Source organism: Bubalus kerabau, chromosome 13 (assembly GCF_029407905.1).
Source record: "Bubalus kerabau isolate K-KA32 ecotype Philippines breed swamp buffalo chromosome 13, PCC_UOA_SB_1v2, whole genome shotgun sequence".
In the NCBI taxonomy this organism is placed as follows: domain Eukaryota; kingdom Metazoa; phylum Chordata; class Mammalia; order Artiodactyla; family Bovidae; genus Bubalus; species Bubalus kerabau.
The window spans coordinates 55,501,824-55,560,230 of NC_073636.1; the positions used below are offsets into that span (position 1 = coordinate 55,501,824).

General features: G+C 54.4%; 2 protein-coding genes across 2 annotated transcripts; one reads left to right on the forward strand and one right to left on the reverse strand.

Annotated features, from left to right (window-relative positions):
• Window positions 1–216: 216 nt before the first annotated feature.
• Window positions 217–36,558, reverse strand: OSBPL2 (oxysterol binding protein like 2). Its single transcript, XM_055544516.1, has 14 exons — window positions 36,423–36,558; window positions 17,567–17,737; window positions 14,240–14,384; window positions 12,493–12,568; window positions 12,210–12,344; window positions 11,531–11,628; window positions 9,014–9,196; window positions 7,341–7,448; window positions 6,488–6,577; window positions 5,013–5,136; window positions 3,628–3,756; window positions 2,304–2,427; window positions 1,667–1,757; window positions 217–1,438 (listed from the first exon to the last, which is right to left on the reverse strand). The coding sequence occupies exons 2-14, from the start codon at window positions 17,601–17,603 to the stop codon at window positions 1,336–1,338; spliced, it is 1,443 nt and encodes a 480-aa protein (XP_055400491.1). The 5' UTR covers window positions 17,604–17,737; window positions 36,423–36,558; the 3' UTR covers window positions 217–1,335.
• Window positions 36,559–52,651: 16,093 nt separating this feature from the next.
• On the forward strand, window positions 52,652–56,016 carry HRH3 (histamine receptor H3). Its single transcript, XM_055543181.1, has 3 exons — window positions 52,652–52,907; window positions 53,936–54,102; window positions 55,087–56,016. The coding sequence occupies exons 1-3, from the start codon at window positions 52,652–52,654 to the stop codon at window positions 56,014–56,016; spliced, it is 1,353 nt and encodes a 450-aa protein (XP_055399156.1).
• Window positions 56,017–58,407: the final 2,391 nt, after the last annotated feature.

Genomic DNA, 58,407 nt, shown 5'->3' on the forward strand with positions numbered 1-58,407 from the left:
GCAGGACTCCCGATGCTAATGACCAGGTGTGTCAGCACCTCCTCTCTGCAGAGCCTGAGACCACACACGCCTGGGGCCTCTGTGTGGTCTGGGGGCCTCTGCAGGTTTTGGGGACCCGGCTTGGGTCCCGCCAGGCAGATGCCCTGGAACTCGACTGTGGCATCATGCCTCCAGTTTCCAAAGCTACAGAATCAAGCCTTCAGAACAAGGGTTCACTTTTAAAAGTGTTTTAATTACAAATGTGGTTTTGAAGCCAGGACACACAATGCTGACACCCTCTTGCTGAGAACCCACACTGTGTACAGCTGCGTGTGTGTGCATGCATGCGCTTGTGCATGTGTGCACACGGCAGATTGTCTTCGAATCAAAGAGCTCTGCCACGGCCAGTGGTGTTGGCACCTCTACAGAAAGTAAACAGTCACAGGGTGTAGATGTGTGCGGAGGTGGACACGCACAGCGGTGAGGACACCCCCGAGGCGGGTCACACATGCATGACAGGAACACGAGTGCTGCAGGGACAGGTCGACTGTCGTGCGTGCAGGACTCACTCTGTGTGAGGGCATGGCCTGCAGCGAGGGGGAGCCCCAGGGACCAGAGGGCTGGGAGCCATCTGGGAACTACCGGTCAGAGTTTCTGGCCACCCTCGTTGTCATGGTAACGCTTCATTTTGGACAGTGTAAAGTGATGATTAATGCCTATCTTGTTCTTCAGTAAAGTATTATTCAAGTAGTTTGAACTTAAATATTTTCAAAGTAATCTTTACATTATTGAAGATTGATAAAAAATACAAACTCTGACAACTTTTCATTTCATTCAATCGGCTGCTTTGAAAACCTCCACTTCTGTGTTACCGTGATCTAGAAAGCAATTCCTGGCCTGTATAAGGCTCCTGGTGGGACTTTTCTCAAGATCCATCTTTTCCTGTTACTGGTTCAGTTTTAAAATACTTTCAGAAACCCTTTGCCACTGCATTACGAAGAGGAATATGGACCCTTCCCATTACTTCCTTTATTTATAACTTTTTGTAATGAAGAGGGTGCTGTACTCTACGCCAGCCCAGCTTGTCATGTCACATAAAGGGAACTGCAAAGACTGTTCCTTCTCAAACCTTAATGGAAACATGATGATCCCAAGGGAAGTTTTATGAAGAGGCTGCAACAGTAGTAAAATGTTTGGCAATCAAAAGTTAATTAGAATTAAATCCTCAACCAGGGACGGTGCGATCTCCATGAACAGTCATGAGAAAAGCTGGTTTCTGCCGTGGCGGAAGCTCAGAGCAGCCGCTTGACGGAGTCCAGCCTCCGGGTCTCCAGGTCTGGGGGCCAGTCCGGCCTCTCAGTAGATGTCGGGGCAGCCTGAGAAATCCCGCTCGAAGTAGCCCCCTGCGTACAGCCAGTCGGGGGTCCCAGTGTACGGGTTACTGCCTCGGTGAAACCACCTGTGACACAGAGCAGGTGGTCAGGAGGCCAGTGGACTTTTCTCCACTTGGGATCATGGCCCCTCCAATTAGCACTGTCACCTTACATGTCATCTCATGTGCAGCCCAGGCTGCAAGCCGCCGACTCATGGGACACGGGGTAGCTTCTGCTCAGCCCCTCCTCACTGCCCCCAGGTGGGTGGGTCTGTGCCTCCCCCGCCCCATCCCCGTGGCCGCCGGGTGCCTCACCGCGTCTGCCACTCAGCCTCCTCCCGGGCCCGCTCCCTCCGGGCCTCCCTCTGCTTCTCCTCCAGCCGCTCCTTCTCCTGGCTTGCCAGATCTAGGTGCAAGCACGGGGCAGGTCAGGGACCAGGGTGACAGGCAGAGGTGAGGCTGAGAAAGTGGATGAGGGACACCCCACACACCCCCCACCCAACCCCAGGTGGGAACCATAGGCAGTAAGTGTGTGGGAAACCAGACCCAAGCCCATGGCCAGGCCCAGACCCCAGGGCAGCCAGCGGCCCACAGAGGGGCCGCGGGGTAGGACAGGCACAGGGGGGACCCTCCACACCAGAGACTTTCAAATAACAACTTCTGAAATGTAACCTTACTGTCTGTTGAACCTAGTAAGAAAATCGGGGACTTGTATAATATTTTGTATATATTCTCTTTCATTTCATTTTTCTAGTAACTTAATCTTATTTTATTTATAAAAGAAGTGGCCTGCAGCAAACTAGAAACTTTACAACTCTTGCCCACAGATGGTTTGCGAAGTACGTCGAGAAGATGTGACGTGTGTTCAGTTAACAGGGATACACGTTCCTTCCCCGCACCACCCGCATGGCCAGGGCTGGGCGCCCAGTCAGCCCCCAACGCGAACACGCACCCATGTTGCCATTCTCCATGCCGCGGATGTCGGGGCGTAGCCGGCAGTCGGTGGGGGCCAGGATCTTCTCCATGCCCGTCTCCAGTTCATTGAGACTCACCGTGAAGCTAGTGAAGTTGTACATCTGCGGGGCAGGCACAGAGTTGTTACTATAAATGATACTCTTTTCCACACCTGCCTGGGTCTCCTAGGGGGCTCATCCTCTCCACCCCCACAGGAGGCACCCAGATTCTCACTGTGACATCCGACCTGCACATCTGTCTCCTCATGCCCCAGGGGTCTGAGAAGAATCTCTATCTCAACCCCTTTGTGGTGGGGTCTGCCGCCTCCTGATACCCAGACCTGGGGACTTGCCTCCCTCTGGCCACTTCTGCTCTGGCCCTGAAGCCTATCTCCACATGTGGCTGGAGGGGCCCCTGGTCCCTCAAATGACCCCACGGTCCCCCATGTCATGCACAGTAAGAGAGGAGATTGGATCCTGGCCGCTCCCTGGCCCAAATGCGGCCCTACGGCCAATGGCCCTGGCTCCCTAGTCCTTGCTTCATGTACCCGTGTCCTCAGGAGGCCCGCCTCCAGCCCATTAGACAGGTCGCTCTGCTGTGTGGGGCTGGGGTCCTTGCCTATCTGTCCTTGGGCTCTATTCCCAGGGACCTGGACCCACCTACTCCAACCCAGTAAATGTTCACTGAACCAAAGAAACGGACATGATTTCTAGTTTTTACTGTGTGTGTGTGTGTGTGTGTGTGTATGATTTTTAAACAGATTTTTCTCTATTATCTTATAATTTGTATTCCACTGAAACTGCAGTCGTGGCTGTGCTGAGATAATCTATTTATCACTGAATGTTTGTTTCCTTTATTTTGCACAGGCTGTGGCTTTGCTTAAAGGATGTAACAAAAATTTTTTTAAAATCTATGATACACTGTATATATATTTTATATATAAATAATATAAAATTATAGTAAAATGAAACTTACTATGTATTTATCATATAATTATTTTATATAAACATTACTGTATGTAATATAATAATTTTACCATAGGTAACAAAATTGTAAGTACAATTTTCCAAAACAAATATCAAAACGCATTTAAGGACTAAAATTGACAAGTCAGAAAAATTCTCTCTCGAAACTGGTTTGGAAACCCTTTCGGTCAGACACAGCTGGTGTAGACACTGAGGGTTCACAGTGTAACCAGGTCCTGAGGTGTGTGTGGATGCCTGAGCTGAGTGCTGGAGGGTGGGGGTCATAGGACTCGGAGGGCAGGGAGCCCCGAGGGTGACAGGATGACTGGGGGCCTGGCTAGGGCTGGGGGCACAGACCTGAGCGGAGTTGGGGGGCCGGGTATTGACTCTCCAGAGTAGCTTGCTGCCTGGAATGACCTGCACGGTCTCCTGAGACTCGGGCACAGTGTCCGCCACGTCGCCATCAGCCTTCTCAGGGCCGTCATCCTGAAAGACACAGCACCCACTGCCCCCGGAGCCCTGGCAGACCCTCCCAAGCCCCCGAGAGGGCAGCAGGCACCATGCTCCTGGTAGGGGGGCCCATGTGGCCTCCTGAGCGTGACTGGATGGGGTGACACCTCCTCAGGCAGCCAAGGGCGCCCCCAAGTGGTCCTCTCCCCCAACACTGCCCTTCTGCGCACATGGTGACTTCAGGGTGTCTCAGCGTCTCTAGACTAAGCCCTCACTTGGGGTCACATCTCAATAGAAAAGTACAACTGCTACTTCCTTTTCAAAAGCAGTGGGACTTGGAGAAGAAGAGTGGCTTTCAGTTAGCTGTGAGGGAGATACTTAATTACAACAAGCACAGCCTGGCAGTCTTCCCCGCCAGCGGGTTACGCAGTGTGGTGCCAGAAGCTAAGTGAAGACACAGGGCAGCGGTCTGCACCCCCACGAAATGCTCCCTCCTTGGGACGTCACCCCGAGGGGCAACACAGCCAAGCAAACACACTAAACATGTCAGCAAACAGATTTAACATCTGCTCTATGGTCTTCAAATGGAACTTTACTTTTTTTCTTTTTTTAGTTTAAAGGAGTGTTTTTAGAAAAGATGTCTAATAGCATCTGTGAAATATTACAACATAAAAACCAACAGGGACGTCCCAGGCAGTCCAGTGGCTAAGACTCTGAGCCTCCCCTATAGGGGGCACAGGTGTGACCCCTGGTCAGGGAACTGAGTTCCCAGACGCCACATGCCTAGTGGCCTGGCCAAAAACAAAACAAGCAACGATAACAATCTCAGCAGAAGTTGAATATTCTGTTAAACAGATATTGAACACCTCAGGTTTGGTACATTCTAATCTATCATCTAGAAAAACATGACACCTCTCTTGAACTATTGCCTCTAGTCTTAGGCTCAAGAAGAACTAGTCTTAAGAATCAGTATTGGGTTTTATCACCTGGAACTCAGAACTAGAAATGCAGAAAGGACATCCACTTGCTTATCTACTGGGTCTCAGCTAACAAGGTGCAGGGACAGGAGAGGTATCAAGAAATCTCCAGAAGGAAATGGAGGCACCCTCTGATTCTGCCAGGCAGGGGGTGGGTAGAGGCACCCCAGCACCTGGCCATCCAGAATCAGGTGGACAAGCACCTTCGCTCGGAGAGACAGATTCTGAAATCCATCCCCTCCTGCTGGACCACAAAGGCGCTGCCTGGCCAGGCCCCTCACCCTTGCTGGGGACTCCCCCACGGCAGCCCCGTACCGGTTTCGTCTTCCGCAGGGAGTCCCCTCTTCTCTCCTGCTTCCTGAAGGACTCGTATGCGACAGGGTCTATGCCCCACAAGCACTCTGTCCACTTGCCATAGATCATGAAGAGCTTCTTTTTGCTGGAGGGAAAGGGAATTTTTAAAAGCAAGTAACAGTGATCATCAACCGTTCATCCAGAAATGCAGCCCCCTAACCTGACCCAGAATCAATCCTCATCGTCAGTCTTGTAAACCCTAGGATACTGCTGGTGCAAACATGCAGACGGAAAGCTCCATTTCCGTATCACCACTCACAGCTTTCAGACTAACTCTTCACACTCCTTTGCCAAAGCAGGAAAGAGAAATCAAGGGTACAAGAACCTGAAGGGCTGCGGGAGGCAGACGGGGTGAGAACAAGCGTGTAACGTAATACCCTGTGAGCCTGATTGTCGTTTTTTAAATACACTACATCTTTAAGTACCATGTGTCCTACAGCCCCTTCTCTATGTCCTATAAACAACCCTCCCCACATTCAGCTGCCACTGCCTCTTCAGCTCCATAACCTGGAGTCAGACCCCCATCACTGTCCGCCCACTGCCTCCAGAGAGGGCGCTCTGCCTGATTCCCAAGGAACAATGCATGCTGTGCCTTGTTCTCCTTTCCTGCATCTTCCTGGGTGAGCAGGGAGTTGACCATGTGCTCCTGGAAGGCTGTGCTGGCAGCCGAGGGCCATGCTGGGAGGGCACCTGTGCCTCAGAGGCTGGGCCTGGAGGGTGGCAAGCGGGGACACATGGCCAAGTCCTCTCTGTCCAATGTGGGATGGAAAACCAGAAACTCGGAGCTGGGCTGGTGCAGGTGGGTGTCCACGTCTGTGGGCCAGCTGACCACAGTCTCTCTCTGGGCTGACTCCACAGGGCTGGTCAATGCCAGTCCCCCTAACAGGACTGCTGTACTATGAAGCCACACGCCAAGTCCCAAAAGATTTCAAGGGGCGAAGTGGTCAGAGTCCTAAGTCTAAGGGATTTGAACAGGTGAACATCTGACACCCAACAGAGTGGGACAGAGCAAAAGCACCCGCTGCTTTACACTAGGAACTATTTCTACCCGAAAACGTACGTATTTTAGGAGCTGAAAGGAATCTTATGGCTGTTATGTGGTCCAAGTTACTTGATGGAAAAAAAAAGAGAGAGAAACTGACACCCAACACATAGCGTAACTAACCCAAAGTGGGGAAGAATCCCCCAAACTTGTTAAAATACTACTGATCATTTCTCTGCTCACAGAAACTTGAACAAGTCCCAGATTTCCCAACAGGAGCGAAAAAAATCATGTGGAAAAGGATGCCCATAAACGCGTGTTTGGGTTTTGCCTGACAACCATACTGAGCCCAGCAGAGAGCGCGAAACATGAGGTCAGATTCTAAAACCACGACTTCTGCAGAAGACGCAAGCACCAACTAGGCACCTGTGACCCGATCTGCGCGGGGACCTACCTTTTGTCTTGGATGTACCCCTCCACTTTGTGAAGTTCTTTCCCAAACAGTCCACACGGTTTAAAGTGAAGCACACACTTATCTCCAGTCCTGCAGGGAAGACAAACACAGGCTTCTGTTGTGGATGGGAAATGTCCAGAAAAGGCGAATCGAGGGGGTAGGGAGAGAGAGAAGGAGAGAGAGATGGAGGGGGAGATACAGAGGGAAAGACCAAGAGTGAGGGGAAGATGGGGAGATAGCAGGGGAGAGCGGGGAGCAAGCAAGAGCTCGTACAAGGGGCTCCCCAGGGCGGGGCAGCATCAGGACCGCATGGACGGCCCAGGGACCTTTCCAGGGGGCAGCAAGCTTCAAGTACTGCCTGGTGCTGACGGTTACACAATCCGGTAGATTTACTAAAAGTCATTTACATGTCTACTTTAAATGGGTGGATTTTATGACACGTAAATTATATCTTAACAAAGCTGTTAAAAAACAAAGCAAACCAGCCATGAACTTCCAGGAATAAGGCCTGACGGACTGGACAGTGGTCACTGTTTTCACCAGAAGATTACACCATTCTTGAGTGTAGTTTAAAACTTCAAACTATATCAACCATTGTGACTAAAAACACAGAAAAAACAACACGGAGCACTAACGATGACTTTGACCAGTGCCGGCCAGGATCAGATCCAACTGCAGCACGTGTGGTGTCTCGCGGCCAGTATGGCCCATCTGGAAGCTGGGCGCACTGGGGACCAGGGAGGGCCTTGGGGAGCTGAGGGCGGCATGAATACACAGCTGAACGCCAGCGGCCAGTGCTCTGGGCGCCCCATCACCACCCTGACTCTCAGCATCTCAGCATTGGGCCCGTTACCTGTGGTTTAAAATCTCCACTGTCCCATACTGCTCTATCCAGAGCTTGCCGATAATCACGTTGTGGACACAGCATGTAGGGTTGGTCCAGGTGTATGCCTCCTTATGTCTGAAATACGCCAGAGAACAGAGACACCGCGTGACCCCAGAAGCCAAGTCCCAGACAGAATCACACCATAATGGACTGAAAGCCGCAGAAGGGCATAGCACACAGCTTTGAACTCCCGATCAGTGGCTACGTCTTTAGCATTCGTTTGAAATGTCCTTTGTAGTATCAACAAAGCTTTCTATTTAAACGTGGAGACAAGTTAATCAGCAATAAAAGGCTGCAACAAAGGCAAGAGGTTTCCTGTGAAGTTGTCAACAGAACAGCCCCCCTACAATCTCCGCCCTGCCCTGTGGGAACCACGAGGTCCCTAGCGAGCCTGGGCCCTGGCCCTCTGGGCCCCGACATGAGGCTGGGGTGGGTCCTGGGATGCAAATGCCTTTCCCATCAGTCAGGCCTCTTGTTCCCCAGGTGGGCTTCCTCAAGGAGTAAAGAAACCTTACAAACGGGTGGGGAGCAGAGGGCCAGACCCATGTCTCAAGGGAGGCTGTGTCAGAGCCACAACTGAGGGCAAAAAACGGCCCACGGCACAAGCATTTCACGAGGAACACTAGAAACTTCTTGAATGTCCTGGGAACCAAAAGTGTTCATTGACAGGGCTTGCAACTCTGCAGGTCCTGGTGCCCCACCCCTAAAAGCCAAGAGCAGGTGACCAGGAGGGGCTGCCCTGGTCTGACCCAAGATGCAGGGGTCTGGGGTGGAGACTGGGGAGCCCAAGCTCCTCTGGCCAGGTGGGGCTCACAGGAAATACAAATGCCATACAAAGCTCCCACGGAGCTGCAGGCAGCGAGGCTCGTGCTTCAGGGAGCCGGCTGTGCCCCTTGGCCTGGACCGTCCACAATGGGTTTGCAGTGCCAGGCGGCTACTAGAGACTCGGTTTCTGCCTGGAGGGTCTTTGATCAACGTCAGATTGCGCATGTCTGGATTTAAATAGATTTAAAGGTATGCATGCATCCTTGAAGACGGCCCCTCCATTCTCCTCCCCTCCTGGAGTTCAGACCCTCGACCACGGCTGGTCTGTGTGACCACAGCACGTGCACGTAGGCTGTGGTCACTTCTGAGGTCAGGTGATGAAGGACACGTCTATCCTTGGGCACCCCTCCTTGGTCCCTCGCTCTGGGGGGTGCCCGTGTCCGGCTGCACAGCTGTGCAGAGCAGGGGGGCAGCAAGCAACCCTGGCCTCCGCCAGCGGCCAGGGAAGGGAGTGCGGGAGCAGAGGCTCTGCCTGGTTGTGTCCAGGGGTTCATCCAGCCTGCACCCCGGCTGCACCAGCACAGAACCCCAACAGAGCCCCCACATCACCCCCAATACCAGGCGAGGACAGGATTGTTTCAGGCTCTGAGCTGGGCTGTCACACAGCAGGGGACGACGAACACAACCAGGGACTGAACTGCAGAGACCAGGGGAGAAAAAACAGGACCCAACCCAATCCTGTAAGGAGCACACCCCTGCCCCAGGAACCACCACCCCAACGAGGCCTCCAGGCTCCCTGGAGGAGGGTCCTGCACTGCAAAGCTGCCTGCCTGGCAGAACACCACGGCCCCTGCACCGCACAGCTCCCCACTCACTTGAGCAGCTCCAGTGTGATGGTGCCGCGGGGCTCTGCTTCCACGCTCTTCCCCCAGAACTTGAGCTTCGGATAGATGGAGCCATGAAACAGGAAGTCCTGGTGGAGGCCCTCCGAGTAGAACGCACTGATCGGGGGGTGGTGGCTGACCTGCTCGGATATGAATCTGAACCCTAAGTCTTCCCTGGAAGCAAAAATGAGGAAAAGAAAGGAAGGGGTGGGAGAGACAGCCCAAGGACCTTGTGAGTGACAGCAAAGCCCATAAAGTTGGCTCAGCACCCCCTTCCCCAGGGAAGGCCACAGCTCAGCACCTGCATGTGGGATGGAGGACCCACAGAGCCCCTGACCCCCACATTTGGGAGGGGTGCTGGGATAAGGGGACCACACATGCTGTCACATGTGGCAGAAACATCCAACACGGCTCTCCAATGTCACACTTGGCCTAATGCTGACCACACACACACACACATACACACTGTGCCCCCGGGGCCATCATCAACACGCAAAACAAGCAACTGTGCGGAGAGGCCTCCTGCCCTGACCCCCTGCCCACCCTGGTGCTCTTAGGACCAGCGACTCAGAGGCCTGACAGCAAACTGTCACCTGAGCTCTCCAGGGACGCCCGCTGCCCAGTAAACCCAGAGGAGGGCTGTCCAGCCTCCTTTCAAGGCTCCCAGGATGTCTGTGATGAAATGTCTTATGCCCCAAGATATTCCTGGCCAAGAAATAGGATTTTTAGTACACTCTCTTTTTCAATAAAAATGTCAGTTTTTAATTGTTCCAGAACTCTGAATACACCTACAGCTATAGTCATTAAAAATTATAAAAGCTCAACCACATAATTACTAACTTAACTGGAATCAGAATTTCCAATCATTACAGAGGAAGGAAAGTTGAAAAATTAGATTTTAAAAGGTTGCCTACCAAGGTATGTAATTTACAAAATGAATACTTGTCTAAGAACAGAAAAGTGTTATTTTTAGTTATCCATGAGCAAGCTCTAGGGACAAAACGATACTGGTGAGTGGCCAGTTTAGTTACATTGCCCAAATAGGAAGATGGCTGTCTAACACGCGTGGCACACGGCAGACTCCGGAAGTGTGACTGGGAAGTTGCAGCCTGACACAAGTGTAGAGAGTGTGTCAGTGTTCCCTACCAGTCCATGAGGCTGGTTCAGCTGAACTATGCTCTGAAAGAGACCGACGCTGGGCTGTCGCTATACTCAGCGCCTTGGAGGGCTTGCATGCTTTTAACCCCCTGCTTGCTTTCTGTTGTCTGGACTCTTAATGTACTGTGCTTTGATTTCTCATTTCTGGTATTTCAATGATGCTCTTATTATGCACAAATGCTGAAAACTATCTAACAGCTACATAAGGGCAGAATCTCGAATACTGGACTAGAGTATGCTGACCAGAGGGAGGAAGCTCTTGCTCAAGAGGAATATCTAAGGAACATCTCCACGAATTCCAGATACAAGTGTTCCCCTGAGACTGACCCTCAGGCCAGCCTTCCCCTGCCTGGGCTTCAACTTCCCTGTTTCTCAAAGGAGAAGGCTGTGCCTATGGTCCCTCTTGCTGTGACCTGCCACAACCCCAGACCACCTGCTGCACTCCTGTCGTTTACAAGGCCCCTGGCAGCACACAGCATGCTTTCTCCTAACTCATCTGGCTTTCTCGAAGAAAATGACATGTGGAGAAGGGGTCCTCCAGCACCCAGTGCCAGCCAGCCTCTAAAGCACACTAAAACCCAGGAGGACCCCCACACAGACCCTGTGTGCAGAGGGGCCGCGGCTGAGCCATCCAGGACGAGCCAGAGAAGGTGGAATCTGAAACTGGCATGAATGCTGCCTCCCCACCTGGGAAGAGATGCACGTGCAGGCTGCCTGCATCACTAAGATGACAACTCCTCCCCGGACGGGCTGAAAGCAGTGCTGACACGCACACCTCCGCACACACTGTAAACTCTGACACATCTGAAGGGCCCATTCTCAGCCGCCTAGCATCCCCACACCCCAGCATCATCTACTCACCACAGCAAAGACTCAACCATTAACAACACATATGCACAGAAGGACCCAAGAACTACAGCCAGAAGTTGTGGTTCTTTGAATCCAAGATTAGTCACACAATACACCACTGTTTTATAAAGATGCTGCAAATTACAGTAGGCCACGCAGACACGCCCACACACACACGCACCCAGCAGCCCTACACCCTGCCATCCCCTCTCTGCTCCTGAACCTAACCTACACGTTTAGGTTAGGTCCTGAGCCTAAACCACACATTCTGGCCATCCCCTCTCCATTCCTGAACCTAACGCAGTCTTCGGTTTTCAATTCGGTTTCTCACCAGGGTTCTGTTTTGCCATTAACACAACACCTCTCTAAAGTGAACCATTTTTCCACCCACAGGAAGCCCCTCAATTCAGCCGCCTGGAGACATCCATGCTGCACAAGGACCCTCCTCATCCGTCACCAGAGTCCTGCGCCCAAGACACCACGAGGGCCCCATCTGCTTACCTGATGAGCTCATACGTCTCCCCCAGGAGCGGGTTGAAGGGCTTGCCGGTCCTCTCCCACTGGGAAGCCACAGCTGAAACCGCGAAGGCCGCCACAGACTGGAAGCAACCACAGGCCGGTGAGGGGGTGGCGACCATGAGGACGTGTGAGCCAAGGGCTGGGGTGGCGCCCAGACACGCGCTTGGGGTGACTTCTCAGTCTCCCGCTGGTAACGCGTGTGAAACCACAGAACTTCCGGGGAAATGCTGTTTATCACCCACCACTTCCTCAAAGCCACAGAAAGCAGGAACTCTGCCTTCTCCCACCCCAGTTGAGCCTGCCCTGCAGGCCGTCTATCACACATGTGTACACACTCGCATGGGACGGTGGTGCTGAAAGGACCCAAGAGGGGCCAACTGCCAGCCACACATCCCCCTGCAGCCCCGCAGGCCCAACCCACAGGAGGCCAAGACCAAACCCATGGAGAATGTGCCTGTGGCAAATGCCTAGGCCGTTGGGCAGGACAGCTCCCCAAAGTCAGTGTGAGCTGCTGCGGCCCCGCTCCCAGACATCCCACTGCTGAGGGCCAAGGTCCCTGCCCCCACGTGGCCAGTCAGATTAAGTCACATTCTTAACTGCTATGGTCTGCATGCAACCAAGCACAGTGCCAGGTGCCCCCCGAAGTGAGCTTGCCACCCACCTGCATCCTTTCCAGGGACTGGGGCTGGCGGGAGGCTCTGTGAATTAGGTACACATGTTCCATGTACTCTGTAATCCGCTGCAGGAAACTCAGGGGCTCATTGAAGGCTATGGGCATCGTGATCTTGGATAACTCCTAGGAGGGGCCGGAGAGGACCCGCTCCATTAGCAGCAGGCTCTCCCCACACCCGCCCCTCCTCCGAGCACCGCTTCTTGGAGTCACAGCCGCCTGCGCCGGACAAGATGGTGGAGGCCCCGTGGGAAGTCTGGCTCTCTGAACTCACCAAGCCGATGCACTTCTTCAATATGCTCCACACGCTGAAGTCGCTTCTGGTAAACATTGGGGCAGGCAGAGATGTCCTGCAGAGGAGCAACCAGAGCAACACGTGTGTTTCAACAATGTGAGTCACAATGGATGGCTCTGCTCAGTGGCCCTTGTCTTTCACCTTTTCTAAGCATTAGTGTTTCTCTATGCTGGCTCGCCAGTGGAGGAAAAAAGGACCAGACTGCTGCAGAAGTCCCAGAGAAAGCTTTCTGCACCGAATATTGGAGGGCCTCCTGGGAAATGATCATGGCCACATGGACGACCTTCCCCCATGGAGCTGGGGAGTCAGGTTGCCGCACCCCCACCCCAGGGCAGCCGGGCGCCAGCAGCCAGGAGCAGCTGCAGGACCATGGACAGAGGTCAGACAAGAATGAGTCCCACTCAGAAAACATCTCAGAAACCGGCTCTTAAACCCCTCTGAAGCCTGTGCTTGTCTTTCCTGAGGTCCTGCGTGGCCATGACATGACAGGCCCCAGCTGTGAGGGGCCACGAGGAGGAGGGCAAAGCCCAAGGATGGCCCTGCATACAGACAGGAGTGAGAGCAGGAGCTGACGAGATGGAGGAGGAGGCAGCCCAGGCCCAGGGCACAGAGCAGACAGAGCCCTAACAAGGGAAAAGCCAGGGCACCAAGGACCCCACAAGGCTGGGACCTCTGACCATGGGCAGGGCTGCCCCCAGAGAGAGGCACAGGTGCCGGGGTCATCCTTAGAGGAGACCCTTACGGTTCATGGTCCAAACTAACACACTGGAGAGAGAAGAGCTGCTGCGCCCTCACTCAGGGCCGTGTCCACCGCCTGGGAGCTTAAGAAGGGGGAGGTACAGGATCGGACCTGTCCAGAAATGGTGAAATCTGGGCAAGAAGCAGGCACAGGAGGTGCCCACAGGAGGCCCAGTGTAGGAGGGACAGGCCGGAACACAGGAGCTGGCAAAGCTGAAGGCATCCAAGACACATCTCCAGAGACCAGCAAGTCAGGCTGGAGGACGGATATGGGAGGAAGGGGCGGGGGTGTGGCACTAGGGCCAGCTTGAGCCAGATTTCGGGGTATAGGGGATGAGGGGGCTGATGACTGAGCCCAGGCCATGAGAGCAGGCAGGAGGTGCTCTGGCAGCTCAGGGTCCCGCTGGGTCCAGTGCAGGGCAGAGGCTGGGGTGAAGGTGGGCTCCCTGGGTGGACAGAGGCCACTGCCACCATCCCAAGGGGCTCCACCTGCTTCCTGTCTGTCCCACTTGAGTCCTCCCTTCTATTGGTGAACTTGGGGCAGTGTCACTGGAGTCTGCTCACATGAGAACCCAGTGGTGGTGGAGAGAGAACGGAATGTGGTCTCGCTGCACCAAACAACCCTCAGAAACTCTCAGGGTCAGAGGTCAGTGTGTGGAAAGAGTGCAGGCAGATCTGCATGAAGCCAGCAGGATGGTCTGGTAACAGTGAGGGCAGGCTGTGTGCAAACACCAGGGCCCCCTGGAGCTCAGTCCTGCAACCCGGAGCAGGCACAGCCGCCCCGTCAGCTTACGGATGGGAGTCAAGTTGAGGAAGCACCGTCACTGATCTGCAGGGGCCACCCAGAGGCTGGCTGAACAGGCCCTCAATCTGCCCAGCGACACTGGACAGGACGTTCTCAGCTCACAACCTGCATCCGCAGCGTATCTGGGGCGAATGAGTACAGGTGTGCTGGGAGACACTAAGATGTACCCACAGGACAACCTACCTGTGCTTCTGAATCCCATTCTCCTGAGGAGGCCCGTCCCCAACTTTTCCAATCCCATTACTTTTGCTGGTGTCCACATGAATCACGCCAGTGAGTCTCTGATTCGCCTCTGAAAATTCCCCGGAAGAGTTATCAGAGTCAAAGCCTGTGTGAGACAAGCAGAGGGTGAGGTGGCAGGACTTCACCTCTGAGGATTCTCACTGAAAGCAGAAAACCTGAAGCTCTAAAGTGTTTCTAATGGACACAGTCAGAGTTATTAACTCCACTCGCCAAGAGCTGCAGATGGAGGTGGAAAAAAAGGACTGCTCCCGGGGGCTCCCCAAGGAGGACCCCACCCTGCCACCCACATTGCACGTTCCATGGTCCTTTCCATGTGGGGCGGCCCCAGGGGACAAAGACAGTTTTCCCCCGTGGTCATCAATGACTCATGTCCTCCGGGGTGGTCACACCTAACTCAGGCCACAACATCCTCCTCCTCTGTCCATGTTTGAGGTCAAACTCTGCGTCATGTTCTGAAACATATCTGCTGTAGTATTTCTAAGACCAAGCACCGCGCCACCGCATTGGCAGAACCTAGCCAACCTACGAACAATAACCCAACCTATGGATGATGGATGTGAACCCAGAGAGTACACGGTATACAGAAAACAGGGAAAATTACCCATGAGGACTAATGCGAAACACAGGCAGCCATCTCCTGGCCCGTCCAGTCCCTGAGGAAGAAGGTCACAACCCTGGGCAGACCCCTGGGTCTTCTCCACTGGGAAGGCTTTTCCGAAGTGACCAGTGACCAGGGACAAGGGAAGTGTGTTTCCTTTTGCTCCAGGGCAAGCCTGGAGGGAGCTGTGGCTGCCAGGTGAATCATTCCAGCTGGAGCAGGGGCTCCTGACCGCTGACCCCCAGCAATGAGCCCACGAGGAACATAGGGTGGGCTCCCGTAACAGCCCCTCATTTCTGAGTGGAAAGTGGGGCCCAGCGTGAAAGACCTGGGTGGCTGCTGCTACACACAAAACATAAACCACCTTGCTACTGATAAGCTTCCTTGAGAAAATGCAAAAATACCTTCTTTCACATTCTTCTCTATTGACAGATCCACAAAATGTAGCAGCATTGAAACCGATGACACAATAAATTTGAAAGGATATAATTAAAAATAATCAATACCTTCTGAAATAGCCTGTCACCTCTAGTTTTTGCTAACCATCCCCAAAGTGACACCTGTTGATCCCCAGCATAAACGTGGGTCTAACATAGCCTGAAACGGTCCCAGCTTAGGGTTGCTGAGCGCACAGGTATCCCTGCATCCCTCAGGGCCGAGAATCTAGGCCACCATTAAGTAGAAAGTTCGTTTAGATCACAGCCCTGGGGTGGGCCCCAGAAAACAAAGCAGCTTCTCCCTCACAAGTGCCTGAAGTCTTGTCTCTGGTGAAGCCAATGCTCCATAACACCTTAATCATCTTAATACTTAATACACAACGTTTCTTGTTATTACACAAAGAGAAAATACAGATCAGCCAAGGAGCAAGCTGAAAGCATCTATAATCTGATCACTTAGAGATACCCATCTTCGACAGGTCAGTCTGATTTTTTACAGCCCTTCATCTGTACATATTCTCTAGTGCTTTATTTAAAAACCTTTCAAATTGAAAGGTACTGATTCTTAGAGGGAATAACTGCCCATTGAAGTCATCCATTCAGTAACTGCTGGGTTTAAATATGTTTTAATAGAGTCACAAAGTAAGACTGACTCTAAGACAGGGAAGTACCCACTGGGCATTTCATTGCATTGGGAGACTTCAGATTTTTCACCTTCCTGTTGCTTGTTTGGGAACCAAAGGACAGTTTGGTTCGGTGAAACCAAAGGTGTTTCACCGAAACACCTGCTTCCTCTGCCTCCATCTCAGGGACTTGTGGCTGGTCCCACCGTGCAGAGAGGCGGCGATGGAGTCATACACACGTGGCACCCCCACAGCTCAGGGCCTCTCCAGGGAAAGCCCTTCAGGAGAGCCAGTTACACTGGTCCCAGTAGCAGGGCGCCTCCAGGAGGCTCCTGGGTGAGAGGGCCTCACTGAGGTCGGGCTCTTTAGGTTTCAGACGTGGTCCCTATGCCAGGGCCAGGCAGACCGAGGGCGTGATTCCCCGACAACCAGCCGCTAGGTGGAATTCAGCTGCTAACAATCACTGATGAGCGGGTGGTTGAGCAGACAACATGCTTCCCAGGAAAACATGTCTACAGAGAACATAATAGCTATGAAATCTCAGGAGATGACTCAGTGGTTCAGCCTTTGAGAATAGCGAGGGGAGCACAATGCCAGTTCCTCCTGGGGCTTCGGACGAGAATAAGTCGATCACCTGAGGCTGCTGGCCCTCAACTGCTCCAGCCCTTCCCTCGGGAGAAGTATGGCCAATGAACGCAGGCAGCATGGGGCAGGGCTCCGCCAGGGCTCCAGGTGTCCCGACAGGGACAGCACAGGTGTCTGGGGACAGCGACCACCACCAGGCAAGAGCCTCCTGTTGCGCTGGGCACCACACTCTCAGCACCAACCATGATAGGGCCCCTCTGACAGCACTGGGGAGATTATCACTGAAGAACCTGGCAGCAGTAACATTTCAGAGCCGCTGTTTCTATGTCCCCACATCCAAGAGCAGGCTCTGGACCGGAAGAGTCCCCTGAAGTCCATCTCCACCACAAGAAAAGCAAAGTGATGCTCCCAGTGCTGACAAGTCGGTGGAGGGCAGGGGGGACATCTTGAACTTGAGTTTGGGGCTCCCTCAGGAGGTGACAGGAGGAGGAGGGGCTGCTCTAAGCAAATGTGGCCTGACCAAGCCTGGCCTCTCCTGCCCCCCACCCCCTGCCACCCCAATCACTCACACACACACAGAACACCCACCCCACCACATGCTCCACCCCACTAGCCTGGGTACCTGTGTTCACAATGGTGTTTGAAAAGCGAAACAGAACTGAACTTTTTTTTTTTTTAGAACTGAACTTTTAACACAGCAAGAGTTGCTGTGGAAGCAGATAATCTACTATTCCTTGGTAGACTTTAAGTGGTGCAAAACAAGATATAGTTATAAGACAGGACAAGGGCAACCCTTTCAAAGATTGAAACACACAGTTGCTCTTTCATGTTATCTCCTGTGGTCCAAAGTGGATGTTTTCCTCCAAATCTGGGCCAGGACAAGTGCTTTTCCTGGGAACACGTCACCCTTCTCTCCGCGTGGCTCTCCCAGGCCATCCTCATGTCCCCAGGCTATGTCTGAGGCCGGGGTCTGAGGGCTTCGCGCTCATGACCTGGCCTCTGCGCTGGCACCCCCTCCGCTCACCTGTGACGGCATCGAAGAACTCCTCCTCTCCGTTCATCCTTCAGCAGCCAGGCGCCCACCGCCTGATCTGGAGGGTCCTCTACTCAATCATTGTACTGAATCTACATCGACAGTGTAAGAAATCTCACACTGAGAACTTTTTTAGGTAAAAATCCAATAGGCACTGGAGACCTACAGGGGAAAAAATTTTTTTTAGTGTATTTAGCTTTCAGAGGTTATATAGTTTAGAAACATTTAAAAATACCCATTCACTATGCTTGAGTTCATCTTGATTACATCTGAGCAAAGAAGTAAAAGGAATGACCTCACACAAGAGGAAACAGTCACACCTCTGTCCTTCAGTGGGCACCACTATCTGAAGTTACTTTAAAAGCCACTGTCCACTGAAATGACTAATCTGGGGTCACGTGGACAGTTCAAAAGGCCAATTAGTGAAAGTGAGGCATCCACACATCAAGGCCCCAACACACCTTTGCCACTGCATATCTTCACCAGAAGCTGGAATAAGTGGTTATAAATAATGCAAAGTTCTGTTAAAACATTTATTCCACATCAACCTGAAACCAATTTTCAATTCTGGAGGATTAAGACTGCTGTTTAAGTTCACTGTCCTCAGCATAAACTATAATCAACTTAAATTTTCTCAAAATTATATTAGCTCAATATTTTAGAACTCATGCATATTAACTTCTCCCTTATGAAGCACAGTGTTTCATCAATGGCAAGAGACTGTCCCCACAGATTTGACCTTCTAGGAAAATCAGCAGAGACCCACGGTTCATTCACTGTGTGAGGCTGAGCGCTCCCCTCCAGTTCTGAGAGCAGTTCCAAAGGAACAGGTGGTCCCCCAGTCCTTGGAGCGGCCACATGGCACCTGGTGTCACCTCCAAAGCATTCATCTTGGGCTCTGTCCTGAGCACAGGTGAGCGTCTATGTCATACAACCAACTGCGGTTGGGTTTTCCCTCCTTCCTCCCCACAAGAAGCTCTTTCATCAGTTTCCTTTCCTTCCCCACCTTTCTAACCTACAGGCAGAACCACACCCAGGCAGCTTCAGGAAACACCTATTCAAAGCCTCACTCAGTCACCCATGCTGGTTCTGTTTTCCTTTTGGCAAATTAGAAAAGTTATTGCTCACTTCTGACTCTTCTCTGATGTGACAGGCCCAATCACACTCAGGCTCCAGAAGCCACGAAGCGGAACCAGGGTTCCCTGGAGGAGAAATGGCTGAGCCCAGAACTGGGGTTCCTCTAGAGGCAGCAGGAAGCTGGCAAGACTACTTGAGTCAGGTCGAAAGGCTCAGAAGAACCTGCAGAGGCTCCACTGCATCAGCAGGTTCCTGTGAGCCCTGAGAACAGCCAGGGTAGTCACCTCTCACCTCACACAGTGAAGTCCCCGGGTTCTCTGAGATGCTGAAAAAGAAATCGACTGGCCACCACTGGATGGATGACGCCAACACGTTCTTCTGAAAACTAGGACATGCAGGAAAGCATCAAGCCTTTGAGTTGCCTTCCTGTGCAGGCTCTCTGTCCCACTTTTTAGAGGCGTTCCTGCTGATCCATGAAGGACTGGGCTATGTCCATTCTGTGTGCAACCCTGACGAATTCCCATGTCTGAGTGCTGGCCACCCATGGCCGTGCCATCACAGAACCACATGCACTACCTGCCTCCTCCTCAGGGGTCCTGCTAAGAGAACGGACCCTCCTCCAACCTTAACTACCAACCTAAGGAACACAGAGAAGACAGGAACATGCCAAACTCCACCAAAGGGACACTGTGGGCAAAATCCAGACCCTGGGCAAGTATACAGGATGAAACCCAGCTTCTCCAACCAATAAATCACACACACATAAGGTGGCAGGTAAAGGGACCCTTCCCTATTTCAAGTGAGATGACAGTTTCATGGGTACAGACAGACGTCAGAACTCATTGTACGCTTTCAATATGTGCAATTTAGGGAACTCCTAGTGGTCCAGTGGTTACAACTCCACGCTTGCATGGCTGAGGGTGTGGCTTTGATCCCTGCTGGAGGAACTAAGACTCTGCAAGCTGTGCAGTGTGGCCAAAAATAAAAATAAATAAATACCTGCAAGTTACTGTATGTTAATTACACCCCCTAGTTCAGTTTAGTCGCTCAGTCATGTCCGACTCTTTGCGATCCCATGGACTGCAGCATGCCAGGCCTCGCTGCCCATCACCAACTCCCAGAGTCTACCCAAACCCATGTCCATTGAGTCAGTGATGCCAACCAGCCATCTCATCCTCTGTCGTCCCCTTGTCCACCTGCCCTCAATCTTTCCCGGAATCAGGGTCTTTTCAAATGAGTTAACTCTTCACATCAGGTGGCCAAAGTATTGGAGTTTCAGCTTCAACATCAGTCCTTCCAATGAACACCCAGGACTAATCTCCTTGAGGATGGACTGGTTGGATCTCCTTGCAGTCCAAGGGACTCTCAAGAGTCTTCTCCAACACCACAGTTCAAAAGCATCAATTCTTCGACGCTCTGCTTTCTTTACAGTCCAACTCTCACATCCATACATGACTACTGGAAAAACATAAGCCTTGACTAGACAGACCTTTGGAGAAGGCAATGGCACCCCACTCCAGTACTCTTGCCTGGAAAATCCCATGGACGGAGGAGCCTGGTAGGCTGCAGTCCATGGGGTCACTAGGAGTCGGACACGACTGAGCGACTTCACTTTCACTCTTCACTTTCATGCATTGGAGAAGGAAATGGCAACCCACTCCAGTGTTCTTGCCTGGGGAATCCCAAGGACGGGGGAGCCTGGTGGGCTTCTGTCTGTGGGGTCGCACAGAGTCAGACACGACTGAAGTGACTTAGCAGTTAGCAGACGGACCTTTGTTGGCAAAGTAATTGCTTTTGAATATTCTGTCTAGGTTGGTCATAACTTTCCTTCCAAGGAGCGCTAAGTGTCTTTAATTTCATGGCTGCAGTCACCATATGCAGTGATTCTGGAGCCCCAAAAATAAAGTCAGCCACTGTTTCCACTATTTCCCCATCTATTTGCCATGAAGTGATGGGACCGGATGCCATGATCTTAGTTTTCTGAATGTTGAGCTTTAAGGCAACTTTTTCACTCTCCTCTTTCACTTTCATCAAGAGGCTCTTTAGTTCTTCTTCACTTTCTGTCATAAGGGTAGTGTCATCTGCATATCTGAGGTTACTGAAATCTCTCCCAGCAATCTTGATTCCAGCTTGTGCTTCATCCAGCCCAGCGTTTCTCATGATGTACTCTGCATAGAAGTTAAATAAGCACAGTGACAATATACAGCCTTGATGTACTCCTTTTCCTATTTGGAACCAGTCTGTTGTTCCATGTCCAGTTCTAACTGTTGCTTCCTGACCTGCATACAAATTTCTCAAGAGGCAGGTCAGGTGGTCTGCTATTCCCATCTCTTTCATAATTTTCCACAGTTTATTGTGATCCACACGGTCAAAGGTTTTGGCATAGTCAATAAAGCAGAAATAGATGTTTTTCTGGAACTCTCTTGCTTTTTCCATGATCCAGGGGATGTTGGCAATTTGATCTCTGGTTCCTCTGCCTTTTCTGAAACCAGTCTGAACATCTGGAAGTTCACGGTTCACGTATTGCTGAAGCTTTGGAGAATTTTGAGCATTATTTTGCTAGCATGTGAGATGAGTGCAATTGTGCAGTAGTTTGAGCATTCTTTGGCATTGCCTTTCTATGGGATTGGAATGAAAACTGACCTTTTTCAGTCCTGTGCCCACTGCTGAGTTTTCCAAATTTGCTGGCATATTGAGTGCAGCACTTTCACAGCATCATCTTTTAGGGTTTGAAATAGTTCAACTGGAATTCCATCACCTCCACTAGCTTTGTAGTGATGCTTCATAAGGCCCACTTGACTTCACATTCCAGGATGTCTGGTTCTAGGTGAGTGATCACACCATCGTGATTATCTGGGTCGTGAAGATCTTTTTTGTACAGTTCTTCTGTGTGTTCTTGCCACCTCTTCTTAATATCTTCTGCTTCTGTTAGGTCCATACCATTTCTGTTCTTTATCGAGCCCATCTTTGCATGAAATGTTCCCTTAGTATCTCTAATTTTCTTGAAGAGATCGCTAGTCTTTCCCATTCTATTATTTTCCTCTATTTCTTTGCACTGATTGCCGAGGAAGGCTTTCTTATCTCTCCTTGCTATTCTTTGGAACTCTGCATTCAAATGGGTATATCTTCCCTTTTCTCCTTTGCTTTATGCTTCTCTTCTTTTCACAGCTATTTGTAAGGCGTTCTCAGACAGCCATTTTGCCTTTTTGCATTTCTTTTTCTTGGGGATGGTCTTGATCCCTGTCTCCTGTACAATGTCACGAATCTCTGTCCATAGTTCATCAGGCACTCTGTCTATCAGATCTAGTCCCTTAAATCTATTTCTCACTTCCACTGTAATCATAAGGGATTTGATTTAGGTCATACCTGAATGGTCTAGTGGTTTTCCCCACTTTCTTCAATTTAAGTCTGAATTTGGCAATAAGGAGTTCATGATCTGAGCCACAGTCAGCTCCCAGTCTTGTTTTTGCTGACTGTATAGAGCTTCTCCATCTTTGGCTGCAAAGAATATAATCAATCTGATTTCAGTGTTGGCCATCTGGTGATGTCCATGTGTAGAGTTTTCTCTTGTGTTGTTGGAAGAGGGTGTTTGCTATGACCAGTGCGTTCTCTAGGCAAAACTCGATTAGCCTTTGCCCTGCTTCATTCTGTACTCCAAGGCCAAATTTGCCTGTTACTCCAGGTGTTTCTTGACTTCTTACTTTTGCATTCCAGTCTCCTATAATGAAAAGGATATCTTTTTTGGGTGTCAGTTCTAAAAGGTCTTGTAGGTCTTCATAGAACCATTCAACTTCAGCTTCTTCACACCCCCAAAAGATACTTAAAGGCACACATATCATAACTGTATCTTTTAAACTGCTCTTATTTTTTAGAGCTATGCACTGAAACATATTGGATAGAACGACAGCACATCTGGGAGTTTCTTCAAAATGACTCGGGGAGAGGGCAGGGTGGTTAAGGGGATGAGATGGGCCAGGAGCTGGTGAACTGCTGGGTATGGAGACAGGCTCACAGGGGACCATGGCACTGTGCTGCCTGTTTCTCTGTACCTTTAATATCTCCCATAATAGAAGGCATGTTCAAAGCCATGGTATTTTCTTTTTATATGCTTCCTTGCCCATAACAAAAGTCCCAATGTTAAAAGTAAATCAATCAAAACTCATGGAAAGTCTTTAAAATGAAGGTCAGGCTTAAAGTAAGATGTCAGGCTGGACAAACACTGAAGACAGAAGCTGAGCCAAAAGCTGGGACTGTGACATGGCCGCAGCCCTGTGACCCTGCCACGCAGATCGGTGGTCCAACCACCACCAGGTACCCGAGCCCCATACAGGAGGCGCCACGAGTCAAGGCCAGAAGCCTCGCAGCCGCCTCAGACCTGCACACACCCGCAGGTGCACAGTTAATCCCGCCCAGCATCCAGGCCATGCCGGGGGAGTCGTTCTAAAAGCCACACACCTTGTATGGTCTTCACTGTGCCAGGAGAAACCAGCCACCACCATGGGGTCAACATAAGACGGCAGTGATCTACCTCCTTCAGGACAGAGGGCATGCCTGGGAGGGACAGCCCCCAAGGAAGGCCTCTCCTGAGTTTGGGGGGGACCAGGGGCAGGAAGAGTGGGGCCCCAGGGGCATGGGGGCAGGGCATCCTTGGTCCCACCTCCATTTGGCTGCCCACCTGACCTCTTCTCAGAAGCGTTATGGCTGTGGGACCCTCCATACTCAGTCCCCTGCTGAGTGGCCTCTGACCCTAAGGTGGTCCTGGCCCCTGACCCAGCCCACACTCATGGAGGGACCCTAAGGTGGGCGGCGAGCAGAAAGCCTCCTCTCCAATGTGTCTGCTGGGCCTCACAGAAGACAGGGTTTCAGGAAAGGACTCTTTTTCCAAACCAGCTGCTTCCTTTTCTAAGTCCAGAGAAAAACGCAGAAAAGTAAGCTTGTGCTGGACATCTCTGTGGGCCTCCAGGGGCTCCCTCTGCAGCCCCTCCTCAAGCCCCACAGTGAGCATTCCCTCCAGGTCCTGTCAAGGGACAGCCAGGGTGCCCCACGGCTTTCAGGTCCCCACAAGGTGCCTGCCCCTCCACAGAGCCCCTCACCTCTCTTCAAGGTGCCCACCCCCAGAGTGCTGCCCCGTGCTCCCAGGACCCGGCTCCAAATGCAGACTGTCCACCACCACATATACGAATACCCACACTCAAGTCTTACAAACCCATCTTTACATTTTCTTAGAAAAACAGACCTAGTCACTGAGGAATAAGTGGCTGGCTTAGGGACCTGGTGGTTCATCTCCAAGGTCGACTCACTAAAGAGTCAAACTGTGTGTTACTTCTCTGCTCAAAAATGAGCAAGGCAACATAGATGCAATCTTCACGAAGAAAGAAAAGCTCACCAATAATTTGAAAATTCTAAAGCTACTTTTGCAGTTAAATGTCAATTCTGAATTTAAATTGTCCAAAATAATATAAATTTTATTTAGTAATTTAAAAATACATTAGCAAGCATCAACCAGATGGAAGATAAGAAACAGACGACTTGAACAACACCATCAACCAATTAGATCTAACAGATGTATCCAGAACACTCCACCCAACAACAGGACACACCTTCTCAAGTGCACGTGGGACGTTCTCCAGGACAGACCATATGTTAGGCTACAGGCTATGTCTCAGTAGATTTTAAATGATCTGTATCATACAAAGCATCTTCTCTGACTATAAAAGAATGAGTTAGAAATCACTAACAGAAGGAAAACTAGAAAATTCACAAAGTTTGGAAATTAAGTAACATTCTCTTAGGAATTCCCTGGTGGTCCAGTGGTTAGGATTCAGCTTTCACTCTCAGTGGCCTGAGTTCAATCTCTGGTCAGGGAACTAAGATCCCACAAGCTGCCCGGCACTGCCAAAACAAAATGAAAAACTATCTTAAACAACCAACAGATCAGAGAAAAAAGCTACAGGGGAAAAGTAGGATCCTTATAAACAAAGGAAAATGAAAACACAACACACCACAGTTTGCGGAGTGCGGCGACAGTAGAGCTAAGCGGAAATTTTACAGCTGCCAACACTTACACTAAAAATAAGGCATCAAATCAACAACCTAACCTCACAACTTAAGCATGGAGAAGAGCAACAAACACGTGCCAAAGCTAGCAGGAGGAAGGAAATAATAAGAATAGGAAAACAGGAAATCAGTGAAACCAGAAGTCAGTTCTTTGAAAAGATCAACAGAATCGATTAATCTTCAGTCAGATGGACCAATAAAAAAGAATACTTAAAAATCGAAAATCATAAATTACAATGGGGACATTACTCATTCTACAGAAACAAAAGGATTATAAGAAAGGGCTATGAACCCTGCAAAACTGGATAACCTAGACAAAATGACAAATTCCTAGAAACACAAAAAGTACTAAGCCTAAATCAAACAGAGAATCTGAGCAGGGCAATCAGTAATCAAAAATCTCCCAACGAAAAACCCTGGATCTGACAACTTCACTGGTGAATTCTACAAAACATTTAAAAATGAACTAATATGAATTCTTCTCAAACTTTCCCAAAAATTAAGAAGAACAGACACTTCCTAACCCCATCTATGTGATCAGGCAAAGACCCTACCAAAAAAAAAACTACAAACCAATATCCCTTACAAACACAGATGCAAAAGTCCTCAACATAATACTAATAGATAGAACACACTGACACACATTTAGCAACATACTAAAGAGGATTACGTGTCATGACCAAATGGGATTTACTCCTGGAACAAAAGGATGATTCAATACATGAAACTCAATTGATGTAAAATATCACATTAATAGAATGAAGGGGGGGAGGAAAACCACATGATCATCCCAACTGATGCAGAAAAATCATTTGGTAAAATTCAACACCTTTTCATGATGGGAAATGCTTGACAAACTGCAATGGAAGGAGAACATAATAAGGGCCAGAAATGAAAAAACAACAGTGAATATCACACTCGTGGTGAAAGCTTTTCCTCTAAGATCAGGAGACCACTGATGCCCACTTTCACCAGTTCTAGTCACCACAGTACTGAAAGTTCTAGGCCGATTAATTAGGCAAGAAAAAGAAATAAAAGTCATCCAAATTGGAAAAGAAGAAGTGAAATTATGTTTGCAGATGATGCGATCTTATATAGAGAAAACACTAAAGATTTCACAAACACACCCAAAAAAACTATTAGGATAAATTAATTGAGCAAGGTAGCAGGATACAAACTCGACGTGGAAGAATCAGTTGTTATTTCTACACACTTACAGTGAACAGTCTGAAACGGGAATCCCCAACACAATTCCTTTTACAATGTCATCTAAAAGGATAAAGTTCTCAGGAATTAACCAAGGAGGTTAAAGACCACACAATGAAAACTATAAAACACTGCCAGAAGAAATGAACAACGTAAGCAAATGGAAACACACCCCATGCTCATGGACTGGATGACTGAATATTAAGATGTTGATAAAATTCACATCAATCTATAGATTCAATACAATCCCTATCAAGCAATAAGGATGTTTTCTGCAGAGACAGAAGAATCCATTCTAAAACTCATATGGAATGTCAAGTGACCTTTAATAGCCAAAACAAACTGAAGAAAGGAGAACAAAGCCAGAAGACCACACTTCCTGATTTCACAACTTACTACAAAACTACAGTAATCAAAACAGCGCGGCACTAGCCCAGAGACCAGTGGAAAAGAAGAGAGTCCAGGAACAGACCCTCACATACACAGCCAATTGACTTCCGACAAGCAGGTGTGCCAAGACCATTCAAGAAGGAAAGGACTATCTTTTCAACAAACGGTGCTGGGAAACTGGATATCCACAGGCAAGGAAATGAAGTTGGACCCTATCTTATACCATATACAAAAATTAACTCAAAATGGATCAAGGACCTAAATGTAAGCTCTAAAACTAAAAAACTCTTAAGAGCAAGATATAGGGCAAAACCTTCATAAATTTGGATTTGGCAATGACTTACTGGATAAGACACCAAGGTGAAAGTCAAAGTGGCTCAGTCATGTCCGACTCTTTGCGATACCATGGACAATACAGTTCATGGAATTCTCCAGGCCAGAATATACTGGAGTGGGTAGCCTTTCCCTTCTCCAGGGGATCTTCCCAACCCAGGGATCGAACCCAGGTGTCCTGCAACTGCACCAAAGGCCGAGACAAAGAGAAATTAGACAAACTGACTTCATGAAAAAATTTTTAAATTTGTGTGTTAGATACTATCAGAGTATAGAGGCAACACCAGAATGGGAGAAAATATTTGCAAATCATACATCTAATAACAGATTAATATCATGACTATATAGAGAACTCCTAAAACTTAATAACAAAAAATAAACAACCTGATTCAAAAATGGGCAAAAGAGTTGAACAGACATCTCACCAGAGAACACATCAGTTCAGTTCTGTTCAGTTCAGTCGCTCAGTCGTGTCCGACTCTTTGCGACCCCATGAACCGCAGCACACCAGGCCTCTCTGTCCATCACCAATTCCTGAAGTCCACCCAAACCCATGTCCATTGAGTCGGTGATATCATCCAACCATCTCATCCTCTGCTGTCCCCTTCTCCTCCTGCCCTCAATCTTTCCCAGCATCAGGGTCTTTTCAAATGAGTCAGCTCTTCGCATCAGGTGGCCACACAAATGGCCAATAAGCATATGAAAAGATGCTCAGCTCACTAATCATCAGGGAAATGCAATCAAAGCTATAATGAGACACAACCTCACACGCTTTAGGATGGCTACTATCAGAAACAACAGAAACTGACAAGTCTTGGTGAGGGTGTGGAGAAACAGGAACCCTTGAGCATGGTTGGTAAGAATGTAAAATGGTACAGCTGCTGTGGCAAATAGTAGGGCAGTTCCTCAAAAAATTAAAAATAGATTTACCACGTGATCCAGCAATGCCACTTCTGGGTATGTACCCAAAAGCACTGAAAGCAATTCTTTCAATTTTTTGCACGCCCATGTTCACAGCAGCTAAAATATGGAAGCAACCCAAGTGTCCATCCACAGACAAAAGGAAAAGCAAAATGGGGTCCAGACACATGACAGAATGCTATTCAGCCTTAAAAAGGAAGGAAACCCTGCCACGTGCTACAGCACTGATGAACCTTGAGGACATTATGACCAATGAAATACACCAGACACGAAAAGACGACTACTGTGTGATTCCACTTACACGAGGACCGTTGAGGAGTCAAATTCATAGAGACAGAAAGAAGAAGGTGGCTGTCACGGGCTGGCGGAGGGGAAATGGGGAGCTGGTGCTTCATGGGTCTTTACCATTGCACAGGATGAAAAGCGCCTTGGGGTGGATGGTGGTGATGGCTGTATATACGACCACTGAACTGCACACTTAAAAATGGTCAGGATGGTAATTTTTATGCTATGTGTATTTTACTGCAACTTTCTAAATTGGAAAAAAAATATATTAGCAAGTAGGACAAACAAGAAATGAAGAATTGTGCAGGGAGCTCCACGTGCTGGGTGCCACGCTCTGAAGCATTGCCCTGGAAAGGGAGAATTCCCCTGGGAACTGATAGCTTTTCATGCAAGACTTTCTCCAAGAAGGGTCCCAAACCCCATCCACACTCCAACCTCAGGGTGTGCTGCTCCTCGTAACGGCTCAAACGAGTGCAGCCAAAACCTTCCATCTCCATTCCCAGCGGGAGAGGCAAGGGGCCAAGGGAGACCAGGGAACTAGAGCACCGGGCTGGGGTGGGGGAGTGGATTTGGGAACTGAAGAAGGGTACAGAAGAACTGGCCAGAAGGCCCACAGAGTGGACTCCACGAGGCCTGGTCCCACCTCCTGCTCCCCAGAGCTCACACTCAGAGGGTGGTCACGGAGCAGGTGACCCCAAAGGAATCGCGGGTGAGACCCAGCCAGGGCCTCAGCCGGGGGGCACACTTCGCTGACGACATGTGCTCAACCCATCAGATGCAAAAAACAGGATTTCCGTCAAGAATGAGTCAGAGACAGAAGCAAGGGAGCAGCAGCCGGCAAGAGCCCAGTCTGTCCATAAGTCTCTCACTGTCCCACAGCTATCACGGTCAAGGTCAAACTCTTCCCAGAGACAGACAAGCCCATGCACAGTGCAGAGGACAGAAGTCAGTCTCGGGCCAGTGATGGAACAGACCAGAGGTCCCAGCACTGCCCCAGGGCCTCCCCTTCCTGTGGGCAATCTGGCTGGGACCAACCTGGCCACACCCCCAAGGCTGTCCTGTCAGACCCCAGAGAGATGCTACAGAGACACTTCCACGTTACCAGAGCGCACAGGCTGGGATGACCACCAAGAATGTGGAAGCAGCATCTCTTCTGAGTGTGAAAACCAGAGTTTAGCACATAATGGACTCCATCTGTATCTGGAGGAATTGAAGAGCTGAAGCATGGGGATGGGAAAATTAAATCTGGAAAAGGGGAACCGAGACTGCTGGGTGATGCCAACTCATCCTGGGGCAGGGCAAGCGTGCCCACAGGCTCTCCCGATCCGGCCGTCCCCTGAGGAAGTTACAAGGCTCAGGGACACCACCAGTCCCAGGGCCTCCCGAGGTCGCATCCCCTCCATGTGGCAGTGTCACTGTGGGTGAACAGTGACCTTTGTGGTCACTGACTGTTTCAGTTTTGAGATGTCCACTTTTTCAAGGAAGCCCACCCGTCACCTGGATGCCTAACGACTCCTACGTATCCTCCTCCTGCCACCACACCACTGTGCCCAGTTTCTTTCTTCCGGAAAAGAACAAGACTTAATGGACATAAGTACTCAGTTTGCACCAACTCCAGTGCCGTACTAGAAGTACTCTCTCTAACCTGCTCTGTCCAGAGCAGTGGCCACAGGGCCATAGGTGACTCTGAGCTCATGCAGAGAGGAAGCCAATGCTTATTTCTCTGTGATGCTACCCAGCAGAATCCCTTCCACTCCAGTGGCCAACGTGGTGGGTGGTGTCCATCCCAGACAGAGCACTGCAGGGCCTCACTGGATTGGGACAACATGGGGACCAGGAAGCTCCGGTGGCCCCACTTGGCCTCTGCACACAAGTCAGGTGGTGGTAGCAGAGCTGGCCGGGTCCATGCAGCCTTCCCAACCAGCCACAGACGGAGCGCAGAGAAGAGCATCAGACCAAGCCTGCCCTTTATTCTTATTTCCAAAGCTGTCCTGGTTTTCACATCTTGAACTCACTGAAATGCGCACTTGGCTACCTGCTGAAGAATGATCAGGTCATCACACTCCTGAGGCTGGAAACGCTTAGTGGTGGAATAAGGTAAACACCCCAACTCTGCTCCCAGCAAGGCCTCTCGAAAGGCTGGCCATCATCTGCAGAGCACCTGTCCACATGCACCTCGGGGACCACAGGGAGGAACCGAGAGTGGCCTTTTGGACACTGGTTCCTTACACTCGATGGAATCCGGTTGAGTCTAGTTGTGCCTGAGGCTCCATCAGGGTGCTCTTTTAGGGCAAAATGAGTACGTGTGTATTTTCTGTCTGTGGACTTTCCACAGCCCCAGACTTATGCAGGGTGGCGTGATCTTCATCACAAGATGAAGATGCTGCAGGGACCTCAAAATGTCTTCGCTGAGGGTGGGAGTTAGGCCGGGGGGCCAGGGCAGCCTAGCCCCAGAGGAGTTTACAGTCAGCAAGCAGTTTACAGTCAGCACATGACTAGCCAAGGTTGTTAGGGGTTCAGGCAAGAAACTGAAAGTTTCCAGACTCAGGAAGGTAAGCAAACCTTTCTGCTGTGTAAACAGCTGCATTAATCACCCACTGTTTACCATTCTCCACCCCACAGGGCAAACCAGCCCGGTCCCAGGAGCCACACTTCCTGCTGGGCCTCAGCAGCAGCTGAGACCCCCGTCCACGTACTTGTCCATGACAGACTCAGTCTAATCCCATGTGTCCCCCACCCCCACCCCTGGGGTCCAACTTCTCCCTGTACAGTGGCGAGCACCAAGACAGTGCATCTTGGTACACACTTTAGGACACACTTTGATGACCCAGCGCACAGCACCGCAGACAAGGACTGCACGGGATGAATGGATGCTCTTCTGTGCAAATGCATTTGTTTGAATCAACACAGAGTAAAGCGGAGTGGTGTGAACGCAGCCGGGGTGTGGGTGAGAGAGCTCTGGACAGGGAGCCCGTTCACAGCCTCCGGGACTGTGTTCACGCAAAACCACGAGAGCAGCAGTCACCGTGGAGGCAGCACACTGAGGGCCGGGAGAAATCATGGAAGTGCCCCTCCTGCGGCAGGTCCATCTCTCATGAGCAGGAACAGAGCCTGGACACGTTGGGGGGGAATGCTCCAGATGCCACATCCATCATGGGGCAGGGACCAGTCTGACAGCCTAGCCCTTTCGCCTGCTCCCTCTCCCACTCCAGGTCCTTCCCCATCAGCTCCTGCCCAAGTAGGACACACTTGCTCGCTCCCCTGACCGGTTTCACCTGCTAAGAAATTCACCATCCAAGTCACACCTGCCCCAGGCACTTCCTGAGCACTAACCAAGGTCAGGGAACTCCACAAATTTCTAACCACCCCACCCCTAGGAAAAAAAGAGAGAAATGAAAAGGGAAAAATTGCAAAGGTCTGTCTGAGTTCATTCTTTTCCCTAGGAATTTGATTCAGATTCTTCATTCAGTTCTCAAAGCAAGGGGCAGCAGGGGTGGGGGGTGGAGGTGGTCCCTGATCCTGATCCAAAACGGGTTAGGACCCTGTAGTAGACCCTAACCCCTGGCAAGCACACCAGCCCCGCTGGAGTCACAGAAGTGGGGCACACACATGACCCGGGCCTCCCGCCTAGAAGCCTGCTCCCAGGAGGTGAGGTCTGGGCCTGGAACCTCCACTTTTTACAGAGTTGCACAAGATCTTCTGGTAAGAAACCCTGCCATTGAACCCACAGCACCCCACCTCCAAGACGGACTTCATGGCAGCCCCGGGCCCTCCAGCCGTCTCCCTCACGTGCTGGAACATGCCCCATGGTTGATGCTTCCTCAGAACACAGGCACTGGCGCCCAACTGGTACCAAGCTGGGGACAAGAGGCGCTGGCCCTCCCTGGTCACGGCCCCAGTTCACACCTGTCACTGCTGGAGCTCTCTCTGAGGTGCTCCTTTTCACCCACAAAGCTTCCCGCTTTGGCCGTCGGAGCACACACTTCCCTGGTTGGAGGCGACAGTGGAACTCACCTTTCAGCCAAGCACGGTGGCACAGGTGCCAGGTCACAGCTGATCTTTCCTCACGACCAGCGTTTCATTTGTTCAGTAAAACACACACCCACCCCTGCCCCCCACGGCTGCCGTCGTCTCTTCTAGAACCTGGGTTCAGGAAGACTTCACACAAGACCATTTCTCATGCCAGGCTCTCCCCCAAGAACCTGCATACCAGTGTGGAACAGTGCTTCCGGGGCACCTGTCAAGGCCGGTGGCCCACTGCTCTGACAAAGGTATGAGCTCAAGGTCAGACAGGTCTGCCTCACCCAGAGCCACACAGATCATTCCTCCTGCCATGACCTCAGCGCCCAGGGGTGAACAGATCTCCATCCCCCCAGGTCCCCAGGCTACAGGCCAGGCTGGTGCGGGGCCACCTGGGCCAGCATTGACTCAGAGTTCGCATCTCAAAAGAAATCCTGCAAGAACCCCACTGATGAAATGAGAAAGCAAAGAAAGAGACACACAAACATCAGGCAGAGAGGTCTCCATACCTCCACGTCTCTAAACACAGTCCTTTCTGAAGGCTGACCTCCACTGTCCAGCTCATTGCACAGGTACCAGTGTCTACATCACTGGGAAAGCCAGTTGAAAGATGGTGATGCTTTGAAACGCTGCCCAATGACCCCAAGTACTTTTCTGAATTTGGAAAAAACAGGAAATAAGAGCCACAAAGCTCCTGGATGGGTTACAGTGACCATTTCATTACGTGTTAGTTAAGGGGAGCTGCCAGGCTGGGCCAGTATTCCACACACGCTTCCAGCCAGAGGGCAATATGGCTGCAACGCCAATGCCTGGGATTTATCAGCAAAAATGCTTTGACAAGTACACACTGCAGCAGAGACACAAATTAATCACTGTGCACAGAAACTGCACTGAAAGTCCCAAACTAAGACCTGAAATACTAACGATTCTTAGGATTTAAGTATTTGTAAATAATCAATTATGTTCAAATGCTAACTTCCTCCCAGTATCCATATCAGTTCAATCTTAACGTGCACTAAGTTTCTGTCTGTGGGCCTGAGCCCCAGGAGAGATACTGCTTGGGTCCAGGGGTTTTCCAGACAACTCCACCTGAATAGTCATATCTTAAGAGTGTTACTGTAGCTCATTTCAGTAGAACTGCACATCTACCTACCAATGATTTCCCTGGCTTCCCTTCACTGATAAGTTGCATTTGTCTGTCTGTGTCAGTTTCGGGAGAGGTCAATTTCAGTGCTCTCAGGTCTGCGACTGAAAGTCTGCTGAGAATCTACTACAGTGCCAGGTCCGCTCAGTTACACTTTCACATATAACCTACGCAATAGCCCACTTCACAGGCCAGCACCCTTGAGGCAAAAGCAGATGAGTAACTTTCCTCCCGTCAAAGAAAGCCAGGGGGCCAGAACCCGAGAGCCTCAGACCACGTCCAGGAAGATTCCTAACCTCTCAGATAGAACACTTTAGCCACCTGAGGACCAGCATCACAGCCCTTGCTCAAAGACGCACGCCTTGCATGCCTTATACCCACACAGCCAAACTCCTAGGAAAAGATGGGCATTGGCTTTTCACAGGAATACTAAAGAAATCATTTGAAGACAGTATGCTGCTGCTGCTGCTGCTGCTAAGTCGCTTCAGTAGTGTCCAACTCTGTGCGACCCCATAGACGGCAGCCAACCAGGCTCCTCCTTCCCTGGGATTCTCCAGGCAAGAACACTGGAATGGGTTGCCATTTCCTTCTCCAATGTGTGAAAGTGAAAGGTGAAAGTCAAATCGCTCGGTCGTGTCCGACTCTTCGCGACCCCATGGACTGCAGCCCACCAGGCTCCTCTGCCTATGGGATTTTCCAGGCAAGAGTACTGGAGTGGGGTGCCATTGCCTTCTCCGGAAGACAGTATAAGAATATATAAAATGTTTCCAACATTTCATAATTAGCTGAAGATTTTACCAAGATTTGTATCAAGATCTTTAAAGTAAGGCTGGTTTTAAGTATTTATCCAAGACTTGTTTGCCAGCATTTCCTGGAGGGCCTAGATAAGATACAGTGGGACAAAGGTCAAGTGGCACTTTTTAAACACTGAAATGACACTGCTTCTGAAAATGGCAAGCCAGAGCCTGATCCCTCTGAATACACCTAGGAGGAAAAAGGAAAGCCCTCAGTGCATGGTTTACAGCCTTAAGTTCACCGCATCAAGCTCGCACAGAAATGAATTCAAAACCACAGGCTTGGGCCCAATAGCTTATCCATCCATGTCACCCCTGCCCCGTCAACTTGCCCTCTCACACGGCGAACATTAGCGGCTTCCCCACTGACTGCAGAACTGGGCAGCAGGCAAGGTACTTCAGCAAAATCCTGGATAGCCAGATGGAGAATTACTACTTTATTTCAGAAGAAATTAAACGGTTTCATAAACATTCACGCTCACCCCAAATGAAAATCTATCAGTTATGTGTGCTGCAAGAAACAAAGTTCTGACACAGTAATGAGGCAATTAAATGTTCCAAAGAAAAACGCTGAAGGGTCCTTGAAAAGGAAAATGTTGGTTTTTAAAAGGCAGTACAGAGAGGTATTTAAGGATGTGGACCCTGGAGCCAGACTGCCTCGGTTCAAATCCCTGCTCTATAACTTACTCCTATGTGATTCAGAGTAACTTACTTAACCTCTCTGCTTCCCTGGTGGCTCAGACAGTTAAGAATCCACCTGCAACACGAGAGACGTGGGTTCGATCTTTGGGTTGGGAAGATTCCCTGGAGGAGGGCATGGCAACTCACTCCAGTATTCCTGCCTGGAGAATCCCCACGGACAGAGGAGCCTGGCGGGCTGCAGTCCATGGGGTTTCAAAGAGTCAGACACGACTGAGCCGACCAAGTACACACTTAACCTCTCTGTTCCTCAGCTTTCTCATGACTAGACACAGGATAATGGAACTAAGGAAGAGTCTTGGAGGCTACTGTGAAAACCACATGAATCAAGTGAATATAACGTGCTTACAGCAGTCCTGGACAATACCTGTCAGGTATTACTGTCATCTTAGGTAAGAGCTTATTAACAGAAGGACAGGTGAAGCAAACAGAAAAAGGAAGCTCTAAGGAGACTTCGGTTGTCCACAGACTGAACAACAGCACCCTGCCAGGCGCTGCGCAGGACAAGGAGCAAGTGCAGTCCATAAGGTTCCTGTCCCCAACCAGGGGGCAGAGAGTTAACAACCGTGCACCTGCCACATGTCAGAACTGCTGCAGACAAGCGTTTCATCTGCTGTCTTATCAGCCCTGCCAGGAACATGGTTATGTGTCACAGAGGAAGGAACTGAGGCCAGGAGTGATGGGCAAACACTGCCCAGGGCACAGTCAGGAAGAGCCTTCGCTTTGCCACCAGGACAAGGAGCCACAGTGACGGGGTCCCAGGACACCGCCGCTCCCCAGCCCCACTGGATGGACAGGGCCTGCAGCCCACAGGCATGCATGCAGCGGGCACCCCAGAGACGTCTGCTGAACTGCACTGAGTGAGCACGTCTCCAAATGTGCACAGGCCGCCCCAGCAAAGGGACTAAGGCACAGGCTACTGCTGCTGGGAGGCCCAAAACTTGTCCTAGACTGACCCCCAGGAGGAACCCAGCTTCCTGGGAGGTGATCCTCACACTCAAGAGTGCCAGGAACATCCTAACGCCACCCGGCTGCTTCTCCCAGAAAAACCTGGGAAGATTGATTGCTGATTACCCAGTAGTCTTGCTCTGGGCTTATTAAGTCTCAAGATTTATTCTGCTGGTTACTGAAATGTAACTGCAGAGAGAAGGAAGCTTTTAAAATCAGATTACATATCTAACTTATCTAACATATGTGTTAGGCGGAGAGCTCTCTGCAGTTAAGTACAGTCTGCTAAGTTGACAAATAAAAAACAAAAGGAAGAGCAGGGGAGGGGGTAGACATGGGCACAAAACCTCGCAGGGCCCAGACAAACCCACAGGTGGTCGCGGGGCAGGGGAGGGGAGGGCAGGAGAGGACGGGCAGGAGAGGGAGGGCTGCACCACGAGCGGGGACACTGGCTCTTCACCCCGTGCCCTTCCAGACTGGTTGACCGCGGACGCCGGCTACCTTAGACACAAGGGAAAGTCGGGGGTCCCGCCACCCCTGCCCAACGCGCCCCCGACGCATCCTTGCCACTAAGAGGGGCTGGAGGGCGCCCGGGCCCGCTCTCCAGTCCACTTCCGGGAGCGGCGGCCGGCTGTCCAGCGCCGGGGCCGCAGTTGCCCGGAGACGCGGGGTCTGGGCGGCCGCCCGGGACCCAGGCCCGCCGCCCCCGCCCGCGGACCGTCCCAGCCGCCGGCCGCCAACTTTCCTTCCAAGTTTCCTCGGACCCAGGACGCGGCCGGCGGGCTGGCTGGCTGTGGGAGGCCGGGCGGGCCGGGCTGGGGTCGAGGCCTGGCCAAGGGGCGGGGGGCGAGAGGCTCTGGCTCCCCCCTAGCCGGGCCCGGCCTCCCTGCCGCCCGAGGCCCAGGCCCGCCCGCCCAACGCCGGGCGCGGTTCCCGGGAGACATAGGGTCGGGGTCCCGACCGGGTCACTCACCTGGACTGCTGTCCCTCCGGCGCCCGCGGAGTCCCGCTGCCCGCCCCGCCCCCGCCCCGCAGGCCCGCGACCCACTGACACCGAGGCGGAAGTGCGGCCGGCCGCCCCGCCGACTGACAGTCCGCGTTCGCCACTCGCTGAGCCCGGCGCCGTCGCGTAGGCCCCCGCAGGCCCAATCAACGCTCGACCCGAGGGCGGCTCTGGGAGGCCGGACTATGCTAATTACGTCGCCAGAGAGGCCCCGCCTTCCGCCCCTCTGGAGTCCGGCCCTTGTGGAGGAGTGACGATGCGGAAGACCAATCAAAGAAGGGAAAGGCGGGATTATGCAGATATAGACGAGAAATGGGTGGGCGAGAGGAAGGAAGGGGCGTGGCTGGGTGAGCTGAGTTTACAAACAGCGAGTCAGGTGGCCTGGTAGCTGATGCTCCGCGCGCTGGGGCCTTTGCGCCTGCCGCTCCCAACCCCCGGGGACGGGCGGAACCGGGAGTCACCCTTCAAAAAACTGCCTTCCTCAGCAGCATGCAGGGCTTCTCATCATCCACCCTCCGTGCCATACCTTTCTCCACTCACCAAAACCTGGCGCCAGTTTACCCTCCTGACCGTTCCCTCCTTTGTTTAAAACCTTTGGGGGCTCTTACTGACTGTAGTGGCTCCATGGTTAAGCCCAGAAGCTCTGGAGTCAGATCCGAGCTTGCGTCCTTACCAGCTGTGTGGCTCTGGGCAAGTAAACTAACGTCTCTGAGCCTATGAGTACCAAGATTTCCTTTGCAAACCAGATTTCTCCTATGGAATCCCATCCAAGTCTTAGATCTGATTTGGGGTGAGTGGAGTAATATGAATCAGGCTGACTGCTGAGAGTTACAGCAAATGGTTCAGGGGTGAGCAGGTTACCCTGTCCTGGCCAGTGAGGGTCAGTACTGGGACTTTCACTGAGGGTCAGATAGCTCAGGCCAGACAGAGGGAAAGCTGAGATCAAATGACTACCTACAGACTTCCACAGAACTAGGCTAGTTCAGTTCAGTTCAGTTCAGTCGCTCAGTCATGTCCGACTCTTTGCAACCCCATGAATCGCAGCATGCCAGGCCTCCCTATCCATCACCAACTCCCAGAGTTCACTCAGACTCACGTCCATCGAATCAGTGATGCCATCCAGCCATCTCATCCTCTGTTGTCCCCTTCTCCTCCTGCCCCCAATCCCTCCCAGCATCAGAGTCTTTTTCAATGAGTCAACTCTTCAGAACTAGGCTAGGTGAGAGAAAAATGTAAGTCTGGGGCTACTGATGGGCATCTTGTCACCGTGTGGGGAGGGGCCACCTGGAGACGAGACTAACCCAGATCAAAGCAAGAGCAAACACCCCTGGCTTGCCTGGAACCAGCTGCCACCTTGGCAAGCTCTGTCTAGACTTTTCAGGCATGTGCGTGCTAAGTTGCTTCAGTTGTGTCTGACTCTTTGCCACGCTATGGACTGTAGCCCACCAGGCTCCTCTGTCCATGGGAATCTCTAGGCAAGAATTCAGGCATGTGAGTCACCACGTTTTCCTTTCTGCTTAAGCCAGTTTGAGGTGGGACCCTGGAGCCACAAGAGTGCTGACAGACCTCCCCAATCACAGAGCATGTGCTGGGCTCCTGCTCCTCACCGTCTCCTCCACAGCACCAGCCCCCCTGGGCCTTTGCACTCCCTCCTTAAAACACTTCCCCACTTCCAGCTGGGGTACCATGAGGGCAGGCCTTGGCTGCCTCTGCAGCCCCGTGCATATGAAGGTGCCGCCTGTAAATAGTGGGGCACAAGCAAGTGCAGCACAACCAGGGCCTGAACTGCATTTCTGGGCCCAGAAAGCCAGTCGTCTCCATGCCAGGGTCTGGCCCTGGCTCACCGGTGGGCCCACTGTCAGTGGGTGCTGGAGACGTGCGGGGACTGAAAAGGAGCTCTCCCAGCCTCTGCTGAAGAGAAAAGCTGGAAGGGAGGCGGGGCTCAGCCTCGGAAACAAAGGCATTGCCATGGTTACCTCTGAAGAAACCGACTCCAGCAGAAGAGGGAAGGGTGCAGTGTGCAGGCTCCCAAGCCAGGACAAGGACAAGGCCGGTTGCCACGGAGATGCTCCGCAGTTTCCTTCGTGGGCCTGGCCTGAGTCCAGCGCAGGGTCTGTTACTCTGACAAGCCTCTAAGACTCTGACCCCCAGGCGAAGGACATGCTCCTGAGGGGTTCGACCAACCAGCCCACTCCTCAGCCATGAACTCCAGGGGTGAGTGCACAAGGGAGTGCTCAGGCCAGGAGACAGGCTGGGGTTGAATGAGCCTCCCGTCTGCCCATGGACCACACTAAGCATGGCCATCTCCGCCCTGGCCTTAGGTGTAGGAGTGGGCTCCAATCCCAGGTGGGTCCCATGGCTGGGGTGTCAGTTCATCCCCTTCAAACAAATGCAGCAAACTGGGTTTTGAGTGTCAGCTGTCGCTTCCTCTTTCCTATGCCTGTGGGTTGGAGAGGATTCCTCCCCCAGCTAGAAGCTGCAAGGAGAGTGCTTTGGGACAAGTCAGGAACATTTTTCATGACCTTCACTAGGTCAGGAAGCCAAGTGCAGAAGCAAAATTCTCCAGGAATGGGCTGAAAACTAGGAGCAGGAAAGCAGACAAAGAGGGTGTGGGGCCAGACAATGATGATGAAAGCTGACACTAGTTTCATGTTTGCAACAGCAAATCCAATAGATACTGTGGGTCATCATTCCCACTTCACAGATGAGCAAACTGAGCCTCAAGCAGGGAAGTGACTCACCCAGACCTGCAATGAGGAAGTGGCCTGACCCGGGGTGTTCCTGCCTGGCCCAGCCCCAGAGCTTGCCAGGAAGACAGAGCCCTGCCCAGACCTCCTGGACTAGGCTCTGCATCTGAAATAGGTGCCCAGGCATTCCTGGAGCCTGGGGGGCATGGCTTGCGGCCAGGACATCAGCTGATTCCTGTCCTGTGGTTGCAGGGGTCATCGCAGTGTCCCCTTCATCCTGAGCACTCAGGCCTAGCTTGGCCCCAGAGTCTCTTCAGGACCCCGGGGTCCCTCCTGTGTGTGCTCTCAGAGTTTGAGAAGTGCTGGGTGTCTGGTCCCACTGCACTTGCTCTCAAATTAGACCAAAATCAGACCAGCCCTGCAGTTATGTCTGCCTGTGACCTTCCCCTGACCCCAAGTAAGCATGACTGGAGCCTCCCTGTCCCAGCTCCTTCTGAATCAGGATCAGGTGATATTGTGGCCCACAACTCCTCTCCCCTCAGTCGCCAACTGAACTCGTGGGCACAAAGCCTTGCGTCCTGGGCTCCAGAGGCCCCAGTGAGGGGGAGCACATGCCCTCACTTTGCCCTCAGGAGGCACATTCACGTGCATCATCCTCCATCCTTCCATCACTTCAGGAGGCAAAACAGAGATCATCGCTCCCCCTTCAGAGGTGAAACTGAGGCTCAGAGGCCACGAGCCATGCCCCCCAGGCTCCAGGAACACCTGGGTACCTATTTCAGATGCAGATCTGAAGGTCCAGGAGATCTGGGTCAGTGGTCACACTGCCGAGCGGGCCAGCGGAGCCAGCCCTGCCTGCAGCCCACTGCTCTGTCCCCAGCTTCATACTTTCCTTTCCAGCAGGTTTCTGAGCCTGGGTGAATCTTTTATCTCTATCTGTGGCCAGAGCAGCAACAGAGCTAGGCATCCCTGGGGTTGCCGACCTGGCCTTTGCCCCTGGGGAGGCCCCCTTGAGGTCACTCCTCTCCCTGCCCACCCTCCTGCTCCACGGAGTGGAAGTTTCCCTCTCCCCTTCTGTGGAATGCTAGGAAATCTTCTGTCTGGATGCATCCTGGGTGAGCAGAGGGAGACTGGCCACTGCAGCGGGGCCCCAGCCCTCACGTGGCCCACGCGAAACCTTCCCCACACAGCTTTCAACTCTCCTCTGCAACGTGACAGCGCTCGGCTTCCCCACCGTCGGAGAAGAGTATTTTTAGTTTTGAACCCACCACGTGGAGAGAGACAAGTTATCAATAGCAGCGGCAAAGGGCTTTTTCTTTTTTTTCCCCATGGCTTTGGGACCTGAGCAATCTGCACCCATTAAATTCTGCCAAAACAGAAAAAAAAATGTATTCCTCTTATAAACTTTTTACCCCGTGCCTTCCTCGCTGCTGCAGCTTTGCAAACCAACTCTTCCCCGGGTGGATCCCACCCAATTCCACAGTGCACTGCCCCCAACCCCTGGGTCTCTGCAGGGGGCCACCTTGCCCCACAGAAACAGGAGAAAGAGCAGAGCAGGGGTGCTGGCCTGGAACAGGCAGGAATGTGGGGCCAGGTGGGGTTGGGGTGACTTCCGTGCTGAGAGTTGACATGGCCCCCACTTCCAGCTTCAGTAGGACTCTAGCACTTACTGAGCACATACTGTGTGCCCAGCTGTGGGCCAAGTACCTTTGAGTGTGCTGTCTCAGTTAAATGCCCTATTCACCTTCTGAAGGGTTTCCCAAATGAGGTGCCATGGAATCCCAATTCTGGCTGCTATTAGGTGATTCGAGAGGAAAGTGTTCCTCCATCAAGCAGGTTTAGGAATGTTATTTAAACAAAGCCAACAAGTGTCCCTCTTCTCAGGGCCCTTACCACTCTGTTGGGTGTGGATCCCCCAGGACTCAGGAGGGCCTGCGACAGACCCAGGATTTACTTGAACTAACCTTTTTTTTCCCCTATGGAATGCCTTGTATGACTCTGAAGTGGCCTTCTACCTTGTTGGGGGGACATTTGGGCCCACTTTGCATCTGCTTTTTAAGATTAGTTAGAGCTGCATATATAAGAAAACCCAGAATAACAGAGGTGTTAACAAAACAGAAATGTACTTCTTTTTCACATGACACAAGCCTGGGCTGTCCAGGTTTGGCAGGTACTCAGTTCCTACCTTATTGTGTGCTGTGTGCTATGCTAAGATGCTGCAGTCGTGTTTGACTCTTCTGCAACCCCATGGACTGTAGCCCACCAGGGTCCACTGTCAATGGGATTTCTCAGGCAAGAACACTGGAGTGGGTTGCCATGCCCTCCTCCAGGGGATTTTCCCCACACAGGGCTCAAACCTGCATCTCTTACATCTCCTGCTTTGGCAGTTGTGTTCTTTACCACTAGTGCCACCTGGGAAAGCCCTTATTGTATCACTCTTCTAATACGGGCTTCCAGCCTCAGTGTCACCTCACAACACAAGATGGCTGTTAGTGCTCCAGCCATCACATGCATATTTGACCAGGAGGAAGAAGTGAAGGAAAGAACTAGGGCCCCACCAGGTGCATCAGCTCCCTTTGAGAACCTGTTCCTGAAGATAACACCAGGTACTTCTATTCACATCTCACTAGCCAGAAATTTATCCCATGCCACTTGGTGGAGCAGTAACATTCTAGCTAAGTGCATTTCCAGTCTGAATAAAACAAAGGAGCTGGGGAAGAACATTATGTGTGGTCACTTGTCAGAGGACCTGTCTACTGGCCTTTCGTGACAGAGACCCCTGAGAACACCCAGAGGATCATGCGTGGCCAGCCCTGACTGTGGCCTGCAGGTCTCCCCCAACATCCTCTGCAGGCTCAGAAATGCAGGCAGATACCTGGCATGGTATGAGCTCACAATAGCTGCCCGGGAAGAAGGGGCAGTGCCAGCTGCAGAGAGGCACTCTCAGCTCGCAGCCTGTGTACCTGCTGCATGCCCAGCCTGGTGCCAGGCAGGAGCCTCAGCGTTGTCCCTGGACTGAGCCCTGGTTCCTCTCTTCCTGGCTGTGCCCTGACTGCTGCGCACTGCCTGCAGTGCTGGCCCTGTGCTGGGTGCTGGGTGCCATCGCGAGCAGGCATGGGCCCAGGGACTGTGCGGGCCCTGCAGGCAGGCAGGGTTGCTCGGGTCCTACTCTCCCCACCCTTCCCAGGGGCTCACGTGGAGTGGGAGAGGTGGAGGCACATCTGTGTGCAGGGGACCAGTGGGGCAGGTGGAAGCGGGAGGAAGACAGCTTGGGTTGGGTTATATTTAACTTGTGGAGTGGCCCAGCCAGGGGAGCTCCAGGCGTGGAGGTGGGAGGGGGCAAAGTGTAAACCTGCCCAGGAGCAGGAATGGGGGTGAATCATTCTTCTGCCTGGGAGCAGCCAAGGCCAGTGGAGAGGGGGCAGGTGGCAGCCGCCCCACCTCCCTTCCTGGCAGCTGGCGGTGGGTGGGGATGGAGGCCTTGCATAAGGGCATTTGGGGACTTTTGGAAGTTTAGGGGTGCTGCCCCCCATTCTATCCCTGGAGAGGAAGGCAGGGAAGGGGAGAGGAAGAGGCAGCTAGCAGTCTGTGCCAGGCAGTCACAGCGAGGGGGGGGGGGCCTGCCCCTGAGGGTTGCAGCTGGAGGTGGGGGGAGAGGTGGCCACTGTGGTGGGGGCTCCGTGCTGTTCCATGCTAGCTTCTAAGGAGGGACCCGCATTTTAGTCTTGCACTGGGACCCACACCTTCCGTAGCCATCCTGGGGAGGATTCAGGGCAGGAATTGGTGCCCATGGGGTGCTAGCGTTCCACTTCCGGGGCCACAGGACTTACAGGCAGCCAGCCTGGTGGCTCCGTGCCCTCCAGGCAAGGGGGCTGGCTGGGCAAGCAGGCCAGCTTTGTTCTGGGAAAGAGACAAAGGGGCTGATAATAGGCCTCATGCTGGGCAATTGTGCAGCCCTGCCCCAGCCACTGGAAGGAGGTCTAGCCAAGAGGCCCACAGCCTGGAGCTTGGGCTTTCAGGGCTGGGGCCCCCCTGAGACACCCCTGAAGACCGAGTTAGCCTGGCACCTTCCGCCATTCACGGGCCTTGGGAACCCTCTCTGCCTCCTGGGCTCCTAGCTGAGCTCACATAGCAGGTGCTCTGGAGGCCAGCAGGCAGTTGTGGGAGTGGGCTGGGCAACAGCAGTGGGCTGGGGTTGGGGAGGAACCTGCAGCCCCCAAGTCCAGGCTCAGCCACTTGCTCACACAAGACCTCTCCAAGCAGCCTGTTTCCCCAGTGGTGAGGCCCTTGTAGGACCTGAGGGCACGGGCGTGGACCCCTGTGATGAGCATCCAGTGCTTCCAACCCTGTATTCTAGCAAAGGCCCCAGAACCTCCCACAGGCTGATCCCACCTCTGGCCCTATCAGTGGCAGGAGACTGGAACTGGGGACCTCACTACCTCATTTTGAGATAAGTAGTCAGGCCATGGTCTTGGGAAAGGGCCCCCCGCATCTGCTGCCAGGGCTGTGAGTGATGGGATGTCAGCCTGGAGGGGCCACACCAAGGGGAGAGCTGGGCTGGGAGACACAGGCTCACAAGTCGTTGTGCTCCTGGATCCAGCCAGGCCTGAAGGAGGCCCACCACCAAAGAACCATCAGATGCATGCCCTATTGAGCCAAGATTTCCCTGCCCACTTCTCCATGCGTGTCAGGGAGACCTCTGTCCATCTGGGTCTGTCCATCTGGGCTTCCCAGTGAAGAGCCTTCCAGTGAACTTAGCTACTTGTTACATGAGCATTTCCAGCTCTGCATGAATCAGCTGGTCAAATTTAGAAAATGTGAGAGGATTATGCAATGCCAGGAAAAGGTGGACCCAAACTGAGGTCTGCCAGGGGCGTGCGAGAGGGGGCAGGGGTGTGAGGGAGTCGGGAGGAGTGTGAGGGCGTGGGCAGAGGTGGGAAGGTGGGCAGGGACTGGGACAGTAGGCAGGGGTCCCACTGGGGTAACCAGCACCCAGGGCTGTGGGGAGGGCGCAGGTGGTCCCACTGTGCCCCTACAGACAGAAAGGCTCTGGTCGGGGGCTAGGACTTTGTGGTTCTGAGTCACAGCCCAATGTGGCCACTTTCCATTCGTGGCCCAAGTCAGGCCAGCCTCCCAGCGCAGCCACCAGCCAGCCGGGCCTAAGAAAAGCCGATGGCTTCTGAGCAAAGGCCCCCAGCTCCCAGGTCAAGACCTGCAAGGTGCTGATCCTGGGACCCCAGCCTGTGATCCCCCGGCCCCTGTGTCTGCTGAGCTCACTCCCCACCCACCACTCCAGCCCTGGTAGAGGCTGTGCACTTGTTTCTATGTTGCAATCTCTAGCTGTGGGTGAGTGTGTGCAGAAGTGTGTGTGTGTGTGTGTGTGTGTGTGTGTAGCCAATGAGCAACTGAGACTTGTGCCCAGGCTAGGGGAGGGGGCTGATTCTGAAGCAATCTCTTGACCCCATGACCCCTACCCTGGTCCAGGACCTGGTCCCACGTCAGGACCACTGTGGAGGGAAGGGGACATTTCTCTGGCCTGTCCCTACAGGGTGGGATGGAGGAGCCCCACCCCCGCTGGAGTCAGAAACACACCCACAGACACACACCTATGCGCGTGTGTGCTCAGACACATACACTGACTCATAGACACACAGCCAGGCCCTCATGCACACACCACACTGAAAAGCACCCAGACATATGTGTACAGAGACACATACACATACATAGTCACAGACACACAGGCGTACACAAATGTACTTACACACACATACAGACACATGTGTGTACACCTCCTCGAGGACTAGGGGGACATCTTCATTAACTGTACCCCCCAGCACTGAGCCGCTCGGTCAGTTATTTTCCTAACAGGCACAGGTTCCCCAAAGGGCTGCCGGAGCACCGGGGACTCAGGGAGTAAACAGAGGTGCCACTCCGGGACTGGGCTTGTCTCCTGCAGGAAGCAGCTCCCAAAGTGGGCCTTGTCTTCTGAATCCCCTGAAGGCTGCCTCGTGAGGAAGAGAGACCCAGGGCTTCCCGCCCCTCCATCCCCCGTAGGGTCAGGGCACTGTGTGTGTGCCTGGGACTCACACCACTCTTGCATGACATACCCACACACGCATGCACACACATACACACATGCTCTCTGGATCCCAGTACACAGCAGTCGGGCCAGGTGGGGAGACCTAGAGTAACCCTGGGGGCTTCTGGGAGGGGAAGGCGGTGTGGCGGGCAGGGTGCCTGTGCTAGGAAGAGAAGGAGGTGGCCTGTGGTTCCAGGGCAGGGCCTGAGGGCCCCCTGATGGGTTCTGGGGAGGGGGCCGTCGGCCTCTCAGCCTCAACCCCAGAGCACAGTAGAGCAGTAGCCAGGCAGGTGGTGCCTGCATGGGAGTCAGACCCCCATGATCCCAAAATGCCCAGCCCAGCGGCCACCCAGCCCTCTGCCCCAGACCAGCTACCCTACCCTCGCTGTGACCATCCATGGGGAGTGCTTTGCTGGCCCATGAACGGGTGTGCTGCCCCAGCCCAGCGTGCCCAGCCTCAACCCCAGGCATGAGGCTGCAGAATGGACTGGGGTCACCTGGCCCAGGTCATCTCATCAGCATTGTCACCAGGGCCACCCCATCTGGTCGCCCCAGGAGAGGCCCAGACTGGGGCAGGAACCCAGTAGGGCAAGCAAGCCAGAGTAAGGTCAGTCAGGATGATGCGTTTGGGCTCTGGCCTGCTGTGGCAGTGGTGCTGCTGGGCACAGGGTGCAGCACGGGGACATGCTCTGCCAGGGCAGGGCCTCCGGGGGCAGGCAGATGGCAGCCAGCCAGACGTCCAGACAAAGCCGTGGCTCAGCGCCCACCCCCAGCCCTTGCCTCACACTCAAGACTGCAGGGCTGAGACCACAGCAGGAAGCTTTGGGGTTGGGGTGCAACTGCAGTGTGGGAGAGGATCTGGGGGTCAGGCTGGGCAGAGCTGGGCATCCCCTACTGCTTACACACGTGGGCCTATACTCACCCACTGCCACAGCCCCTCATCAGAGCAGCCTGTCCACCCTGGCTTGGCTCAGTGATCCCAGGGGGTTTGACACTTACTGTCCAAGTCTGATCAGGATCTGGTCTGCAGGCCCTGGAGAGTCTTGGCGGGATGCACGGCCTATGCTTGGCTCAGGGCCCCAGTCCCAATGACACATGATGCTGCTGACTGGGGCCACGGGCAGCCCCATCAAACACTCCTGGGGCTCTAGGGGAAGATCCCAGGCTGGGACCAGCCCCCACAGCTGGATCTGGGGGCCTCCTGAAGCCACACACCAGCCTACACCCAGCCTCACCCGGGGCTCTGGAGAAGGCACCCCAGAGAAAGGTCCCCCTTTGCCCTTCTTTCCTGTTTTCTCCTTGATTTATGCATTTTTAGTGCATTGAGAGAATCTGCAGAGATGCAGCTGGTTTCATCCACTCCCTCAGCAAAGACTGGACAGCCAACCCTGGGGAGAGGGCACGTCCAGAGCCACAGGCCGGGTCCCAGAGGGACTTCCAGAGGCACAGCACCTTGTCCTCAGAGAAGAGCGTCACTACCTCTCTGCCTCCCCCTGCACCTCCCCTGGCAGCTGTTCACATGCCCATAGATTACACCTCCTCCAGGGAGCCTTCCTGAGGTCCCTGCTCTTGTGCTAACATCTCCGCGGGCGGGCACTGTCTGTAGGAGGAAAGGGCAGTGGGTGAGAAAATTTAGGCTCAGGATCCGCTCCCCGCTCCAATCAGCTCCCTGGGCTTTCTGTGCTCCCTCCAGCCTGAGCTATCTCCCCTCCCACCACATGGACACCAAGACCCCAGAGCTCTGTTTTCTGGGGGCCATTGATGGCAGACCTTGCCTCTGAGCTGGCAGGACTGGCTACAGGAGGGCTGGGCACAGACTGGGTGGGGAGGGCTGTCAGCCTCCTTCCTGCAACCACCGCTGGGGAGGACCCCAGCCCCTTCCTGCCCAGGCCCTGCAGTCCCGTGCAGAGAGCTTCCCCCGCTCCCTCAGTTCCTTGCCTCACTCCCCTCACACTCACCTCACTCTTGCCCAGGACTCTGCACTCACAGCAACCAGGCACAAGAAGACACAGATGCCCAGGGAGAGCCATCGCTGCATTCCCTGGCCCAGCTACCCCAACTAACCCCCATTCATGAACTTCATCTCAGGGGTCTCCCACTGGGCTCTCAGTGTCCAGGTCCACTGTTCCCCCAGGACCAGGCATGGGCTCCCTGGGCACTGCCAACAAAGGTGCTGCCTGGGGAAGTGGTGGAGGCACGTGGGACCCACAGGGGACGACCGCCAGGGGTGGGGTTCCAGTGTCATTGACTATGTTACTGTAAACGCAAACAATGCTGCCGCAGCTGGCCACCAATACTATCCATGCCAAGCCAATGGGGCTAATTCTGGGGCTCTGTTGTCACCCCATCTTCCTTCAGGGGAGTAGACGAGAGCACAGGACAGCAGCCTGGGGTTGCAGGGAAGTGATCTCAGGGGAACACTCACTCCTGGGAATGAGGTGAACACAGGGGAAAGACAGAAGTCAGTATTTGAGCTCCTGGATGCAGCTCTGTCTGAAGCCCAGTCCCTGGACTTTTCAGCCTTGGCCAACAATAAATATGCCTTTTCCTTAGGCTTTTTTGAGTTGATTTGTGTCGTTTGCAGCCAAACCACAACTATACCCTCGTTCTCCTGTCCTCTCGTCCTTCCTGCCACCAGGGCCCTGGGCCCAGTTCAGTCTTGTCCCCGAAGACAGAAAATTCAGCTTTTCTTTCAAAGTGGTGGCCTCAGGAGCCATCCTGATCACACCCGGGCCCTGAGCTCATCAGGACGCAGCCGGAGCTGGCTCAGAATGTCACCAGGAGAGAGAGGAAAAAAAAAAAGGAAGACAAGGAGCAAAAAAAGAAAAATCTGCATTCCCATATTCAGATGAGCTTCTGCAGAATGAGTGAAAGTGAAGAGGAGTCACAGCACTCGGCCCCAGAGTGCTGACAAGCACCCTGGCAAATGCGCCCTGGCTGGAGAGCAGGACAGTTGCCCGCAGCGGGTCGCTGGCAGCTCCACTGTCCTCATTATTTCTCATTAGCGGTCTGTGTCACCACGCAGCAGGGCACGGCTCTGTGGGCACTAGCCAAGGGCAGGCGGTCCCATGGAGGAAGGTCTTCCAGTGGGGCAGTTGGAAGCAGAGCCGCTGCCCGGGGACAGCGTGGGGCGGCCAGCACCAGTGAGCCCCAGAGCAGAGACCGCACACACGGAAGTCTGCACCACGGCCGCTGGGGAGATGCCCGAGAAGAGGCTGGTCTCAGTGGGGGCGTCACCTGCCCTCCTCTCAGCAACATCCCTGTGGAGGGGCCTCTGAGCAGCTCACATCTGTATGGTGGTGGGGAGGCGGACAGCCCTGTGCCGCAGCTGGTCTCCGGGCCTCAGCTGGTGCTCAGCCCCTCCAGCCTCCACTCTCCAGTCCACAACCTCCTTGCTGTAACCTCTGCAGTTCTCAGAGGCCTTCCTGTGAGAGTTATCACAGTGCCAGGAGGGCCCTGATCCCACATATCTCCCAGCCACTCTGTGTACCAGCAGCGCCACCTCCCCCTGCCGACTGGGGCCAATTAGCCCTAACACAACCGAAAGTCCTCCTCCTGACCGTTGCTCCCTGGGTCCAAGGGGCTCAAAATGCCAGGGAGGCAGCGGTGGGCCACCCCCCCCCTCAGCCCACTGTCCTGGCACCCTCCATCCCCTGCCTGGGGTTTTTTCTCTCCCTGGAGCACACGGCTATCTGATACACTCATCGCTTAACTGCTGTGTTACGCTTCCCTCCCTCCATCAGAATGCTTGATACTCTGATATTCTGTTGTTGTTTAGTCGCTCAGTCATGTCTGACTCTTTGCAACCCTATGGACTGTAGCCTGCCAGGTTCCTTTGTCTATGGGATTTTTCAGGCAAGAATACTGGAGTGGGTTGCCATTTCCTTCTCCAGAGGGATCTTCCAACTGAGGGATCAAACCCACATCTGCTGCATCAGCAGGTGGATTCTTTACCACTGAGCCATCAGGGAAGTTCCCTGATATTTAGTAGGAGATCAGTAAAACCTGGGCTTCCCCGGTAGCTCAGCTGGTAAAGAATCCGCCTGCGATGCAGGAGACCGGGGTTCAATTCCTGGGTTGGGAAGATCCCCTGGAGAAGGGAACAGCTACCTACTCCAGTATTCTTGCCTGGAAAATTCCATGGACTGTATAATCCGTGGGGTCACAAAGAGTCAGACACGACTGAACGACTTTCATGGAGAAGGAAATGGCAACCCACTCCCGTATTCTTGCTTGGAGAATTCCATGGACAAGGGTGGGCTACAGTCCATGGGATCACAAAGAGTCAGACACGACTGAGCGACTAACACTTTCACTTTCATTAAAACCTTGTTGGATTGATGAATGGATGAATCAGCCAGTCAGTGGATAGGCTTCTCCTCTGTGAGGGCTTGCAGGGGGTCTGATTTCTCTAATCTAGGGCTTATGGGGTTGGGACATTGCTTCCTTGTTGGACTGGACATTTTGAATCCCAAATGCTGGCTGTTTTGATAAATGAAGAAACTCAAGCTGCAGGCCATAATCTCCGAGGATATCCTGGTGAGCTGAGAAGAGGGGCCTATGTCTCCTACCCTCAGCCAGCCTTTCCCGCTGTCTTGGGGCGGTTCCTTGCCATTCTGGGGTTTGAATACCCCTCCTTGGGACAGAGACCTCAAGGCAGGAGGCTCTGTGAACAGCCACGTGGGGACCTGCCTCGTTTATCCCAAACTGCCTTGGCCAAGTTGGACCCAGCACAGAGGACTCTAGGTCCCCGTCCACCCAAAGTCAAGGCCCCAAGAGTTGGTACCTTTGGTGACCTCAGAGGCCTTGATCTCAGGGCTGGGCCAGGAGTGTGGCCATCAAGAGAAGGGCCTCTGTTCTTGTGTGACTTGGGCTGGTGGCTTCCTGGGCTCTGCGCAGGCTGCTGGTCCTATCACCTTGTAGGGCGAATGTGGGGGCTCATGAGGTCATGCGTATATGTGCCGATAGGGGGCGCTCACCGCACACAGCCACGGCCAACCTCTAACCTCTGGGCCAGCTGTGGCCTTCCTGCTTCTGATGGCCTCCTTTCCAGGTCTCCACACTCTGAGTAACTCCCCCAAGGCACTCAGCTGGGTCTCCAGTGCCAGGGTCTGAGCTGAGTCCACCCTCCCCCCATCACATCCCTGCTCCAGCTGCTGTGATGTGAGACCACCAGGGAAAGCTGGAGAACACTGACACCATACGGAGCTTGACTGAGACTGTAAAGGGGTTGCCCTCTGCTCAGACACCCCCCGACTCAGCCCTCCACCCAGGACAGCAGCTGAGGCTGGGGAACAGGCTCCCAGCCAGTGAGGAGAGGGCCAGAGCCCCTCTCCAAACCCCCATCCAACTCCATCTCCGGAGACCTAGGGAGGGGGTGGAGGTGTGCCCACAAAGCACGACTAGCCAGAGCCGGCCCTGGGATGCCCATGGCTGAGCACAGGGACGTGAGGTCCTCACCCAGCACCAGTGATGCGGGAAGGCTTAAACGGTGGGAGTGCCTGGCTGCCCACTCTATGAGCTCTCTGCCTTGGCTTGTCTACCCACCAGCTGGTGCTTGCTCCTGGTGCAGCCTGGTCCACCGTGAAAGTCGGGGTGCAGTCAAGGGGAGCTGAGGGAGCCTGTAAGAGGGGCAAGACTGCTGATAGTGGGGAGGTACTGAGAGAGGGCTTGGGTGCGGGGTGGTGAGCTGGAGTCTCAACAGCTCTCCCCCAGCATAAGCTGCAAGATGCCATAGAATCATCACGCATCCTCTGGGGCTGGGGTGAGGGGCTGGGGTCTCTTCCCTGCAGTCAGCCCTGGGGAGGGGGACAGGGAGCCCAGCACCCCTCACTCCCCAAACTTTCTAAATCACCTCAGGGATAGAGGAGGGATATGTCCCAGCTTGATCAGGAAGCTGATGTAAGTGTGGGGGTGCCCGTGTGTGCCAGCACCTGGGGTCCCTCTGCAGCCCCTCCCCCAGCCTCCCGTCCCTACCCCCATGCGCAGACGCGCCTTTCTGTTCTGAGGCTTCCGCGGATGTGCGCCGCTGGCGACGGAGCGGAGTCGCTGCTTCCCTCTCCCTCGGGCTGTGTTCCCTCGCTGTCTGCTGTCTGATGTGTGTGTGTCTAACTGCCGTTCGTGGGTCCTCAGCCTGACGCTGGGTGGCTGTTTCCCTGGTCTGTGGGTGTCTGTGTGTCTGCCTACGGGCGTGTCTGTCTGTCTCGCTGTGTATGTCTCGTCCTTGACCCTGTCTATCTGAGCGCTTGTGTCTGGGGGAGGGGGCGCTCCCTCCTGCCGTTCTGCCCCCAGTCCCTCCCGCAGGCGCTAACGCAACGCGCCGCCTTAGCTGCGCCCGGAGCGCAGTGACCTCGTCTGTCCCCGCATCAGCGACCTCCCCACCGCGCTGTCCACCGGGGGGACCCCGAGGCTGGGTGCCAGGCCGACGGTCGCTTTCCCCCAGCCTACGGCCCCCTGAGCTCAGGGTGGGCACGCTCCCTTCCCGGCTGGGTTCGCTGGTTCCCCATCTTCCCTTATGTAACTCCACATCTGTCTGCGCCTTGCGGGTCACCCTGGACCCTGCCCTGGGTCCTGCCCAAGGGAAAGTGAGACCCAAAGTCCCACGCATATGGGGGGTGGAGCAAACCCCTGACCAGGGCACCGGCTATCGGAGACCCCTCCCATCCTTTCTCCTCGGGAGATTCCTTTCTCGGAGTCTTGCTTGCTCGAAGGGTGAAACCAGGAGGGGGTCCCGTGGGGGCAAGTTCCCCTGAGCGCGGATGCGGGAGTTTCCCCTCACTCCCACTCCGGACCCCCTCAGGCGCCCCAGATCCCGATGAGAGCCAGCCAGGGGTCACTGGGACAAAGGACACGGGGCAGGTCAAGCGGCCCAGAGACTGGCTCTTGTGTGCGCGGGCGGTTGACCGCAGGCGAGCCTCTAGCTCGGGCGCCCGCCGTGCCAGGCTCTTCGCCAGCCGGCGTGCGCACTCGGGCTGGGGCTCCGGCGGCCCGGCGGGCACGCGGCGCTGTCCGTGGTGCTGCTGGCGCCGGGCGGGGCGGGGGCGGGGCGAGGGCGGCAGCCAATGGCGGGGGTGCTGCGCGGGGCGCGGGGGGCCGCGGGCTGGGCGCGGGGCTCACTCAGCTGCGCGCGGCACTCCGGGCGCACGGACGCTCAGGCAGCGGCTCCGGCTCCAGCTCCGCCCCGGGTCCGCTCGGGCTGCAACGGTCGTGCCGCTGGCCCGGTTCGGCTCAGATTCCGGGCCGGGCCCCCTGGGCGCGGCCCGCCCCGGCCCCCGTCTCGGCGCCTGCGGACCATGCGCCGGGCACCCAACGGGGAACCCGGCCGGGCCGAGAGCCCGCAAAGACCAGGCTCCCGGACCGGGGCCACTCCTGGCCGCCCGGCCGGCGGTCCGCACCCTGCCCCGCGCCCCCGCGTCCCGTGAGCCGGCCGGGCCATGGAGCGCTCACCGCCCGACGGGCCGCTGAACGCGTCGGGGGCACTGGCGGGCGAGGCGGCGGCGGCGGCGGCGGGCGGGGCGCGCGGCTTCTCCGCCGCCTGGACCGCGGTGTTGGCGGCGCTCATGGCGCTGCTCATCGTGGCCACGGTGCTGGGCAACGCGCTGGTCATGCTCGCCTTCGTGGCGGATTCGAGCCTCCGCACGCAAAACAACTTCTTTCTGCTCAACCTCGCCATCTCCGACTTCCTCGTGGGTAAAGCCCCCAGCCCCCTCCAGAGTCAGGGGCGCCCAGCCGGGTCGGGTCAGCGGGGATTGGAACGTGGACCTAGGGTGCTTTTCCTCGGGGACACACCCCGCTAGGAAGCCAGGCCTGGGTAGGGTGTGTCCAGGACTTTGGGGAGGTGGGCACAGGGGAAGTTCCTTGCCTCCCGGGCCCCGGGACTCGGGCTGGGGAAGGACGTCCCCGGGGAAGGGGTCCGAACGAGCGGGCGCTCAGCAAGGCGCAAGGCGCTGAGGCCACGGTGCCGCGCGGGCTCCTGCGCCGTAGCCAAACAAAGGCTGCAGCGGACTCAGGACGCGGGGAGGGCGCTGGGGGGAGGCTGGGGGGAGGCTGGGGGGAGGGGACATGGAAGGGAGATTTTTAGAGCCGTGTTGGGGGAGGAGACCGCGGGGAAGGGGGGGTTGGGGAGACGCTCTGAAGCGCGCGCTCTCACGTGTCCGTGCGCTGCCGCCGGCTGGAGTGGGGCGGGGCGCAAGGAGGGGGCCGGAGCGCCAGACACCTGTTGGGGCTGAGAGGAGCGTCTGCCAGCTGCTCAGAGCGGTGCTTGGCGGTGGGAGCCGCTCGCATGGCAGCAGTCAAGTGCCCTTTGAGTCCGGAGAAATGTTTTCCCGGCTTCTGAGCTGATGAGGAGGAGCTGCCCAAAGGCCAAGATAGGAGCTGGGGTGCAGCGCGGCAGAGACGAAGGAAATTCTCCTTCCTTCCTTCAGGCACTGGGAGGACTAGCAAAAGGCCAGGAATGACGCTTTGGGTCTCCTTGTGCCCAGTGGGCCCTACCGCTGGAGCTTTTTCCTGCTCCCAAGTCCAGGAACACAGTGGGGCTGGAAGTGGGGCAAGGGCTGGAGGCCAGGTGCAGGGCTCAGAGCATGCCTAGGAAGGAGGCGGAGGGTGGATTGCTGGTCCCAAAAAGGGGCCCACTATGTGACCCCAGGTCCTGCTTGTCTCCCAGCTGTGGGGGGTCTGACCCCAGGCCCCTGCCCAGCCATGGCCCTTCTCTCCCACAGGGGCGTTCTGCATCCCACTGTATGTGCCCTACGTGCTGACTGGTCGCTGGCCCTTCGGCCGGGGCCTCTGCAAGCTGTGGTTGGTGGTGGACTACCTGCTCTGCACCTCCTCTGTCTTCAATATCGTACTCATCAGCTATGACCGCTTCCTGTCGGTCACCCGAGCTGTGAGTCTGGGATGTGGGTGCCCATGTTCGCTCTCAGGGGGCAGGGTGGCCAGAGGCGGCCAGGAGACGCACCGGGCAGGGGGTACGGCCACTTCTGAATGGGCGGTGCTGGGTGGGCTTGGGGTCCGCTCACCTCAGGCACTCTGTAGCCACCTGCCTGCTCAGTAGCCATCTGCTGCCAGTAGGACTGGTCCTGGTTTGGGCAGAAGGGGCGTCTGGACCTGAAGGAGGGGGTCACTCCAGCCTCCACCCTGGAGCAGGTCCAAAGTCCCTGGAACTAAGGGACTATCTGGGCCCAAGGGCCCTTGGTAGAACCTCCCCACGGGTGTGTGTGCCTCAGAAAGACAGGTTCCACGAGCTGCCCTGGGTGTGGGAGGCCACACTTAGGGACCCTGGACTGCCCACACTTCCCATGTCGGAGTCACACAGGCACAGGGCTGGCTGCAGCACTGCAGCAGAGGTCAGTCTGGTGCCATCTCCTCTGACGGCTCTGCCAGGCTCCCTCTGCTGGGGCTGTGTGTGTCCTAGTCTAGGGAGGCAGTGGGTCAGGGTGCAGAGAGCGTGGGTTTGGAGTCAGCTCTTCCCGTGGAGCCCCTCCACCTGTGGTCTTTCCTGCCTGACCTGAGCCATCAAGAATGTGGGGGCCAGGGTGGAGCAGCCATGAAGATTAAATGAGATGATATCAAAGATGCCGAACACAGAGCAGGGCACACGGCGGGTCCTCAAAGGCCTGGACAGTGACGTGACTCCTGGGGAGCACACAGCTGACAGGCAGCCTGGCACAATATTAGGATTCTGAGGGGCGGTTCTGAGCCCATGGGAGAGTCACAGGCCTCAGCCTACCGGGGGTTCATGGAGGATAAGGGAAGGCATCTTTGCTGAGGAGAGCCCTGCACAGAAGCCTGGAGGCTGCCCGGAGCTCTGGGCGGCACTGTGCCCTGGGCTCAGTTCCCTTGCCTCCTGACCCAGCGTGTCCCGCTGCAGGTCTCTTACCGGGCCCAGCAGGGTGACACGCGGCGGGCGGTGCAGAAGATGGTGCTGGTGTGGGTGCTGGCCTTCCTGCTCTATGGACCCGCCATCCTCAGTTGGGAGTACCTGTCTGGCGGCAGCTCCATCCCCGAGGGCCACTGCTACGCCGAGTTCTTCTACAACTGGTACTTCCTCATCACGGCCTCCACCCTTGAGTTCTTCACCCCTTTCCTCAGTGTCACCTTCTTCAACCTCAGCATCTACCTGAACATCCAGAGGCGCACCCGTGTCCGGCTGGATGGAGTGCGCGAGGCAGCCACCACCGAGCTTCCACCGGAGGCCCAGCCCTCTCCACCGCCCGCTGCACCCAGCTGCTGGGGATGCTGGCAGAAAGGGTGCGGGGAGGCCGTGCCGCTGCACAGGTACGGGGTGGGGGTCAGCGAGGTGACCCCAGGCCCTGAGGCAGGGGAGGTGGCCCTCGGGGGTGGTAGTGGTGGGGGTGCCGCAGCCTCGCCCACCTCCAGCTCCGGCAGCTCCTCAAGGGGCACTGAGAGGCCTCGCTCACTCAAGCGCGGCTCCAAGCCGTCTGCGTCCTCAGCGTCCCTCGAGAAGCGCATGAAGATGGTGTCCCAGAGCATCACTCAGCGCTTCCGGCTCTCGCGGGACAAGAAGGTAGCCAAGTCACTGGCCGTCATCGTGAGCATCTTTGGGCTCTGCTGGGCCCCCTACACGCTCCTGATGATCATTCGGGCCGCCTGCCATGGCCACTGCATCCCCAACTACTGGTACGAGACGTCCTTCTGGCTGCTATGGGCCAACTCGGCTGTCAACCCCGTCCTCTATCCGCTGTGCCACTATAGCTTCCGCCGGGCCTTCACCAAGCTGCTCTGCCCCCAGAAGCTCAAGATCCAGCCCCACAGCTCCCTGGAGCACTGCTGGAAGTGAGCTGGCCTTCCACGGCACAGGATGCTTGAGGCCACTGCCACCCCCTCGAGGCCCTGGGTTCCTGGGCAGCTGGGCCTTCACGTCCACCTGGCCGCCCTGCAGGCGTGTGCTCTGCCTTGTCTCTGGCCCACCCTAAATGCCATGGCAGCCTCTCAGACCATCCTCTGGCAGTGGAGGCAGCCTGGTGGGCAGCTGGAAGGGCCCCTGCTGCGTGAGCCAGAACGATGCCACCCAAGTCCGCTGTAGCCCAGGAGGGACAATCCAGGGCTCCCAGCCACTCTCTGTCCACCCCCACGGACAGTGTGATGGCCGGTCGTGTCCTTGCTTCTCACAATTACTGCTCAGTGTCCTTCCCAAAGCAAGTGCTTGGCGTGCACTCCAGGCCTCTGGGGCCAGCGCACGGCACCTGCACGTGCACGCACCTGCACACGCCTGCACACCTGCCCTGTCTCAGACAAGCCCTGGCTGCTGGCTTTGCTGCTGTCCGTCCCCTGCTTGAGGCCGGACCTGGTCCTTCATCCCTCCTCCCTCCAACTTTATCTGCTCCCAAAGTGCCGGGTGCTCCCCAGGAACCTTGCTCACGGCAGGTCTCTGCATCTCCATTCTGGGTGTTTCACGAAGATGGAGAAGAAGAAAACACGTCCATGAACTCGATGTTCCTTAGATGTTTAATCAAAAGAGACAAAACTGCTGAGGAGTTCGGGGCTGGATTGGCAGGTGTGGGCTCCCACGCCCTCCTTCCTTGTGTGTGCCGCTTCTGGCTGAGCCGAGCCAGCTGCTCTGCCCACCCCACCCCCAGCTCGGGTACTGGGCCCCGACTGGAGGCTCTAAGGATGGCCGGAGCCCCAGACGCCCAATTGTCACAAGGCTGCCCCTCCCGCTCCATCTGCTCAACCAGAGTTTCCTGGTTGGGGAGAGGGAAACAGCCGAGCCCTGAAAGTCTTCTCAGGGCAGTCGGAGGAGCCCAGGGGCCAGGTGCCAAGCCCAGCAGAGGGGCCACTTCGCCATATCCCGTGCACTGGCTGGCGCTCTGCATGCTCTGCTCCCCGCACACCTGCTGTGCTGCCCCTGCAGACCCTGAAGTCCACACAGTAAAGTGTATTTTTTTATTGGTGCTGATTCCTGAGGACTTCATGGGGGTGGCCGAGCATCACTTGGAACCCACAGGGACACAGGAGCACCCTGGCGGGCATGAGAGGCAGGCCTGCCCCTCCCCCTGGCCTCAGTGTCTCTTCAAGTGGGGGAGGGGGCACTGTGATGGGGAGAGAAGACGAGTCGGCAGTCATACAAGGGTTTAACCCCGGTATGGGACACGGTGCCCCAGCAGTGCCCCGCCCACCACTCTCTCTCACTTCAGGCTTGAAAACAGATGGCACAGCCCCCACCTGCTGCAGCCTGCTTGCCCCAGGACAGGGGTTTACACTGTTCTCAGCCATGGGGAGCTTTCAGGGGTGTGGGGGCTGGAGCCCAGCTCAAGAGGATGACGGCCCAAGGCAGGGAGGCATCTCTGGTAGAGTGGCTTCCCGGCCATGGCCTGGAGGCGGGACTGAGTGTGATGGATGGGGACAGGGAGAAGGAGATGATGAGGACGGTGCTGGGTGAGCCTGAGCCCATTGGGCTCCACAGAGGGGCAGACACTGGCCCAGCTGCCCGGAGCCCACTCGGAAAGAGGGCAAGACCAGCTCAACCTAGGGGCGACATAAACATGGGTGGGTCAGATGCCACTGCCTCCAGGAAGCTTTCCCTCCTTTCCAGCCACAAGGGCCCTCCCTGCCCTGACCTCACGGACACCCCCTGCTGTGCCGGCCCAGCATCCACAGTCCTGACCATGTTCTCTCTTCCTCTGGCTGAGAGACACTAGGCGGCCTCAGTGCCAGCCTTATGACTGGGTGCCATGGCTCCCGAATCCAGCAGTGAGGTCCAGACAGTGCTCCCACTACAGCAGGAGCGCAGCTATTCACAATGTTTAAAATCCACAGTCTTCCTCTTCGAGACATTTTCTCATCAAGCTGGTACTCCTTCCCCTCCATGATCTCTGTCCACCAGAGAGACCCCTCTGGTCCGGGCAGGGCAACAGTCTTCTTAGTGGCCCAAGGGAGGGCCAAGCCTCAGGTCCGCTCTGGGCCTGGGCACTGTCGGGAGCTGAGCAGTGGGAGCAGGGAAGTGAGGCAGGGTCGGCAGAGGCCACCCGCTGCCTGTGGCCGGAGCCTGGGGAAGCCCTCGCAGCCCTGGGCCCTGGGGTGAGGCTGGCCACTGACCTTCCCTGCGGCCCTGCAGACCTGCCTGGCCCCCGGTCTGTGGGCGTCATCTTGCAGCCCAGAGCTGTCTGGAGAAGGACAAAGAACCCATTCTCTGCAGCAGTGGGCGCCTCTGCGCTGCCCGCACAGCCAG

Bases quoted from the DNA above. Each gene is read 5' to 3' on its own strand.
- OSBPL2 (XM_055544516.1), bottom strand. From the start codon at position 17,603: ATGAACGGAGAGGAGGAGTTCTTCGATGCCGTCACAG. The intron at 3,757-5,012 runs GTACGGGGCTGC...TGTGTCTTTCAG, and splicing joins CCCTGCGGAAGACGAAACCG to GATGACGGCCCTGAGAAGGC. The intron at 1,439-1,666 runs GTGAGGCACCCG...TCTGTGTCACAG, and splicing joins GAGGCTGAGTGGCAGACGCG to GTGGTTTCACCGAGGCAGTA.
- HRH3 (XM_055543181.1), top strand. From the start codon at position 52,652: ATGGAGCGCTCACCGCCCGACGGGCCGCTGAACGCGTCGGGGGCACTG. The intron at 52,908-53,935 runs GTAAAGCCCCCA...TCTCTCCCACAG, and splicing joins CATCTCCGACTTCCTCGTGG to GGGCGTTCTGCATCCCACTG. The intron at 54,103-55,086 runs GTGAGTCTGGGA...GTCCCGCTGCAG, and splicing joins TCCTGTCGGTCACCCGAGCT to GTCTCTTACCGGGCCCAGCA.